Below are 60,948 nucleotides of genomic sequence, written 5' to 3' on the forward strand. Positions count from 1 at the left end.
TATTATTACTCTTTTTAACTATTAATATTTTTAAGATGTCTTAGTGATTTTTCACCAAATCTATTTTAATTTGTTTTTGAAATTATGTTTTTAGATTGATTTTTAAAAACATTATATTCAAGATTAAATCGTGTTTTATTGGTACGATTTTGTTGTGAAGAAGTAATCACCATCTTTAATGATTTTTGACATTTGAAGCTAAAATAGTTAGAACACAGGACTATTTCTGTATAATTGTTGAAATCTTGGGAATGAAAAATAACTTCCATTAATGTAATTAATCATGCATTAATCAAAGTGGTAGAAGGTTTGGATGACTTTTACTCAAACTAAAGTTGTGCTTGGGTTAAGCAACTTCTTCCAAAAGCAAACTTCTAAAGTCATACAAAAATTGAACAACATCTTTAAGAAAATAAATTATACAAAAATCATGCAATTATTTACTTCTTCAAAACTATTAAGATACAAATTTATTTATATGAAATAAAATAACTAAATTTAGAATATAAAAGAATTGAAAAAATTGATCTAGTATATGGACTTTACTATAATCAATAAATAAATAAATAATAAAGAAGTTGTACTTTACACATAGAAGTTCAACTTTTTCAATTTTTTTATATTGCAAATTATTTATTTTATTTTATATAATTTTTTTCCCTTAATAATAGCATGATTTTTTTTTTCAATTCATCTCATGTTATTTTATATTTTTTACATAAATATATTTTTATTTATATTATTTTTAATTTGATTAATTAGTTTTTAAATTCTTTTATGTCTTGTTTTATATAATTATATATTTAAATTTTCAGATATTTGTTTTATTAATTTAAAGTTTTTTAATAATCTTTAATATTTTAATTTTTTTAATAAATTATAAATAATTTAAATATTTTAAAGTTTTATATAATTTTTACTTTTACTTTGAGATATTTTTTAATATTTTGATTAATAAATTCTTTTTACCTTTTTAAGGTTTTGTTCTCTAAACCTTTATTGAAAATATTTCCTATTTCAATTTTTTAAAATAATTTGGATATTATATTTTATATATATTCTTATTTATTATATATATATATATATATATATATATATACGAATATTTTTTTAAAATTTATTATATTTGTATTTAAGAAAAAATATTTAAAAAATTTATTTATATAAAATAAAATAAATAAATCTATAATAAAAAAGTGAAAAAAGTTGAAATTGTATGTCTCAACTATAACTTCTTTATTATTTATTTATTTATTATTTTTTAAAGTCGTATTTGAGACACCACTTTAAAATTTTCAATTCTTTTATATTTTAAATTATGTATTATTTAATATAAGCCAAAAAGTTGTTAAACTTGTGTACAACGTGTAATTCATTTTATTCATTTTATTCATTTTTTTTTATATAAGTATGACTTTAGTTTAAGTAAAAGTCAAACTTTAATTAAGTGTATTATTAATTACATTTAATTTTAATGAGTTATTTTTTAAACCTATGACTTTAGCTTTTGCAAATAATTCATTCTTTGCTCCAATGATATAAACTACACAGGTCAAAAATCATTAAAGGTAACCACAACTTATTATCAATTACACACGACTTAGTCCTAAACGTAATTAACTTAATCCCATATAGATGAAAACAATCGAAGTTAGCAAACTACACATAGGTTTTATCTTCAAAGTACAGCTAATTATTTTAAAACAAACAGTTTTAAAATTTAAAAGGGTTGATATACTATTATTTTATAAAATCATATAACATTGCATACTTATTTATATAATAAAGATATATTTAATTACTTAATTATTCCGTATAATTATTCAAATATAGGTACCGAATGCAAATTTATGCTGTACCTTCTGAATAAAACATAACATATTTTTAAATAAGTTAACTTTTTTGTAGGTGAGATTAATAAATTTATAATTTAAAATATTATAATAATATTGATAAGACGTGTTAGTTATATTTAGTTAAATAATTGAACCCGACAGAACTAACTTTCTTAATAATTTAAAGCCTAACTTAACATTTTTTTTAATTATAACTTGCCTAACTTAACATATATTAAGTTATCAATTCCTATAGATCGACCTAATTATTCTCATTATCCTACTCATAAAAATTTATCATTTTTAAACAAAATTATCAGATTACAATACATCTCTTATGTTGTTTTTTAATGTTTATCAATTTTTTTCTCATACAAAAACACAATGTAATGTTTTCTAAGTCATTAAAAAAAACCATTAAAAACATCCAAAATACTGTAATTCAAAAGAGTTAATTACTTATTTGACATATGGTGGAACTTATGTATCACTTTCGAGTATAATTACATAAGACAATTGCTTTTTCAATAATATATATATATATATATATATATATATATATATATATATATATATATATATATTAAAATGTGTGGCTCAATAAGTATTATTTAATAATTATATATTTTTTTAACCATACATATTCTAGTCATTTATGACTAAATAGCATTACTTGTATAAATAACCATTATTTAATATTATACACTCGTAAAAGTATTGGAATAAGAATAATTTATAATATAAGCATAAAAAATATATTATCATAGTAAATACGAATTAGATTAAAACATGGTGGGTTTCTCACGATTTTTGTGTTTAATGTTTTCAATGTGAAGATATTATATTCTTAACTTGAGAATAATAAATTAAATATTTCCTATCTACCGAAAACAATACCAACCAATTTATAATATATATAAAAGTGCGAACAAACATAAGGTTTCTAAAAACAATTTAATGAGGTTGAATTAAATTTGAAAATCACTACTTTAATATTTAATAAATAATGATCATGTAATTTAATAATAATAGACACAATTTAAAAAAATAAATAAAAGAATTTAATATTACATAAACTTGTTTCAAATTTAAATTTTTAAATAAGTGATAAAAATAAGAATATTATATATATATATATATATATATATATATATATATATATATATATTCTTTATAAATTATCCTGTTTTAAATTTGTGAGACCCTAGATAATTAAACTCTGAAATACATGTCAAATCAGAATTTAATTTCTTTTATCCACTCTGTCGTGCCTTGAGAGACACGCCCATCATTCCTCTGAAACATTAAAAACGCACCAAACCTTGCATGCACGCATGCCACTTGTCACGTTGGAAGTTTCTGAAATCAGAGTGAGGGTGCAGGTGTCCGAGAATGAGACGCTCGTTCGTCTGGAAATGGAAGGAACAAAAGAGATTTTTCGAAAACCCTTCCACTCACCTGCACCATTCATCTTCTACCTCTGAATCCAAACCTCCATTTTCGCCATCTTCTTTCTAAAGCTTCCAACTTCTCTCTACGGTAAATCTCACGTTTCTTCTCCAATCACATTTTCAGAACCATAGAAACGCTTCCAGAGACGTGGGCGTTATTTTGGGCCGAATAGAAGTAGGATCTAAGCTGGTAAGTTCTCTCCTCCCGTCATTCGTCCCTTAGGTTTCATGCGAACCAGTTTCTGGGTTCATGCATGAGTAAGATCTGAGTTATTTTGATTTTGTGTATAGATCAAGTGGAGTTAGTAAGTGAACTTGGAGTAGAAAGCTATTAGAGGAAGCAACCTAACCTTGCATTAGGGCGAACACTGCTAACCAGGTAAGGGAAGCTTAGTAATTTAATTTATACTTGTATGTTGTATGTAAACATGATATGAACTGAATGTATGAGATGTATGTCGGTTGAGTATGCATGGTCGAACGTTGCTGTACTGAATGAATATGATATATGTTGGTTGAAATGTATGATATGAGTGATACGTATGAAATACGAAATATACATGCTTAGGAACGAGAGAATGTAAGTGAAACTTGAATATCAACTTCCCTATGATAACGTATGTCTGACATTAAACGGTTCTCGACCGTTTGGTGTTCTAGTAAATTTCTTTGAATTGGAATACTTTCATTTGGGAAGGATTCTGGTCGAGCCTGAGTTATGTAGGTCTTTTACTTAGAGCTCATAATGAGCAGTGTCGATCTTACACATAGTAATCGTATTGGGTAGTGCTCGGTCTTACACCAAGCGCTCTTACTCTTCTCTTGAAAAAATTTTTGTAATACAGATCATCCATCTGTGTCGATCGACAGTGTCGAGCACCCTCGTAATACATACCATTCAACTGTGTCGACCGACAGTGTCGAGCATCCTTGTAATACAGATCCTTCATCTATGTCGACCGACATTGTTGAGCACCCTGGGTAATACAGATCATCCATCTGTGTCGACCGACAGTGTCGAGCATCCTTGTATAACAGATCATCCATCTGAGTCGACCGACAGTGTCGAACATCCTTGTATAACAGATCATCCATCTGAGTCGACCGACAGTGTCGAACATCCTTGTAATACAGATCATCCATCTGTGTCGACCAACAGTGTCGAGCACCCTTGGTAATACAGATCATCCATCTGTGTCGATCAATAGCGTCGAGCATCCTTGTAATACATATCCTTCATTTGTGTCGACCAACAGTGTCGAGCACCCTTGGTAATACAGATCATCCATCTGTGTCGACCGACAGTGTCGAGCATCCTTGTAATGCAGACCATTCATCTGTGTCGACCGACAGTGTCGAGTACCGTGTTAATACAGGTTTTTCATCTATCTGGTAGTCGGTATTACTTTATTTTGGAATGATGAACATTATATGAGATGAATAAATGTTTGTGAAATTCGAACGAGTGTTCCAAGGAGGAACGTCTCTATGATCTAGATGTGATATGTTGTATAGTATGACCATGGTAAAATCGCTGATAGCGGTTCATCCTGATATTCCATGAGTGCTCGTCCTCATGTAGAGGGGAGTAGGTCATGTGTGGGAATGGCAGGAGGTTCTTCGTTCATCGCTTAGTATGGGCGACGGACTAACCTCGAGTGGCAGCTGTTTAGGTATATCCCGGCTACTACACCACTCGGGTGCACGAACGCCTGCGGTTACATGGATTCATACAGTCCGGACGGTCTGTCTTATATACATATTTCTATGTTAAATTATATGATAAAGTTACATGTTGTATGTGTGAATTGAAGTATTAAATGTATGTGTTAAATTGTATAAATTAAATACTATAAGCTTACCCTTGCATTTCCATTGTGTTGTCTCCTGTCTATGTACGTTCGTCTTGTCTTGCAATGATCATCCGTGTGGATGTGAGCAGATGGTGGTGCATCTCTTGAAGAAATGCTGGAAGAAGAAAATTTGGAAGATGCAAATCTGGTCGAAGTTGAAGTAAAGGCCGAGCCTTAGAGCGCTCGTAGATGTTAGGCTGTAAATGTTAGCTCATTTTGGTCGTTCGGTTAATTCTTTTGTAAAACCGTTCGTTCCGCTTTATTCCCTGTTACTTTGACACGCTCGTTTTTTTGTACTGATGCCGTTAGGCTTTGAACCCTTGAGTGCTGTTAATATGAAAGACTGTTTATTATACTGTTAATTGTAATTAATTCTCAATTATGGTAATTACTGTATTTTGGGATGTTACATTAGTGGTATCAGAGCAGTTTTGTTCTTTTAAAGGACACTGTAGGGTTATGAGTGCACTGTGTTTTTTTGCTGTGTGCATTAGATGTCCTATTGTGGTTGAAGGGCGTAGTTATAAAGTGAATTTAATTTGCTTACCTCTTCAAGGTTTGGAGGTGATTTTAGGGATGGATTGGTTGGCTACCAATCGCATCCTTATAGATTGCGGTAGGAAGGAATTGATTTTTCCGAATGAAGAAGAGGTAGTATTATCAATAACGCTCGGCCAACTTAAAGAAGATATTATGGAAGGCGCCAGCTGTTTCCTCATCATGACGCACGATGACAGTGGAATTGGGAATGCGGATGAGGGACGATCGTCCAAGGTAGTGGACGAATTCCCTGATGTTTTTCCGGAAGAAATACCTGGACTTCCCCCTCACCGTGAAGTTGAGTTCACCATTGATTTGGTGTCAACGGTAGCCCCTATATCGGTTCAGCCTTATCGGATGTCCCCTGCGGAGTTAGCTGAACTGAAGGGGCAGATTGAAGAGTTGATGGAAAAGCAGTTCATTAGGCCGAGCGTATCACCATGGGGAACGCCTGTGCTCTTGGTGAAAAAGAAGGATGGCAGCTCTCGGTTATGTATAGACTACAGGCAACTGAAAAAGCTGACCATCAAGAACAAATACCCGTTGCCAAGGATTGATGACTTGTTGGATCAACTGCATGGGGCAACGGTGTTCTCCAAGATTGATTTGCGTTCGGGATATCACCAAATCAGGGTGAAGGAGGACGACATCCAAAAGACAGCGTTCAGGTCTCGTTATGGACACTACGAGTACGTGGTGATGCCATTTGGAGTGACGAACGCTCCTGCAGTGTTCATGGATTATATGAACCGCATCTTCCGGCCGTACCTGGACAAGTTCGTGGTCGTTTTTATAGATGACATTCTTATCTACTCTAAGACACAAGCCGAACATGAAGAACACTTGAGGACAGTGCTGAGCGTGTTGAGAGAAAAGGAGTTGTATGCAAAACTGTCCAAGTGTGAATTTTGGATGAAGGAGGTGCAGTTTTTGGGGCATGTGGTATCAGCTGGAGGCATCTCGGTAGATCCATCTAAAGTGCGAGCGGTATTGGATTGGAATAGTCCACGTTCGGTCACTGAGGTTCGTAGCTTTGTTGGTCTCGCGGGCTACTATAGGCGTTTCATTGAAGGGTTTTCTAAGATAGTAGCACCGCTGACGCAGCTTACCAGAAAAGATCAACCGTTCGCGTGGACTGATTTGTGTGAGGAGCGCTTCCAAGAGTTGAAGAATAAATTGACGAGCGCTCCAGTATTGATCATCCCGGACACGTCCAAACCCTTTGAAGTATACTGTGACGCGTCTCATCAAGGGTTGGGCTGTGTGCTCATGCAAGAGAAGCGAGCGGTAGCCTATGCGTCTCGACAATTGAAAATCCATGAAAAGAATTATCCAACACACGACCTGGAGTTGGCAGCGGTCGTTTTTGCGCTGAAGATTTGGAGGCATTTCTTGTACGGATCCATGTTCCAAGTCTTCAGTGATCACAAGAGCCTCAAATATTTATTTGATCAGAAGGAGTTGAACATGAGGCAGAGGCGTTGGTTGGAGTTCTTAAAAGATTATGACTTTAAATTACTTTATCATCCGGGAAAGGCTAACGTGGTGGCGGACGCCCTGAGTAGAAAGGCAGTTCACGTGTCGGTGATGATGGTTAAAGAGCTAAGTTTGGATGGAGAGTTTCCGAGACCTAAGATTACAGTTCGACCTAGGAGCGAACGTTATTAGATGCTGTAATCTTAGAATTTCCAGTGACGTCTTTGACCGTATCAAGATAAAGCAACGAGAGGATGAAGAATTAGTGAAGATATTAGACGCGCTCGGTACTGATCAGGCCAAACATTTCAACACTGGAACAGACGGCTTATTGCGTTACATGGGTCGGACGTGCGTCCCTAATGATGGCGAGCTGAAGAGAATTATTCTGGAGGAAGGTCATCATAGTCGTCTTAGCATACATCCCGGTATGACTAAGATGTACCAGGATCTTCGACGCTCGTTCTGGTGGTCTGGAATGAAGAGTGATGTCGCTCGTTTTGTGGCATCCTGCTTGACGTGTCAACGTGCCAAGGCCGAACACCAAAGACCAGGTGGATTACTCCAACAGTTGGAGATTCCCGAATGGAAGTGGGACAGCATCTCCATGGACTTTGTGACTCATCTACCACGAACGGTTAGGAATCATGACTCTATCTGGGTGATCGTGGATAGATTAACAAAGAGCGCCCACTTCCTGGCAGTGAACTTGAAGATGTCGATGACCAATCTGGCCAAATTATATATCAAAGAGATCGTTCGCTTACACGGAGTCCCTTCGAGTATAATTTCTGACCGAGACACGAGATTCACATCTCGGTTTTGGCAATCTTTACAAGGCGAATTGGGAAGCAAGCTGCAAATGAGTTCAGCCTATCATCCTCAGACGGACGGTCAATCTGAGCGGACCATCCAGACGTTGGAAGACTTGCTAAGGACATGCGTCCTAGATCATTTGGGCGCCTGGGATGAAGTACTGCCGCTAGTGGAATTCACGTACAACAACAGCTTTCAAACTAGCATTGGAATGGCGCCGTTTGAAGCTCTCTATGGAAGGAAGTGTCGAACGCCACTTTGCTGGTTCCAGGAAGGAGAGAACATGCTAACTGGACCTGAGCTCATCCAGCAAACGACTGACAAAGTTAAGTTGATCCAGGAGAGATTGAAGACGTCCCTGAGCAGACAGAAATCATATGCGGATAGGAGAAGAAGACCCTTGGAGTTTGCTGCAGGAGACCATGTATTCTTGAGACTGAATCCAATCACTGGAGTAGGCAGAGTCGTTCGTCCAAAGAAGCTATCTCCCAAGTTCATAGGACCGTACCAGATTTTGAAGAAGATTGGACCAGTAGCCTATGAACTTGCGTTGCCTCCTCAGTTATCAAATCTTCATCCGGTATTCCACGTCTCCCAACTCCGGAAGTACATAGCCAATCCTTCTCATGTTTTGGAGTTAAAAGACATCCAATTGAGCCCAGACCGAACGTTGGAATTGCAACCAGTATGTATTGAAGACGTTCGCACCAGGCTATTCAAAGGAAAAGACGTCCGTCTAGTTAAAATGGTGTGGGACGCTAAGACTGGCGACTCAACATGGGAAGTGGAGGATGCTATGAGGAGCTTGTATCCACACTTGTTTACGGGTAAGTTTTAATTTTCGAGGACGAAAATTTTTGTAGTTAGGGAGAATGTGAGACCCTAGATAATTAAACTCTGAAATACATGTCAAATCAGAATTTAATTTCTTTTATCCACTCTGCCGTGCCTTGAGAGACACGCCCATCATTCCTCTGAAACATTAAAAACGCACCAAACCTTGCATGCACGCATGCCACTTGTCACGTTGGAAGTTTCTGAAATCAGAGTGAGGGTGCAGGTGTCCGAGAATGAGACGCTCGTTCGTCTGGAAATGGAAGGAACAAAAGAGATTTTTCGAAAACCCTTCCACTCACCTGCACCATTCATCTTCTACCTCTGAATCCAAACCTCCATTTTCGCCATCTTCTTTCTAAAGCTTCCAACTTCTCTCTACGGTAAATCTCACGTTTCTTCTCCAATCACATTTTCAGAACCATAGAAACGCTTCCAGAGACGTGGGCGTTCTTTTGGGCCGAATAGAAGTAGGATCTAAGCTGGTAAGTTCTCTCCTCCCGTCATTCGTCCCTTAGGTTTCATGCGAACCAGTTTCTGGGTTCATGCATGAGTAAGATCTGAGTTATTTTGATTTTGTGTATAGATCAAGTGGAGTTAGTAAGTGAACTTGGAGTAGAAAGCTATTAGAGGAAGCAACCTAACCTTGCATTAGGGCGAACACTGCTAACCAGGTAAGGGAAGCTTAGTAATTTAATTTATACTTGTATGTTGTATGTAAACATGATATGAACTGAATGTATGAGATGTATGTCGGTTGAGTATGCATGGTCGAACGTTGCTGTACTGAATGAATATGATATATGTTGGTTGAAATGTATGATATGAGTGATACGTATGAAATACGAAATATACATGCTTAGGAACGAGAGAATGTAAGTGAAACTTGAATATCAACTTCCCTATGATAACGTATGTCCGACATTAAACGGTTCTCGACCGTTTGGTGTTCTAGTAAATTTCTTTGAATTGGAATACTTTCATTTGGGAAGGATTCTGGTCGAGCCTGAGTTATGTAGGTCTTTTACTTAGAGCTCATAATGAGCAGTGTCGATCTTACACATAGTAATCGTATTGGGTAGTGCTCGGTCTTACACCAAGCGCTCTTACTCTTCTCTTGAAAAAATTTTTGTAATACAGATCATCCATCTGTGTCGATCGACAGTGTCGAGCACCCTCGTAATACATATCATTCAACTGTGTCGACCGACAGTGTCGAGCATCCTTGTAATACAAATCCTTCATCTGTGTCGACCGACATTGTTGAGCACCCTGGGTAATACAGATCATCCATCTGTGTCGACCGACAGTGTCGAGCATCCTTGTATAACAGATCATCCATCTGAGTCGACCGACAGTGTCGAACATCCTTGTATAACAGATCATCCATCTGAGTCGACCGACAGTGTCGAACATCCTTGTAATACAGATCATCCATCTGTGTCGACCAACAGTGTCGAGCACCCTTGGTAATACAGATCATCCATCTGTGTCGATCAATAGCGTCGAGCATCCTTGTAATACATATCCTTCATTTGTGTCGACCAACAGTGTCGAGCACCCTTGGTAATACAGATCATCCATCTGTGTCGACCGACAGTGTCGAGCATCCTTGTAATGCAGACCATTCATCTGTGTCGACCGACAGTGTCGAGTACCGTGTTAATACAGGTTTTTCATCTATCTGGTAGTCGGTATTACTTTATTTTGGAATGATGAACATTATATGAGATGAATAAATGTTTGTGAAATTCGAACGAGTGTTCCAAGGAGGAACGTCTCTATGATCTAGATGTGATATGTTGTATAGTATGACCATGGTAAAATCGCTGATAGCGGTTCATCCTGATATTCCATGAGTGCTCGTCCTCATGTAGAGGGGAGTAGGTCATGTGTGGGAATGGCAGGAGGTTCTTCGTTCATCGCTTAGTATGGGCGACGGACTAACCTCGAGTGGCAGCTGTTTAGGTATATCCCGGCTACTACACCACTCGGGTGCACGAACGCCTGCGGTTACATGGATTCATACAGTCCGGACGGTCTGTCTTATATACATATTTCTATGTTAAATTATATGATAAAGTTACATGTTGTATGTGTGAATTGAAGTATTAAATGTATGTGTTAAATTGTATAAATTAAATACTATAAGCTTACCCTTGCATTTCCATTGTGTTGTCTCCTGTCTATGTACGTTCGTCTTGTCTTGCAATGATCATCCGTGTGGATGTGAGCAGATGGTGGTGCATCTCTTGAAGAAATGCTGGAAGAAGAAAATTTGGAAGATGCAAATCTGGTCGAAGTTGAAGTAAAGGCCGAGCCTTAGAGCGCTCGTAGATGTTAGGCTGTAAATGTTAGCTCATTTTGGTCGTTCGGTTAATTCTTTTGTAAAACCGTTCGTTCCGCTTTATTCCCTGTTACTTTGACACGCTCGTTATTTTGTACTGATGCCGTTAGGCTTTGAACCCTTGAGTGCTGTTAATATGAAAGACTGTTTATTATACTGTTAATTGTAATTAATTCTCAATTATGGTAATTACTGTATTTTGGGATGTTACAAAATTATTAGAATATTTTTAGTTTACATGCTACTCTATTTTAATATTTATGTAATTAAACATTTTATTATTATTTAACATAGTTTTAAAAAATCTAAGATAACCTAACTTAAGTATTACAAGCTAAACCATAAATCCACATGTAGGACCTAATCTATCTCCATCCATATATAGTTCTCACAATCCCCAACTCTTAAAGTATTACTTTTTTTAAGGAAAAAGTTTCATTTTCTTTCTACAATATTCTCATCGCAAGATTTATTCCATTTTTTTATTATTGATAGTTTGAATTATTCGTTGTTCAACTAGCAAAAGCAATGGCTAAGATTTGAGGAAGAAAGAAAATCCCAGACACGACCATTGAATTCATTTTTGGGAAGAAAAAAAAACGTATGTGAAGTAAATGTTGGAACTAGAAACATGAATGGACCGTGATATAAAATAGTTCACAGATAGTGGAAGGGGATGAAACACGATTCCATTGATATTAAGGTTCGTGTACGAAACAAATGGATGTCTTTTGGTACGATTGTTTTTTCTTTTCTTTATAAAAAAGAGTGGGACCATTTTTAAAATTATTAAAATATGTAAGATTTTTAATATCTATAAAGAATGAATAAGAAAATTGGTGATTACGACGAACGGAATTTTATGTTGTAATTTTCAATTTAAATTAAGAAAACCGTGTGTTAAAACACCACTTTTTTTATTTTAGTTTATTAGGTTCATAAAAATGGTTGTTTACTTTTTATTTTTATTTTTATTTTTTAAAAGAAAACCGTGTTATTATAATTATTTTTAACAAAACAAAATTATGTTACAATCTCAACTTCCATCAAATATTAAAAAATTATTATTATAAATAATTTTTATCAGATGTAATTAAATTATAATATATAAATATGTGTATTTCATTGTTACGCGATCTGTCAAATTAATTGTGTTACATTTATTAAGTTGATCTTGTTTTCACACTCAAGATGTATAATCTTTAATGTGAAAGAATATTTTGAAAATCTTATATATCAAATTATAGCATGCATGTAGTTGTAAATTTCACTTTACAAACTAGTTTTATAAGTTAAGTAATACACAAATTTTACTTTTTTAAGATGGTATTATATCATATATTTTTTTTGTTTTATTGTATCACCCGTTGCGTTTCCTCCAATCCCATACTTAAGATGTCCAATTCTTGGCATGAGAAGATAAGTTAAAGATTTCAAAATAACTAGAAATATAACTAAATTATAATGTATAAATAGATACAAATCTTACCTTACGAAACTAACTTTGTAAAGTTAAGGTATATTTTAAGTTTCATTCTAGAAACATTATATTCATATCATTAACATACATAACATGTTGGAATCATTAACTTTTCATGTCAAGATAGTTAATGTACTTACATTATAATAATTTGATATACAAACTTCTTTCACTTTATCACCACCTCATCAGGAAGACATAAAATATTTTCTTTCCTTAATGAGTTTTATGTTTAATATTATGACCATTAGGTATTAGGTATCTTTTACTCCATACCCATAAAGGTCACAACACACTCATAAAGGACAATAAAATCATAAAAGGGTCATCATATCATATATGTGTTGTTTGAGTAATTTATCTCTCTTGAGTGACCTTATTTTTTTTTATACAAAATAAAACTTATTTGCTTGAGCAATAACAACTTTAAAATATAGAAAATAGATATAACATATTTATCTTAGTTAAGCAAACTCTCGTTCTCAAACATCCATTTTAAGAGAAAATTGTGTTGGGTGAGTCTCTACCTCACGTAGCACTTAAGCACATATTGTTTGAATGTCATTCCACACACACATGCGTGTAATGTGTGTGGATGTGTATATGTGTATGTGAAATTTTTCTTAGATATTGTTTAAAATATAATTTATTTCCTCTTTATAGGAAATTTAAACATACATAAATCATTACATGTCAAAGCAACATAAACTATACAAACTCGGTAAGTTAGTATTCTTTTAAAAGTATAACACATTTATAATTCAAAATGCACATCAAACATTTTCACATCCCATCAATTGTTTAATTAATATCATTCAATAATCAAAATCATATGATCATCAATAATAACTAACACTAATTCTAAAAGACTAGTGTATAGGGGTGGCAAAACAGACCAATTCGTCCTATTTTGGCTCAGATAGTTTTTGGCCCGTTGAAAATTGGCCAAGACGGACCAACCCGTTTATACAATACGATTTAGAAAATGCAACTCGTCCTATGTCATGACAAGCTAACAAACCAACCCAGTGACCTGTCCTTTTTTTTAAAGAAAAAATTGTGTTTTTTTTAAACTTGATTATCTTTGACTACCTACTAAATTTTGATTAGAAGAGAAAAGATAAAGAGTTGTACACTACATTAGTGTATGGAGATAAAAATCACATATTCATTGGTGAAAATCAACTCTTAAGAACTTTGGTTTCAAGAGTTTTTATGCTCTCAATCACTCCAACATAGCCTAATGCTTAAGTTGAAAGGGATGACCTAAATTTTAAAGAAATCAAATTTAAAAACCAACGATAGGGACGCATTATGATTGGATGCATTATACATCTCATTAGGGACAAGACATAAAATTCTATTATTATTTTATCTCTTTGTTATCACTTTCATTATTCATGTTAACTAATAATAAAGTTGAAAAAGGAAAAAACAAAAAACATTGTTACAAGCCATAAGTCAGCTTGTTTTACTTGATATGCAACCCAATAGGTTGACAAGTCAAACAATTCGAGTTAATACGAGTTAGCAAATTAAAAATCTTGGTTTGATCCACCTTTTTCTCCAAGGCTAATAGGCTGGCCATTGGGCCTAACCCATTTTTTCACCCCTACTCATGCATAAAATTAGACTTAGAGATTATGAACCTATTATACTATCTCAACTTATACAAAGCTACATCTCAAGAAACAAAGTCCTCCTCATACAACATGATAAAGTCCTTATGAACTATCAGACACAATTCTTTTTCACACTACAATCTAGGTCACAAGAACATCAATCAACTATCACCACCTAATATTTTTCTCTACATGAGTCTGGTATTAATAGAGTCAGAATAACATCTTTTCGAAATCCTCATTAAATACACAACTTTTAACCTCTCAATATAGTATTTCCTCCTTAGAAATAACTTCATTCACATCATAATAAATTATGGGTACATTGCTTTACTTGGCCACACATACACTCACACAAAAAGCAGTAGATCATGGTTTTATCATTGGCTCTACTCAATCTTACATACACAAATAATATATTATGGGAACATCTCCCTTATTATATTATGCCTCATACATCATCGTCAATCATACATATATTCTTATATTAGTTAATTCATCAAACTCATTTTTAAATTAATTTCATTGATTTTACTCCTCAACGTATCCCTTCTCACTAAGTGGCCTCACCTACTCGTCCAACAAGGTAGACTTTAAGTGTTTTAAAATTATGGCTCGCTCAATGTTCATTTTCACTCACTTAACGAAACACCTTTGAATGTATACTTGTCTAACCACTTGACTCACTTAGCAAGTAATCCCCTTTGGGTTATCTAAATTTTTATTGAAAGAATTTCATTTAGATAAGGGATTAACTCATACAATGACCAAGTATTGGAAGCTCTTACCAAATTAATTCACTTAGCAACCAAGTCACTCCGAGCTTAGGTTTTTAATAAAATGAATTTTGCTTAGCTTACAATTTACTCGTCTAATTTGAAAAGGTTCACCTCACAAGTTCTACCTTGCCTAATGAGTAAAACATTGTAAGCTCTCTAAATTTTAAATCATGAACTTCACTAAACAAGTGAATAGTTTGTCCAATAAGTGTCCATAATTTAGAAAATTTTACAAATGTATCACATCACCAACCTTGTTTTAACCAAAAGCTTATACTTCCTTCACATGCCAAAAGCATTATATTTAATTCAAAAAGAACTTCAAATAAAACCAAATGACTAAATTGATATATCAAAATTATTTAACAACTTATTCAACTCAAATCCTCTTGATCAATCCTTTTTTCACTACAAGAATTTTCATAATTACAAATAAAATTTTACTAACGAAAATAAATTTGTTTATAAAACCAAATTTATCATAAATTTTACCAACCTATTTAGAAATTTCAACTATCAACAAAAATGTCCATCAATAAATAATTTATTGATAACATTGGTAAATTAAAATTTGTATAATATTTCCAATGATAATTTATAATTTTTATTATTAATAAAATTTTCTATTTGTAAATTTTATCAATAAAATAACATCAAATTTCTGAATGTTTTGACTTATTTATATAAAATTCATTAAAAAAAAAGTCAAATTTCTCATTAAATTTAATGATTATTTTTTTTATAAATTAAGTAGAGATAGATGATAAAAAAAGAGAAAAAGGAGGAAAAACGTGAAGAGGAATAGAAAGAGAAAAACTCATAATGACATCGCAACAATAGACCATAATAGAAGAAAAAAAAATACATAAAAAAAATGCTCATAATTAAGTAACACGTGAACAAAGAGAATTTTTTTCTTTTTTACGTGTCAATATATATTTTGGAGGGATAATTCTAAATTCTTTCATTATTTTCTATTTTTAATTGTAAGGATGGAATGTGTTTTATATTATAAAATATTGAATATGTTTGCTTTTTATTCATTTTTATTAAATTTTCGGTTAGAATGCGAAAATAACTATTTTAATGTTGATTGTTCATGATAAAATTTGTCTTTTTCAATTTTAACCGGATATATCTTTTTGTTCCTATATATTAATCATTAAAAAAGATAAATTAAACAATTAGATTCTGTGGTCAGAATAAAGAACTTAAAATAAATTATCCGTGTTTATTTTAATTTTTTAATTAGTGACAAAAGACAAAAACAAGTTTATCTTATATTGTTCCTTGAGGAAAAAGTTATCACAAGATATAATTAATTATTGCACTTCACATCATACTATTGCAATTAATTTCTTGTTTTACTAATAATAATACTGAAGCATGTTAGGCTAACGTGATGATATCTGAATAGCAATAATTTACTGCTATTATTGATGATATATTGCGATGACAGTATCATAATAATAATAGTAATAAAGCACTGAGTTTTTCAATATAAGTGTTTCTATTTGTTTTTTTTTTTCATTTCTAATTGTGTTATTAGTATGTTACTGTTGTGACTACTAGTACGATTATCGTTGTGTAATAACAACAATAATAATGCATTATCGATATTATCTCATGTTAACAGATGTCTAATCCTCATTTTGGTGCATAAGACTTTTAATTGGAATTTAACTCCTTGTAAAACTTGTACTGTGTAAGTTAGGTGAAACTTAATTTTGCAATTTGAGATACAAATTTATTTACATTAAATTGATATTTTGATTCGAATGAATGAAGTTTATTTAATGTGATTTTTTTTTTCATTTTTCTTGTCTTCAATTTAGATTTTATTTTATTCAAAAGAATTCAATGTGATTCTTTTTAAATGGATATTAACATCTTTTAAAAGCTGATTATGTGTTAGTATTTTGATATATTTTTTTTAATTAGTTTTGTTTCTAAATTTCTTTTAGTTTCTTATTTCTTTTCTTTCTCATTTTATTTTTTTCTCCAAATGCGTCGTTACTCCCATTTCTTGATTTGCTTTCTATGCTTCCACTACATCTACTCGTTGTCGCTTCAACATTTGTCAGTTGTCACCCAAACTTTTGTCTTCGTCAAAACAAATGCTTCTAGTGTGGCCATGTGAGAAGGGGAAGGGAATTTGAATTGGATTTTGCGATGTAAAGAGGAAGTCCCATTGCAAGAGAAACTCACACCCTTAATGCAAAACTTAATCATGTCCAATCTAACCATACCTTCAACATCAGAAACTTTCATACCACCATTACCCCTAACATCGTGCAATAACATGAACACCAATAACAACCAATTAATGCAACAACCACATGAACACCAATAGCAGGAGGTCTTTATTAAAGACTGTTGAGTCTTGAGAAGTGAAATATTAACCTCATGTGTAGCAGTAGGTCAATTTATCTTTATTTATAACTCTGTAAAGTATAAATACTACCATGAGTGTACATTTTTATTAACGTCTATATCAAAGCATTGTATTCAAATAATTGAGTCTAGAATTAAATAATTGTATGCTTTTATGAGTTATAAAATGTTTCAATGTTGAATTAATATGTGATATATTAAATTTCATGTTCAATGTTGAATTAATATAATTATTATTAGGTTTATTTTATTTTAGATAACTATAATAATAATATATCTATAAGTGATGATAAACATAAAATTTAACTTGTTTTATTAATTTATAACGTCTTACTTTAAAGAGATTACCGTACTCAAAATTTTAGTGTTCAAAATATTCCTTAGTTATATACTCCAAATATTATTGAATCAGGTTGAATACATAACCTTTTTATCCTTTTAATATGGGAAAATATGGGTTAAATATGTTTTTAGTCCCTCAATTATTAGGCGCTTTTATTTAGTCTCTCTCCCAAACTTTGGTACACTTTAATCTTTGTCCTTAAGGAAACTGTAAATTTTCGTCCTCTATGACTAACAGTGTTAATTTTTTCCTGACATGGCTAACAGTGTGCCACGTGGAAGGCCAATTTAAATCTTGTTTCTGATTCTAATTAAAATTAAAAGGAAAAACATTAAATAGTAGGGTCAAAACTGGAATTTTTTTTTCTTCGTTCAAGGGTTTTCCAGGCATTCTTCTCTTCTTCATCTCCAATCAGCCATGGTGAACACTTGGTAATACTTTTTCTCCTCTCCTTCCCAGTTTCTCTCTATCTATCTTCTCACACATCACTGAGTAAAACACTGTCAACTAAACACTCCTGTATAGCCTTTTCCAGTAACCCATTTGTTTATTCTCAATTTTTCGGTTGAATTTCAACTGCAATAGGTAAATTGTGATTTCCCCACCAGAAACCCTACCATTTCTAGATGACCCACTTCTAAATTTGTAAATTTGTAATTTTGTTGCTGAATTTTAGTTGTGTTTGATAGTTTCTTTACATCTTCTTTGCCAATTTTAGGGAAAAAAAATGTCAGAACTTGATCTGTTCAAGAAAGTAGTCGATGGGTATCTCAAGCGTGAGATTTTGGGTGAAGGTACATATGGGGTTGTGTACAAAGCCATCGATACACATGTAACTTTTTTCAAATGTTTCCCTTTGTTCTTTTCAAAAAACAAAGTAAAAGAACAATTATGAACAAAATTACGATGATATTTTTAGGGAAATATGTTTTTCTATGGATTGTAAGAATTGGGTTTGAATAAAATTTGGAACTTGGAAAGGAGTTGAAATCTCTTGTATTGAAGGTTGGTTGAGAAAATCTTAAGGTAGAGAGGATGATGACGAGAGGATTCTTGCATAAACTGGGAAGAAGAGGGGACCATGGCTGATTAGAGATGGAGAAGAAAAGAGTGTCTAGAGAACGAAGAAAAAAAAGAAGAGATTCCAGTTTTAACCCTACAATTTAATGTTTTTCCTTTCAATTTTAATTAGAGTCAGAAACAAAATTTAAATTGGCCTTCCACATGGCACACCGTTAGCCACGTTAGGAAAAAAAATTAATGTCGTTAGTTATGGAGGACAAAAATTTACAGTTTCTTTAAGGACAAGGATCAAAGTATACTAAAGTTTGGGGGAGAGACTAAAAATAAAAACACTTGATAGTTAAGGAACTAAAAACATATTTAACCCGAAAAAATATTTATGTATAATTATTTATTATTTATTAAGTCCCTAATAACATGGACTGATTTTTATTTGTTTTAAAACCAACATATCCCTACACTAAATTTGAATAAAAACATTATAAACTTATCTTATTTAGGACCAATGATATATTTATATAAGTTTAATCATTTCGGACATCCATATTTTCCGGGATCATCTCTTATATATGTTTAATTATTTAATTTACTTTTATAATTGCAATAATAATAATTTTATTATTTTTTGTTATAAAAAAAACAATGGACACTTGATTGTGCTTTTATTTGTTCTATTTTTATTAGAATTATGAGCCCATCCATTTCAAGAAAATCGATATGACATTATCTATGATAAGCATAAATCAATAATTTCACACACGTAATTTCTTATGGTAATTTTGTTAAAACAATTGAATTCGTAATCCTTAATTTTGAAAAAATGGAATCGAAGAAGTTTGTAGGAAAATTGATTGGTGTAGTGTAGTGTAGGACTATTGTCCCTTGAATGGAATGAAGAACCTAAACTTTTGGTTAGAAAGTAGAACAAACAAACAAACAATAATTGAAGGTCAAAATAAATGGTATCACGTAAGCATTGGTAAAGAAAACACCAATTCGTATAATCATAAAATTCTTCCACATCTGCTTTTACTTATATTCGATAAAGACCTAAACCTCCACCAATACTTCTAACTCCTCTTCCACCTCACAATATACTATTAACATTCTTTTTTTCTTTTATTCCATGTGTTTATCAATTTATTTTCCCCTTTTTATTCTCTTTTTAAAATAAATATTACTTAATTTAATCATATTTATTTTATTTAATGTAATACTTCAAATTTTACATTTCAATTTTTCACTTAAATATTAGCACTTTTGTTTTGAAGGTGAGTTAAAATGAACCGTTCAGGTTGATCGAACTCGTTGACTGATATTTGGTTAACTGATTCGTTAATTATTCGAACTATAATTGATTATTCAAATAATTGTTAATTAGACGATCATATTATACAACTCTTATTTTTTAATTTTTTTGGGTCTAAATTTAGCTTTTTTTTATCTTTATTTATTAGTTATTCTTAGTTTTTGTGTGAAGATTAATAACTACCTCACTTATTTTTTGAACATAACTCTCCCTTCATTTCTTTTTCTTTTTTATTGAACTCCCTTTATTCTTTCAACACGTGTTTTTTTAACTTGAAATCCTTTAAAGTTTTTAACGTTTGACTCATGGTGAAAAAAAATATCAAAACCCCTTTTAAAAAAAATATTCATAATGAAAGTATTTTCTAAAACTTTGCGTTATTATAAAACTTGTCAAGATAGGTGTATGTTTTCTAAGGTAAGTTTTGATAATTTTAGAAGAAGCCGAAAATATTTTTATTGACAAACAAACGCGTTATATTGATATAAGTAACTTATGCAAACACATTATACAATATATTTAGCACACGATATAATTTATATGATTATGTTGCACAATATGTCAATATTACATTGGTGAAAAACTAGCGATATTCATGTTGAATTTACGGAAAAGTTGAATTCAATATAAAAAATGAAATTATGTGATATTTAATTATTTTTAATAGAAAAGCAAAATAAACGTGAAAATTCATAGGGTTTAGGATAAGGAAGACAAGGTGCAAATTTTGGATTTAAAGAATAATGGAGATGAAGGTGTAGAAATAGAGTTCAAATAGGTGAAAAATAATATTTATATAATATTGAAGGTGGATATATTAAAATGGTTTTTAATTTTTATTCAAGTTAGTAAATTAGGAGATGTAAATAACAAAAACGGACATAATGAAAGGAACAAAAGGCCCATACAAAAATGGGTCAATAATCAACCCATGAGTCTGACTTCTTCCACTCCACTAATTCTTCACTCATCATCTCAAATTTCCAAAATAACCATTTTATCCTTTGAAAAAATGATTTCTAAATTACATATTCCCCAAACTTTCAAGAACAAACTTTTCATAACATTTTTTGAACCAAAGTTTTCGAATAAAATTTACAAAAATTAGGAAACATATTATGGAATTAATTGCCTCAAATAGCACTTTTGAAAAAAACAACCTTTTCAAAACTCATAATATAATGCTTTTCAGAACCATTTTTTTAAATACTCCTACATAAAATATATCTTGGGCAAACAAATTCCAAAATATATAAAATATGTTTTGGAAAAAAAATCACACTGTTTTATTTTCTCTATTTTTTTCTCTTTTTTTATCTAAAGTATTATTTTTACTTAGGTTTAAACCTTCGAATAATCCTCATATTTGTTGGGGAATCTCAAGTGAGTTCTCGTTTTTTCAACTATCTCAATTGGATCCATATATATATGCAAAATGTTTCAATTGAGTCCAAATATTTGAAAAATTAAGCCAATTAAATCCTGTCCATTAAGTTTTCACAGACGGCGTTAAAATGTGATGACAGTGAATATGTTGAGGTGGATATTTTATTATGTGGAAATAATTAAATTATGACATGAAATTTAGTAAATTAAAAAAATAGAAAAATTATGGAAGCAACATTAAAAAAAAAACCCTAGAAGCTTCTTTCTCCTTACCCACAGAGCATCTCATCCTCCGTTAACTTCATCAGCCATGATTTGCCATGATCAACCTCTCTTTGCCAACTAGCACCTTAAAAACCCCAAAATGGCGAATCCTAAATCGTTCCTGTTCTATTCACCACTGCTCCTCTCTTTATCACCGTAAAAGCCCTAAAATGCATAAACTTTGCATCTTCACTCTCAATATGTAATATAAAAATGGGTGGAAGAAAATTGATTGGGATCAGTGAGAAATTGGAATCAAAGATCGATGGAAGAAAGAGAGAAAGCGCCACAAATCCTGCAAGTGCTGGAAGCTCTCAAACAAGTCAGTGCCACATCCAACGACACCACACCTCCATTCTATGGCGATGAAGGTGTCAATGCCGCAAGCCGCCGTCAATGCCTTCACTATATTGCACTGTCGAGACAACCACCATGAGCAACCTTGCTGTCGCTGTCGTAGAGCGAAACATGACACCACCCAGAGCCTCTTCTTCGCGCCGCAAGTTGAGTCATTCAAACCTCCACCGCGAGTTCTCCCCTCATCCAGAAATGCAATCAGCAGCGAATAACTGCACATCCGTCGTGACGCAGAAGCGATGCAGTGTCCCCATCATCTCGCGCAAATCATGTTTTCTCCTTGGCAATTCTTGTAACATCCCCAAAATATAGTTATAAACCATATTATAGTAGTCACAAAATAATATGACTATAAATTTTAGACTTTACAAAAATTCTACCCTAATACAAAACTATAAACATAACCGATCAACCCCTACAAAATTATCCACATAACCGATTGGTCCTAGTCTAAGCAACTGGGTCCTCTCCATCGAGCGCCTGCTCCACCGAACACTCGACATCCTCTGGTCACACCCACAGGATGATCATTGCAAGGAAAAAATATCGAACGGGCACCATATACAAGACAGAAAAGAAGGGTAAGCTAATGTAATTTAATTGTCATGTGAGCGTATGATTCAAACAAACAGATAAGATAATCATACTCATGTATAAAACATATAAACACATATTGACCGACCACTTTAACTTGACCATCAGGACTAGTATGAATATGTAGCTTTGGTCGTTCGTGCACTCGTGGGTGTAGTAACTGGAAACCCATCAGTTACCACACGAGGTTAACCCGTTATCACTCATCGTAGGACCCTCCTCGGCTAGGGCCCTCCTCGGCTAGGGCCTCCTGCTATTCTCACGACAAGTCTAGAGGAAAGGATTGTATGTCTTAGGATTTACTGATTTATCTATGTTATATGCCTACTTCTATAAACTTTTTTTGGTACATTAACCTACTATTTCTTTTCTGTTTGTCTGTTGATGTGTTTCTTTTTGTTTGTAATGATCACCTAAATGGTACGAGCAGATGAATGCATTCCAGTTTATCCACTGTAGGAAGAGAGTGATGCTGAAGTTTAGAGTTAACTTGTTAGTTATCCTGTCTTATTAGATTTTGCAAAACATTAGTAGGGTTTTTAACTTGGTGTAATAATAAGTATAAAATCTTTGTATGAATATGTTCAATTAGCGTTATAGTTATGTAAGAGATAACTATAACGTTTAATAGCCTATTTTGTCCTCAGTTTTGCTGAATAATGTCAATTTAGTCCCTTGTTTTAAAAGTATTCGAAAGTGGTCCTCACTTATTAAATTTTGCGTCAAAATTGTCCCTTCCTTTAAATAGAACCAAACAGAGTTAAGGCATTGATGATCTGGCATAGTAAAGTGGTAACGTGTCAATTTAAAGTTGTATATGTGGTGACATGTTACATAGTTGGAAGTTGATGTGTAAGGTTTTTTTAATTGGGGAAAAATAGATTTAGGGCACGGCAACATCATCCTCCTTCTCCTCCAGAACTGGCCCCAGTCAGTCTTCGCATTCCTGGGCTCCTTCTTCTGCGGCGCCACCATCACTACCGTTAACCCCTTCTACACTCCGGCGGAGGTGGCCAAGCAAGCCGCGACCTCCAACGCAAAACTCATCATAACATAGGCGTCCTACGTTTGTGCCCCCCATCATTTTGGCGATTGCAAAGAGTCCACCGATAGTCCATCTGTATCCCTTACATGTTCCCTCTTAGATTGCCTCCTACCATGGCCACTTGTATCCAGCCTACCATTAGTCCATTTTGGATCTACACAAGTGATAAGTGTGAAAAAGAGTTGTTTTTATATTTATAAATGAGCTTAATTCATGTTGTTCCTCATTGAAAAGTTGTAATAGGTAGTAGATTGTTATGTAAAATATTGTACAGGAAATGATGTATTATTTAGACTCTGTCAACCAATTTTTGCAAAGCGAAAGCCAAAATTCGCACTGCCAGAAGAAGAAAATTCGCATAGCGCACCAGTACCTGTGCGCTGAGCGAATAACATCAGTTAAAGTGCAGCAATTAAGAAAATTCGCATAGCGCACCAGTACATGTGCGCTGAGCGAATTAATGAATTTAAGTGGCTTTAAAAGACGTGACAGAGCGACAGAAACATCCTCTTCGGACAGAAATTCCAGACTAAAGAAAGAAACGAAAACATCTCAGGAACTTCCGGAGACTACTTCAAGGCATCAAGACACCATTGTTGCAAGGGATTGCTTCAAATGTGTACGTTTTAGATGACTAGGAGTAGTTAAATTTCTCTTTCGTTGGGATTGGATGTAATGAACTCACTGTGATGCAATTTTCCTGTTCAATATATCGTTGTTCGTTCATATGCTCTTTCTTGAATTTATTATCATTGTATGAAAATATAATGTTATTTGAATGTCTTTGATTACTGGAAAGTAACTTTGAACATGAACGTAGATAGAGCACTTAAGTGATTTGGGATCTAGGGATAGACTCAATAACTTGATCATTTTTAACATCGGACTTAATGCAAATTGTATATTAAATTGACTAAGGTATTATCATTTTAATATATAAATTTAGAACTAGTTGCTAAGGGATTAGGACTAGTATGCCTTAATGTGAATGTTTGAATGAAGTAATAAAATATTGAACAGAGTTTTATATTCATATGATTCATGAAACCCAATTCCAACGAAGCTTCTTTTAAATATAAATTCCTTGCGCATCAACTGTTTGATAAAATACCAAAAATAGTTTCTTGTGTTGTTTTGTGCATTTTGATGTCTAATTGAGTTATAAAAGGAAGAATTGTCATGTGTTGCACAAGTCCCTTGGGAGACGATACTTTTACTTATTCACTGTATTACTTGGAACGATTTGGTATACTTGTCAAAAAGTTAACAACAAGAAACAATAATCACAAATATAATGTAAAAGGTGCACTGTTTACTAAATCAAGGTTGAAAAATGAGTTGAAAGGAGAAAACACAACACGAACCCACTTAGGAAAAAAAATATACTACCTTGTTGAAATTTAACTAAAACAAAACAAGGAAAACTGTCAGGAATTAACATTGTAATCAAATAAAACCCTAGCTTAAACAATCTAAGAACAAAACCACGATTGGGAAATATTATTGTATAAGAACGTACAAAACCTTGATGATAGGAAGAAAAGAGTATACCTTGGGGAAAAACATTGCTTGGTGAGCGTGGCGCCGTTTGTGCCACCCATCATTTTGGCGATTGCAAAGAGTCTAGATTTGTAGCGATACAACATGTCATCGATTCGAGTGATTATGTCTTCCACTGCTCTTGTGGGAAAGGAACTTGAGGATTCTGTGAGGGCCAAACTTCCCAACGCCTTTGATTCAAAGAGAGAATCAAAGACGAACAACATTGATTCAAAGACATTGCCACTTCAAAGAACCCTAAATCAATTTTTCCCCAATTAAAAAAACCTTACACGTCAACGTCTAACTACGTAACACGTCACCACGTATACAACTTTAAATTAACACATTAAGATCATCAATGCCTTAACTCTATTTGTTTCTATTTAACGGAATGGACGATTTTGACGCAAAATTTAATAACTGAGGACCACTTTCAAATACTTTTAAAACGAGAGACTGAATTGATATTATTCAACTAAACTTAAGACAAAATACGCCATTAAACCTAACTATAATAAGTTTTTGTATATATTCACTTAGAGAGAATTTGTCCTCTCATTTTTTTTTACAGGTGATAGTAGTTGTATACTAGTAAAATAGATGCTATATTCTTACTTGTGAATAATCAATATAATCAATGATAATATAATTCTTTTTTAGATAATGAAAGAAAATATATTTTAAACTAATATATTCGTAAGTTAAACTACAAATTTGAAATAAAAGACTTGTTATAAACTTTTTATCAAGGAAAAAATACTATAATTTTTCAATACTGTAAAAATAGTTTGATATATTTTTCACCTATCAATTTTTTAAAGTGGTTCTAATATATTTTTCTTTTAGTTCTTACTGGTTGCTTTGGTCTTTAAAAGACATTGTTTTTTTTTAATCTTTGTATTGTATGAAAAATTTCTTTAAAATAAACAATATATATTGTAGGAGTTAAAATAAAAAATATTTTATTAACAATGGTAAAAAATTAAAAAGTTTTTTTTAACAAGATTTATTAAAAAGTTATAATTCTAAAAACGAAAAAATATATTACAAGATAATTTTTTAATTCTTTGAGAAATGTTAATTGGTGAGAACACTTTTTCTAACATTCTTATATATTCTATCTTTAACACTTTTATTATTTATTAACATTGATTAAAAATAAAGTTTTATAGATTATTGAAATTCACATACAAAACTAATCTACTGAAAAATAAGATATTTCAAACTTCGTGATGTTTCAGAAACTCCCACCGGCAAAAAGTTTTACGAAAGAACGTTAAAAGAGGTTTTTTTTTTTTCGGTTTTTAGAAAGAACTCTGTGTTATCTCTTCACAAAATTTATGTTTTTTTATTAATGTGTAAGAAGTAGTCACCTTCTTCTTGCTTCTTCTGCTCCACTGAGCACAGAGTGAGCACAGAGTGAGCACAGAGTGAGTACAGAGTGAGTACAGAGTGAGTGTACAAAACTACCAACTTGGTGAGTTCTCTCTGGATAAGACTTTCGTCTGTTTTCCCCATCGTTTATCTTTCACCCTTTTGCTCAATCTTGATGTTTCCTCAAAAAACTTGTATTTTTCACCACCCTTTATCATTTTATGTATCTTCTAGGTTGTGGGGCTTATAATCTGCAAAGACGAGGTTCTATTAGCTAATGTTAGCAAAATTTATTCGAGAGATTCTGGAAAACTGTCTCTATTGTTCCTTCTTATTTTAAATTTCAAAACTTTATTGCTGGTTATTTCTGATTTTTATTTTGGGTACATGTAGTTATTTTAACATTTTAGTTGCCTGGTGCAAAATTGAAAATTATGCTGCTGGATTAATTCGAATGGATCAAACAAAAATAATTTCCTTTGAATTCAAGCATTTTCTTGTTTGAAAACTTATTGGTGTTTATACCGACCTAGCCAAATTTGAAGTACTTGAAATTTGTGTTGCCGTTGTTAACCAGGATTTCATGTTAAATAATCTCTCTGAAGATTGGTGTTTTTACGTGTGAGCCGAACAATGTTGTGTGACCCATGTAGTTGATCTTACTTACTGTATAAGAATTTTGATACTGTTATGCATCTCTCGTAACATTATGGTTTCGGTTAATAGAGGTCCAAATTGAAAATTTATTGGTGATTATATAGGGCTGGGAAAATTGGGGCTACTTGGAATTTGTGTTGCATATTCACTTGTGGTAACATTATGGTGCAGCAGGTTAATAGAGCTGAAAGACAACAATACACTCGTCCCTTACAAATTTCTCATACAATCCATGATTGTCTTACACCCTTTTGCTTTCGTCCCTTCTTGTACCACCATTACATGCTCAAAACCTTTTTCTCATGACAATCACTTTGTGCCATCTTCAATGGCTCTCCGGATATTCCCGAATAATGCCAGGACAAGAACATTCTTATGTAGTGCTAGTAGTCAGCCGATGGATTTGAATGGTATGGATTTCAATATAGACGTCATTAAGGAAGATTTGGAGCTTCGGGGTGATGGCGAAGGTGGGTTTTTGGGTCAAGGTTTGTATGGAAGAAGTGATGAAAATGACATTGTTGAAAAAGCAGCACAGGAAGGTGAAGATGATGATTCTGGATATTCAGATCGAGGATCATATACAGGTAGGCCAGAGAAGGATTATGATAAAGATCCAGAACTCGGTAACATTCTGGGGAATTTTCTGGAGAATCCCCAAGAGGCACAATCCCAGGTAAGCATCACTGTATTAATGGTTTGACAACTTCAGCCTTGCATTATAGACTCTATCTTTTGGTGGTGGTGGGGAGGAGGGGTACTTTTGTTTCTAAGTGTGATGTTTGTTACATTTCTTGTTGTTGAAAAATTAAAGAATAGCATATGTGAGCTACTTTGAATTCTAATACCGAGGAATACTATTTGTGCTTAAATTAATCGAAAGAGCTTGATATATTTGCAGTTGGAAGATAGATTAAGAAAGAAGAGGCACAAAGTACTGCACACAAAGACTGGATCTGGTAAACCAATGAAAGTGTCATTTAACAAGTAAGCTCAACCATGCATATATGTGTGATTGTACCATGCAGTTTTTCTGTTATTTGTGCAATTTTGCTTGCGTAGTTGCGTTTTTCTTATTTTGATATTCAAATTTCTTCTCAGTTTGGTGTGCCAGATTTTACTGGTGTAATAACCTTTCATGTTTAGTTACTGGCTAATAAACTCTCTTCAATTTACTGGTGTAGTACCTTTGTGAATTTGTAGAAATGTACGCTTGAGGAATGATAGTTGTTGTTGTTAGTTCATTGGTACAGTGATTGAGATTTGTGAATATATACTTTCTCTTTCATATTCTCTTTCCAACTAGCATGTAGGACATTGAAGCAGTCTCTTTGTTGATCAAAGTGATATGATATGCTTTACATGGATTCCGTGTGCCAATAAAAAAAATGGATACCGTGTTATTTCATGTCAAACTTAACGTATTTAAGGTGGAAATGATCTTTTAGCACTCAAGCTTACCTTTTCAAGACTTATAGGGGGGAATAAGAATAAGTATTGAAATTAGTTTCAGATTATGCGCTTGCCTAGGGCATGGTTTGAAAGAAATTCAAATTCTAAGATGGTTAATACTCAAAATTTGGTTATGATTGCATTATGTTTGAATTTCTTGAATAAGTTGATATCACTTTGGAATCTGGTTAGTTTGTGTTACTTTTAACTTTAGTGGATACAATGGTTCTGCTTCCTGATTAAATATGCAAATACCTTAAGTCAAACAACTTTAGAAAGAACTATCCAATTTGTTTTATCTTTAAGAGTAGTGGTTTGGGTAGAGGGCAAACCTTGATGCAAAGTTAAAGTTGCTTCTTGGGTGACTAATTGAACATGGGTTTGAATTTGTAACCAACCTCTTTGCATATGCTAATAAGCCTTATCACCTGGGTATGCTTGTTTTATTTATTTATATTCAGTTAGTGGTTTGAGAGATTTGCATTAAATTGTTATAACGTGAACTGATTAGTTAAATATTTGAGTTAGTTGTCATTGAACCAGCTCAGATTCAAGTTAAATCTTTGACAGGAACCCTAAAACTACTGGGTTGTTCTAAGTGTAAGTCGATTTAAGGTCAGATAAAAAGGATGAGTAGAATGACTTGAGCAACTTTGATGTTTGTGAGGAAAAAGTGGATAATTTAAGATGATGATGTTACTGGGATTTTCTAATTACTATTTTGTGAAGATCTGACTAAAATTTTAATTGGTGTAACAATTTAGTCAGAGAACACATGATACAAAAATGATATATTCTGTGTTTTTCTTCTTTATCGAAAAAGTATTATATTTATCTTACAGTTAATGATGGTATTTCCAGATTTGATTTTTCAAACTCATTCATATGGTTTGAATTCTACAATGTTCCATTGGCCAAAGACATTTCCTTAATTTGTGATGTAAGGAACTTTTCTCCATGATTAGTTTGTTGTGCATTCTCCATTATAAGCATATGGTTATTGAAAATTGTGTTGAAATTGGATCTTTGCAGACAATTCGATCATGGCACATTATTGGGCGTCTTGGTGGATGCAATGCCATGAATATGCAAGTAAGTTTTTCTCTTCTGCAGCTGATACAAAATTTTCATTCTCCTTTTTCCTTTATAGTTAACTTTTTGTGAGCTTTTCAAACATTGTTGCTTATAGAACTAGCATTTGCACGTTTAGCTTTCACAGTCTCCATTGGATGCACGACCAAGTTATGATTATATTCAAGGAGCAAATGTTGAACCAACTACATTTTACAACATAGGGAATCTTGAGGTGCAAGACAACTTGGCTCGAATATGGTGAAGTGTCAATTGCATTTTCCATATACGTATTACTGTAATGGTGAACTGCAAATACTAATAATTTCTTCTTGTGTTATAATAATAGGGTGGATATTGGAACTGTTGAACCTTTGCTTCTGGATGTTTTGATAAATGCTTTGACACAGATAAGCTCCGAGTATGATCTCCACTTTCTTTATTCTATTAATTAATCACTTTGGTTCACTTGTTTACTCAAAATTACCTTATCACAGGAAGCCACTAACCAAAACTATTTATTTAGGAATCAACAGATTTGATTCGTTCTTGTTAATCTCTCTTTGGGATCAGTTTACTGATTATTTAATACACAAGTTAATTCACATTTGTTTACAATCAGAAAATTCGCCTTTTTGATGCAAATTATTGATTTATCAGTTCTAAGTAGTTCTGATTGTGATAAGTGTTGAGAAATATATTTTAAGCTTAACTAAATCTTACAACAATGGTTTGTAAGATGAGATTTGCATCTATTTATATATTTTAAATTAATCTTATTTCTAACTGATGAGAGGCTTTCAACAATAAGATTTCCAAATCTTTATAATATCTTATTATTTTGAAGGGCTATAATAAGCAAGGAAAAAAAAAGTGAATCTTAGTGAAAAAATTTAAGCCATCTTTTTACTTTACATCTTGGATATTTTGTTTCAATCCCATTATGATTTTTATTTTGTTCTCTTGTTTTTGTTTGTGATAGTTTTGTTGGGATCAAGCAAGTAATGTTTGGTGGAGCAGAATTTGAGAGTTGGAATGAGGATTTGAAATCAGAGGAGGCAGGTTATGGTGTTCACAAAATCTAGCCATTTTTTAAGGCATATGAGCATTTTGAAATTGTCTGACAAATTTCTGCAACTGCAATTTTAAATACAATTATAAACACAAGTCATTTTAATGTGATTGAATCTCAATGCTTTAACTTGTTAATGTCTGCCTCTGAGAGATTTTTGTTCAAGTTGATATGGGGAATCAATGCCTGATAAGTTGAATAACAATCTACTCTGAAGGATTCTTTTCAATTATTTGCTAACCATATGACCTTTTTTTTTTCAGTTGTAAAAAGATTACAGAAATATCATTCTATGTCACATTTAGAAAGTGAAATATTTAAAATATATTATCTAATTCAAAATAGTTAATTGAGTGATGTTTGCAATTAAACAATGTAGATATTTCGTTAATATTATTATTTGATAGTGCATACAATCCTAAAGTATTTATTAAATATAAGATGTAATTAAAAGCTTTATTATTTAAAATATAATATTTCATTAAAGTAATATAATTTTAAAGATATGAAAAATAAACAGATTTATAAGAAAAAAGGGTGAGAGTTGGAAGATTAATTTTTAGTTATGCAATTATTTACCATTATCTATTTTATCACATAATAAAAAAGATATTAATAATAAAGAAAATGTTTTCGTATTGAAAGAAATAATACCAGTAATAGTTAATTCTTTTAACAAAGGTATAGTATTAAAAAATATTAACTTTCAATATGAAATATAATAAATTCTAAAAAAATTTAAAATAATAAATTTAAATAAATTATAAACAAATATTTCATTTATATAACTTTTGTTATATCATAAAAATTATTTAAGATTTTAAAATTATAATTAATATCATAAAAATATCTAAATAATTATTTATTTAATATAATACTCTAATATGCATTTTTAACTATTTTTGCTCTTTTAAATCAAATCTAACTTTTTATTTTTATTTTTCTATAACTAATAGTAATAAAACTATTTTTATAACTACTAGGTAATCTTTTCTGTGTTCTTGTTAGTATAAACTACCTTATTGATTTTTTTTTAGATTTCATAACTACTTTTTATAATTCTGTTTTGAAAATATATTTTTTATAAATTAAATAATTTTTTTTATATTAATAATAATTAAAATAAATAATTTTTATTCATATATAAAATAAAAGGGAAAACACATGCCACTCATGTGTTTGCACTTATCATCATAAAAGAATTATGATGTAGTTATTCATAAAGAGGATTGATTTCGTAACTCCATCTTTTATCATTTTACCATTTTTGATTTGCAGCTAATTTTTATATATACTTATTTTTTTCTCCCTTTTCTAACTGTCATAACTCTTAAATTTTATATAAGTGGAAGCTAGGTGTAGGTGCAAAGGATTTGAAATTCAGAAAATGAAAAATAGATGTGGGCAGCCGAGTGGACGATCGATTTTTGACGGTAGTATATAAATTAAGTTTTCAGATTTTCGTGTCACTTTCCTGCATGCACCTTCTTCTCCAAAAGTTCTGAGTTTCAGTTTTCTCTTCCTTCTCTCTAAACTTCTTCTCCTTCTCTCTACAAATTCTTACCTTTTCTTTCTTCCGATCATCAATCAAGCAACACCTGAGTTCTCCTGGTGTTAAGGACTTCACTTTGCACTGATCAAATTGGTGTTTTGGGATTGAAGTTTGTAGGAGGTTATGGAAGTTACTGGCGATGTAAGCAATACTGTGAAAGCATAGGAGTTTTTCTAGGTTTCGAGGTAAGGGAAGCTTGCAATTTAATTATGATTCTCTGTTTTGAATGGTTGCATGTTTGAATGATGTTTGGTTTAGTTATTTGGTTGATATGAATTATCAATGTTATTGTATGTTCGTCTGTATATGTTGATGATTGATAAATGGTGTGAACTGGGTAGGAATAAAACTTGATCATGATTCTGCAGTATTTGTGCATAATTCGTTAATTGTCGCCGAGAGTCATTCATGACCGTTTGGTTTCTCTTGGTGTGTTCGGTCTTAATTGAATTCTCATTCTATGGAGAATTTCAGTTAATGACCGATCAGTCTTCAATTAGTATATTTGAAAGTAAGCGTTCGGTCTTAGTATAATTTTCTATTTTTGCTTAGTAATCAGTCTAGTTAAGGTATTTAGTATAATTTAAATCTTAGATACTATAATTATCCTCACTTATAAATAAGTGTTTCGTAGTTGTGCGGTCGAATCTATTTATTCATTTTATATAAGCTCAGTAGTGCTCGGTCTTGTACTGTCACTCGGTCTCAATAGTGCTCGATCTTATACTAGCACTCGGTCTCAATAGTGCTCGGTCTTATACTAGCACTTGGTTTGTATTGGTGTTTAGTTTAAATTCTAAGTATTTGTCCTAAGTCTATAGTGTTCGGCCTAAGCTTATAGTGTTCGGCCTAAGTCAATAATGATTGGTCTAAGGCAATAGTATTCGTTCTAACTCATAAGGGTTTGGTCTAAGATTTGAGTGCTCAGGTTTAACCTTAGTATTTGTTTGTTCTAGTGTTCGACCCTAAAATTGTGTTCGGCTCATGGTTGAGTCTTGCTCTTTAAATGACCGCTCGATCATGATCATATATGGGTAGTGTTTTTCTGTCCGGCTTGTTCATAAGATTTGTGGATCTTTCTGTTCGATAGTTCCCAAGGGTGATGTTGTTTTACTGTTCGATTTGATATTTGTATAAATGAAAAAGTATGATGGAATTAAAGTATGATGTGATTTGTATTATATGGATATGAACGAGTGTTCCAAGGAGGAATATCTCATGGATGGTTATTGAATGGTAAAGTATGAATGTGGTTATAGCTTAGCTGGCTTTTATCTTGATATTCTGTGATTACTCGAAGAGTAACTCATGTGTGAGAATGGCAGGAGGTCCAAGTCCATAAGGTGAACTTGGGCGAGGTATAGTGGACTAACCTCGAGTGACAGCTGTTGAGGGCATCTCAGCTACTACACCATCCGGGTGCATAAACGTCATATAGCTACATAATTCATACAGTCCGAACAGTCAGAGTAAAAGTGGTTGGTCATTGCATGTAAATTCCAGTCGGTTATTGTATGAAATTGCATGTGTGATGATTGTATGCTATATGTGAATTTGTTCGGTTTTTATGATTAATTAAATTACATAAACTTACCCTACTCTCTTGTCTTGTTTATGTTGTCCATTCGGTCATCCTTCTTGTTGCAATGATCATCCTATGGATGTGAGCAGAAGGAGATGAGGGTTCGCTGGAAGAAGCTTTGGAAGGAGAGAATATTGAAGTTGTACCTTAGGATCGTTCGGTGAGTAGGATTAGTATTATTTTGTACTACCGTTCGGTTTAAACGTAGTTTTGGAACCGTTCGACTTTTTCTTCTAATTTGTACGAGAATGTATTAGTTATTACAAAGTTTTAGATTATATTTTGTGGGATGTTACACTTTCATATAGTTTTAGGTTATATTTTGTGTGATGTTACACTAACCATTTTCATTCTATAACTATTATTCTCTTTTATATGATTTCTTTTTTTTAAAACCTATATGCATGCGATTTTATTTAACATTTTATTTTTATAATGTAAAATTACTAAAAGAAATATAAAAATAACTTATATATAATCATAAAAAATAACCATAATACCACAAATATGAATTCTGGAAATTATTAAAATAAAAAATATTTAAATAAATTATAAACATATATTTTATTTATGTAACTGTTTTAATATCATAAAAACTATTTAAAATTTTAAAATCATAATTAATATCTTAAAAATATCGAAATAATTATTTATTTTATTTAATACATTAATAAATATTACAATTAAAATTAATGGTTAAATATGTTTTTAGTCCCTAAACTATCAAGCGAATTTGTTTTTAGTCCCTCTTACTTTACATTTTAGTCCTCCTCCTTAAAGAAACCTTAATTTTTGGTCCTTCGAAACTAACACCGCTAAAAACCAGCTGAGCTGGTTGACAGTGTAGTGCCACATAATTTTTTTTCTGACATCACTCCTACCAGATTTTCTCCCCTTCCACCAACCCAACCCCATTCCCCCACCATGGACCTCAACCCCCAAACGGCGCAACGCCCCCCACCCCCCGTCGCCCTTGCGATGTTCCCACTGCCCCTCAGCCATCGACGATCCACTTAGCCACCCACTGCCCCTTCCCGCGCCGCTTCCTCAAATTCCCCGCCATGTCCCTTACCGCAACACCTTCCAAAAATACCACCACAACCACTGCCCTCACCGCTAACGTTTGGCCATGTAATGTTTGCCACGTTTGAGAACATGTATGATGACCGTGATGCTCCTTCGCTTGTTCATCCGCACCTACATTTCCTTAGAGTTCCAAAACTACCTCCACTTAAAAATATCAAATGGATGTAAAAACTGTATTTCTAAATGGCTACATCAAGGAGGAAATATTTGTAGAACAACCACCTGGATTCCAAGACTTTGAGTTCCCTAATCATATTTTCAAGCTGAAGAAAGCCTTATATGGACTCAAACAAATTCCAAGATCATGGTATGAACGGTTAAGTGAGTTCCTTCTCAAAAAGAAGTTTCAAAGGGGTAAAGTTGATTCAACATTATTCATTAAGAAATCTAGAAAATATTTCTTGTTTTTACAAATATATGTTGATGATATAGTATTTGGATCTACTAACCCTCTTTTGTGCAAGGATTCTCTAAGAATATGCAGGAGGAATTTGAGATGTCCATGATCGGGGAGCTAAACTACTCCTTGGACTGCAGTGAAGCAAGAACGTGCTGGCATTTTCATTCATCACTCAAAGTATTATGCTGATCTATTAAAGAAATTCAAGATGAATGAGTGTAAAGAAGTTGCCACTCCTATGGCTACAAACTGCTACCTGGACAAAGATGGAAAAGGTAAAGATGTAGACCAGAAAATGTATAGAGGTTTGTTGAATCACTTTTTAGTCGCAATAAAAGTTAACAAAACCTAAGTTCCCCACTAATGTAGTAAGAGGGAAAACTTCGGGATCAATCCAAGGACTTGAATAACCTAAGTTTACAATTGTAGAGTTAAAACCTAATTATTATTTACTAAAACTAAAACTAGATGGGAAAAGAAAAATTAATGAAATCTAAACAAAAGAAAATAATTGATAATGCAATGCATGATTCTATCTATATGAAAGAAAAATTAAGAAAACAAATGCCTAATCCTAGAAAACATATGTAGTGAAAAAAGGATGTAAGTGATTATTAGAATAGATGTAGAGGAAAAGAATTAATGGTGACGATAAAAACAGATTCAGAAGTGGGTAATGTTTTAGAGATGAAAGGGTGTATGAAACCTAATAAGCTAACAACCACTGATCTATTTATGCTATGACTAAGTATACAAAGGAAAGAAAATTAGAACCTACTAATACAATTAATATAATCTAATATGCTAAAAATCAAAATAGAAAGTACAATGGTTATATAGAAAATGAAATATGCAAATGATGAATTCTAGTTCTACTAATGAAAAGTTAAAAAACATAAAAGTATATCTCAAATAGAAACAACAATATTGAAGAAAACTGAAACAAAATTGGAACAACTTTCCTAAATCTATCATCTATCAAACAAACTAAGCAAAAAATCATACAAAAAACTTTTAATAAGGACAATTTTTAGATTTAACAAACATTGATTTGGTGAAAAGAGTCTCAGTCACTCTCGGGAAGACATCGTGTAACATAAAGCCCTCTTTGGGGTCTTTGAGTTCATATTTCAAAACTTGAAATGATGACTCTCACTCAATTCATCAACCTAATATTTGTACAATCCAGAAATATGTCAAAGCACTCATCAGAAGCATGATAAAATTGCTCTAAAATCAATAAGAATCAAAATCAAACATCAAATCTATAATATGAAAACATCATCAAACTCAGAAATGAATATCAAAAGGATAGGATCAATACAAGAAAGAAACATACTACAATCCAAAATATAAGCAGAATAAACAATAGTGCTAGCAATGTAAATGCAAGTACAAAAACATAAATTGAATCAAAAAGGGAAAATTAACAATCAAATGTAAACTGAATCAAAACTGAAACATAACAACTGTTATTAAAAACTCAAATCAACATTACAATATACTAGAGTGCTTGGAATCTTAATGTCTGTCACCCAAAGTATCCTCCAAGACTCCAATGTAGAGAACAAATTCTACTTCTATGAAAGCTTGGAAAATCTAAACTAAAGGCAAGAATGAAAATCGGAAACTAAATCCTAAAGTGGTGTTTGTCACCCACCACAAGCTATTGTCTTTTACAATGTTACAAAACCCCCTTTATATAGGGAAAATCCAAAAACAGAAAAAAAGGGGAAAAAGGGAAGAATCGAATAACGGACTCAGAAGCTTCGTGATGCGTTTTTCCAAATAACTTTCTGAGCCAACAACTTCGTTTCTGAACCTCCTTGCGTATTCTTTGTAACCCTTTCGATCATCTTCTTCTCATGTTCCACTTTTGGGTCTAGCTTCAAACCTTAGGTTTGGAATCAACTTCAGGCAACAAGGGACTCCACTTCTCTCTCATTCTCTCCAGAAACCCTAAGTCGAGGGTTTCTTTTCCTGCTCAATTGATGTGTGCGAGGACCTCTAAGGAAGGCAACTTCAACCTCTCAAAATTGCACCATTCCATTTAGCTTTAGCCCATGACCAAAAACATAGCCCAATTCAAGCTTCATCAGCCCAAACCAACAAAGGTGCATTGGTTGAAAATAATCTTCTCAGTATAAGTCAACTTTGTGATAAAGGGTTAAAAGTTACCTTCGAACCTAACCATTGTTTTATCTGTAATAATTCCTCAAATGAACTACTATTAATTGGAAAAAGATGTAACAACATCAATATGATTGATTTTAGGAAAACATCTTTAAAATCTGTTATTTGGCTGTTGTCTAAAGATGATGATGCTTGGTTATGGTGTAAGGGACTTGCTCATATTCATATGGCTTAATTAAATAAACTCGTCTATAGGAATCTTGTAATTAGTCTATCAAATATAAAGTATGTTTCTGACAGGCTTTGCGATGTTTGTTAAAACGGAAAGCAAACAAGATCATCTTTTAAAACTAAGAGAAATATCTACTTCTTGATATGAAATAGCATGCTTAGAAAGAAATAAGCCGAAGACTAAGCAAGACAAATGAGCAATGGAATTAAAAAGATTAAAATGGAAGAGAGAAAGGATAGGGAAAACTTAAGAATTTAAAGACACGCCACTTGAAATGATCCAATGTAAATGCCAAGGATGGATCGCCACTTGCTCTTCACAAGATAAGACCCAAAAGATGACTAAGAGACAAAATTCTATCTCAAAGAAGAAATGCAAATCACTCTTATGTTCATTCAATGAAAGGTGTATTACAAAGGAGACCATTAGGTTGCTTATATAGCCTTAAGGATGAAGTATGTGGATAAAACTAAAGGATGTGGGATTTGAAATGCCTTCAAGTATGAATAACAACGCCTAAGGATGTTCTAAGTCCCACATATCTCAAATCTTCCACTTCTTAAGGGTTTATAAGCTACCTAACTAGTCTAGAAATTAAAACTACAACTATACACGAGCTAACTTGCATTACAAGAAACTTTAATGAGAAGAAGGCTTATTTATTCTTCTTTCTTTTATGTCTAAACTATGTGAAGTCGCACTTTTCTTGCACTTTAAAGAAAAGAAGAGTATATAAGCTTCTCTACAACCAAAATAAACGAAAAGAAATATAAGAGGCAAAATACAAGCCAAGAAACCTACTTTACTCTTTTTGTGCAAAAGTATAGAGGAGCCAAGAAATAATAAGATTCCCTTTAGTCATGCTTCTTGTCATCCTTTTATTCTCTTCATCCTTTACCCTATCTATGATCACATCATCCCCCCAGGTTGAAGAGGATTCGACCACGAATCTGGAAAATCTGCAAAAGAAGAAAGATCAGACACATTGAAAGTAGAATGAACATTATAAGTGCTAGGCAAATCAATCTCATATGCATTATTATTTATTTTGCGTAGGACTTGAAAGGGACCATCTCCTCTAGGATTGAGTTTGGATTTCTTTTGTGAAGGAAATCTATCCTTGCGCAAATGAATCCAAACCCAATCACTAGGAGAGAAAGTGACTTTTTTCCTATGTTTATTGACACTAGATGCATGCTTTTGATTGGTGTGCTCAATGTGAGTCTTGACTCTATTATGCAAATCTTTAACAAAGTGACACTAGTGGAAAAATAACTTTTTATAACGTACAAAAATGATCTTTTATAACGTAGTTACTGGGGACATAGTTTTGGGCGATATAATAACTCTGCGCATTTTATAACGTATTACGTTATAATATGTTCCACATATTATAACGTAGTTTCTGAAGTGCGTTATAATATGCGCAGTTTTCAGAATCAACATATTATAACGTACATTGTTTAGTACGTCATAATATATGTTTTTTTTTAAAAAAAAATTATTATAATTGACATCCTGATAATGTGGATGCAGATTTAAATGGAGTTCCTTTTTTATTTTCTTAATTATTTTTAAGCACTTTTTTGAAAATATTACGTATAAAAGTAACGTATTAAACTGTGGCATCCATGATAAGGCAAAAAGAAAAGTTACCATGTGAAATATGTTTTCGAGAGTTGAAAACAGATTCAAAATGCATCCAGTTGTTATTATTAACATGCTGCTACACCATTGGGCTTAATGTTGATAGAACTGAAATCACAAACATATTTACAAACACTCAGGCTTATTACTTAATCCAAATTAGCTTCAGTGCTCTTCAGAGATTTTCACCATCACCAACATCTAATAACCCCCTTGTATGAAAGCATTCAAATGCTCAAACTCTTGACGGTGCTCGCGCACCACAACATGAACCACATCTCCAATGGACACCATTCCAATCATCCCCTTCTCATCAATCACAGGAATGTGCCCGATTCTGTTATCTGTAAGAAAATGCAGAATAAGATCTCAAACATGATTTACAAGCTTGTGTAATCATAAACTTATATGATATCTTTCCCAATGAACAATAATATATACATGTAGTGACAATGTGAATTTTGGTCTTGTTATAATAATATTCAATTACAAACTGTGATTATAATAATGACCATCTCAGAAGTCAAACCAAGGATGATTTTTTTTATTAATTGACAGCTTAAAACAATGTTTCAAAACTAAACTAAGTTGAAATACACAATTCATTTAAAATCAAAGCTGAAATGTCTACTTTCTATTTCAAAACTAAACTTTATTCTTTAAAAGGACTAGCATTCTACAAAAATTATCTGCATGACCATTAATGGATATGAATCTTTTAATGAAACTTGTACTAATCTGCATCACTGGGATAATTATTGCAGAATCGTATTCTATGCAATGCATGACCATTAAGCTAAATTATTCATTTTAAAGCAAATTATTCATCGCAACTTCCTCTGTTCCTCATTATTTTCAATTTTAACATGTTCTTAATTTATGACTTGATCATTGCCTTTGGTAGATATAGCAAAAGAATATACTGAATAAAATACTTACAAAATCTCCAATTCAGACAGTGATCCAATATCTCCAGAAAGCTGACCACCCAAACCAGTACTTGCCAGTGTTCTGAAATAAATAAAATTATTCAGTTCCTTTTAAACACCCATTCATCACTCACGCACGTACCAGCTTTAAACCACTACTCTTAATATACTTTACATCACCACCTATCCAACCAAACACAAGGTTCTATGGTGAATTGAAAGTCACATCAATAATACAAGTCCATGGCAGTTCATATCAGAATTATACATAATTTTAAATTCTGAAATGGATATAAGCACTAACTTACCTTCACACAAGTGTTTTCAGCTCATTAGGGTATAAAGAGGCCTTTCTAGACTAGCTAAGACACCTTAATATCATCCCTATGTCAACTATCCCTCCGAAAATTATATAATGTAGCAACTGAACTATAAAAATCATACCCTTTAACAACAAGACTAGAAAATATAAGCATTATAATACTGAGAACTCTACTCTTCAAGAACCAATTATACCTCAAAACCAAGAAACTATTAAACACACAAATTTTTATGTTACAAAAAAACAGATACAACATACCAAATTTATAACAGAGAAAAACAAAATTTTTATATTACTCTCACACTAAATGGTTTCAGGATTCATGGTAATTGGCCACACAGCTGAGATATCCACGAACCTCCCTTCGGAATCCACCAACGCTTGAACCATCAAGCACCCATTTTCACCCAAAAACGAGTCGTCAATTCTGAACCTAGCCAGCCCTAAAACCCTTAAACTAAAGAACAAAAGCAAATAACACAATCGACGCGCCGAGAACATCAAAGAGAATGAAATGCATTGCATGAAACAAAAATGCAGACCAACAGAAACACGAAATCAAAGTACCTCGTCGCTGTGAAAAACCAATCTCTCAAGAAGAGAGGGTTTCAAAGGAGAAAGAAATAAAGAGAGGAAGAGATGCGCCAGTTTTGGTTTTAGAAAGGGCTGTCGGAGGCGAGGTTGGGAGGGAGAGGAGCGGGATCCGCTAGCTGAGGCTCCTGCGAGAGGACGGGAAAGTGGATATGGTTTTGACGAGGGAAGAGAGTTTTGAGAAGAGAACAGAACGCGTGAGGAAGAAGATCGCCATTTGCGAAGCCATCAGCGGACTGGACTCTGAGAGAGAATTAGGGTTCGACGACACTGAGAAAGATTGCGACACTATGGGACTAAAATTGTAGAGAGAAAGGGGAAAATCAATTTAGAGAAATATTAAGACTAATATTTAAAACCAGTTATAATATCTTACTAAAATTTTTCACCCTTCTCATATATTATAACAGTTATCCAAGATTACGTTGTAATATGGTTTAAAACTTATTTACAAGTTTGCCACCGCGTTTCATATTATGATTGATTTTTATAACTCCGTTATAATACGTTTTGAAATTATTTACAAGTTTGTCACCGTGTTATGTATTATGACTGATTTTTAAAACTTTGTTATAATATGTCTTACGTTTATTACAGTTCTACCACCGGTCAACCTATTATGATGGATTATTTTTATCCGTTATAATAGGTCTGATATAGAATGGCTTTTTTCCACTAGTGTGAGCTTTGGACACACCATCTATGTACATTGACTTCAAATCAGGAAGGGGAAGAAGGTCCAATGGAGTGAGGGGGTTAAGACCATAGACAATGTGAAAAGGAGAGTGAGAGGAGGTAGAGTTGACAACCCTATTATAAGCAAACTCAATATGGGGTAGCAACTCTTCCCACTGGCGTGGATTGCCCTCAAGACAACATCTCAATAATTGAGCCAAAGTTCTATTAGTTACCTTAGTCTGACAATCATTTTGTGGATGACAAGTGGTAGAGAAAATGAGTTAGGTACCCAAATTGTTCCACAAAAATCGCCAGAAATGACTAAGGAACTTTGAATCTCTATTAGAAACTGTTGTCTTAGGTAAACCATGCAGACACACAACCTCTCTAAAGAATAAATTAGCAATATGGACAACATCATCTACTTTGTGGCAGGGAATAAAATGAGCCATCTTTGAAAATCGGTACAATACCGCAAAGATAGAGTCCATCCCTCATTGTGTCCTAGGTAAGCCCAAAACAAAATCCATAAAAATATCAACCCAAGGACTACTAGGTACAAGAAGGGGAGTGTATAAGCCATGAGGATGGGTGGTGGACTTAGCATGCTTACATGGAATGCATTGGCTACAAAACTTAGCTACATGTTTATGTATGTGAGGCCAATAGAAATGCTCATGAAGAATAGCTAAAGTTTTTGCAATCCTAAAGTGTCCCATCAATCCCCCTAGTGTGCTTCTTTAATTAAGAGAAAGCACAATGAACTCTTAGGTATACAAAGGCATTTGTTTTTGAAAAAAAAGCCATTTGCTAGGAAAAAATTCTTGTGTGGCCCATGAGCACATTGTTCAAATAAAGAGGAGAAATCACTATCTTCTGGATACAATTCCTTGATGTTATCAAGCCCAAGAAACTTGGTTTCAAGAGTAGTCAAAAGAGTATGTCTTCTTGATAGAGCATCGACTACTATGCTAGAAGAACCCTCTTCTGTTTGATTACATAAGAAAATGGTTCCAATAATTCTACCCACTTAACATGTCTCTTATTGAGTTTTCCATGACTTTTCAAATGTTTCAAAGTCTCATGATCACTATGGATCACAAACTCTTTTGAAAGTGGGTAATGTTGCCAAGTTTGCAATGCTGGAATAAGAGCATATAATTCCTTATCATAGGAAGAATAATTAAGGTGACTTCCCTTGAGCTTCTCACCAAAGTAAGCAATAGGATGTCCTTCTTGAAGAAGCAAAACCCCAATGCTTACATTAGAAGCATCACACTCAACTTCAAATGACTTAGAAAAGTCAGGCAAGTCTAAAATGGGAGCATGAGTTAACTTGTCTTTAAGGACTTGAAAACTCTTTTGTTGCTCATACCCACTTGAAACCTACATCCTTCTTTACTATGTCACTTAAAAGGACAGTGAGAGAAGAGAAATTAGGCACAAAGCGACAGTAAAAACTAGCGAGGCCATGAAAGCTCCTCACATCCTTGATGTTTTGAGGAATAGGCTACTCCCTAATGGCATCTATTTTAAAGGAGTCAACTTGAACTCCTTGGGAGCTAATGGCAAAGCCTAGAAAAACTACTTGCTCCGTGCCAAAAATGCACTTCTCTTTATTTGCAAATAATGATGCATCCCTTAAAGCTTGAAAAACACTCCTAACATGCATGCTGTTGAAAGGCTTTTGGTCACACAAAAGTCAACAAACCTAAATTCCCCACTAATGTAGTATAGGGGCAACCTAAGGTATCAATCCAAGGACTTGGTACTTATTAAGCTAGAATTGTATAATTAAATTCTAATATTATTAAAACAAAGTGGGGAAAAAATATAAAACTGTAATCTAAAATATGAAACTAACTAATAACACATGTATCTGCTTAAATGAATGCATGACACCTATATAGATTGATGCAAAGAATGGAGAAATATGACTCCGATTTATGCTAAGGAAAACAAGAAAGAATAAAGTGCAATATTTCTAATTCAAATTGACGCATGCAATGAAGAATGTAGATAATAACTACTAAATGCATGAAAGTATGGAATGGAATGAATGATAAGTATCTATCTGTGACCATTATACAATACTGAAAGCAAATTACAATGCATGATATTGACTAAAGAATGACATAAAGTAGAACCACAACGAAAAAATACACCAATCCTAGAATCAAATTGCAAGCAAGAAAATTGAAACATAACAAGATTCAGATCCTAATTTCTAAAACAAAAAGGAAATGATTACCTAAACTACAATTACAATTGAAAAGAGAAATTGAAAGAAACAGAGTACGAAACAACTATAAAATTGAGCAGAAATCTTAAATTGCATGAATAGTAAAAGAACTTTGTAGGAATTGAAATTTCAAGAGCAAGAACATAAAATTGTGTAAAGAAATAAGAGAACTGAAATGTATTGAAATTTAAAACTGAATTACAAGAATCTCACGGCCTGTCACCCACGTGAGAATTATCTACGAAATCCAATATCCTAGAGTAGTGATTCTATCTCTACAAAGCTTGAAGAAATCTAAACTAAAGCATGAAGAATGAAAACCCTAAGCTAGGTACATTGTCTGTACCCAATGTACGTATGTTCTATATTACAAGACTCCCTTTTTATAGGGGAAATATCCAAAAAACAGAAAAAGAAAGAAAAGGGAAAAGGAGGAATGAATCACTAACTAACTCTGAAGCTTCTCGGTTGATCTTCTTTCCAACTAACTTCCTCATACAACAGCTTCGTTCCCGAACCTCCTTGCATCAACATCTCTTTATGATGATTTGAGCTCCATCCACGTGTCAAATAATCGCTTCAACCGTCACGAGCCATGGAGTTCACGTCTCTGGTTCGTTGCTCCACTTCGCTGGAACCCTAACTTGAGAGTGAAATTGGGGGAAAAACTTTCAATTTCTCTAGCCTCTCTACACAAATGAAGCGCGACTCTGAACCCCTTAACTTTTGCTTGATGCAGCAACATGAGATGTTGCATTTCATTTAATTAGCAAAAGGGCTTCAGCCCAACTCCAGCACCAAGCTTTTTTCCAATTCTACTAGTCCATTTCAGCGCATCAAAATTTCTTGGGTGTTACTCCCTCCACCACCACAACTTGCTTCCTCCACCACCCCATTCCCCTTTTACCCTTTTCTTTATTTTTTTCATTCCTATTTTACCTTTATTAAAATTTTATGGTTAATATTATTTAAAATCTCACGTGGACATTCATTCTCTTTATCATTCTTCCCTCTTTCTCTTTATTATTTTTCCCAACACACAGCTTCAGCTTCATTTTAGCCCAGATTGCTTTCATGTGCAGCCCAAAAGTGCTCTTTGCTGGCTCAATTCATATCTGCAGCAGTAGCTGCCCAAGTGTAGCAGCCCAATCCTGAAATTTTAATTCAATTATGAACAAATGAACCAATTAGCACTTAAAGCAAGGGTATTTCAACAATTCAAAATTAAAAGAAAAAAAATAAAGAAAAAGATTTTTATTAAAATATTTTCTAAAAAAAACTAATATCCCAATTATTAACAAAAACTAAAAATTACAACTAAAAACCTATTTTTAACTAAAATTCTAAAAACCTAAAACTAACCTACTTCTAGACTATTAGAAACAAAAAGAAACTAAAATTGACTTCTAAACACAAGAAAAGAGGGAAAATATAAGAGTTATCACATGCAATGGTCATTTAAAGACACACTATAAATGAGAATGTCATCAAAGTAGACCACTTCAAACTTACCTATGAAAGGTCGTAAAACATGATGCATGAGACGCATGAAAGTACTACGAGCATTAGTCGAACCAAAAGGCATGACAAATCACTCATATAGTGCAAATTTGGTCTTAAAGGCGGTCTTCCATTCATCTCCTTCTTTGATTCTAATTTTATTATAACCGCTCTTAAGATCAATCTTGGAGAATATGGTGGAGCCATGAAGCTCATCTAATACATCATCTAATCTAGGAATGATATGTCTATACTTAATGGTTATATTATTAATGGCCCTACAGTCAGTACACATACACCATGAACCATCCTTTTCAGGGACAAGTATCACAGGCATAACACAAGGACTCATGCTATCTCTAACCCATCCTTTAGACAACAAACCCTCTACTTGTCTTTGAATCTCTTGAGTTTCCATAGGATTTGTTCTATAAGCCAGAAGGTTTGGAAGAGAAGATCCTAGTATGAAATCAATTTGGTGCTCAATCCCTCTAATAGGTGGTAAACCTTTTAAAGGATCTTAAAACACATCTTGGAACTCTGCTAACAAACTATCTAACTTAGAAGACTTAAGGACAGAAGTGGTGGTGAGACATTGTGAAGGAAAAACACCAAAAATAAGCTCTCTTTTTTTCAATAACTTTAAGTACCTCTTTATGAGAGATGAGACAATTATTCTTGACCTTCTCTTTTTCTTCACCTCTCTTGGACTTCATTATAAGGTGGTCCTCATGTATTTCCTTTAAAGTGAGAGGTTTCAATATAACCTTGCGCCCTTGAAAAGTAAAGGAAATCCTATTGGTAAGACCATCATGTTGAACATTTCTATCAAATTGCCAAGGTCTACCTAATAGGATGTGAGTTTCTTCCATGGGAACAACATCACAAAGAACCTCATCTTGGTTTTCCAATAGAAAAGGAAATATGGACTTGTTTATTGACCAAGATTTCATCCTCCTCACTTAACCATTGAAGCTTGTAAGGCTTGACATACATGATAGTAGGCAACTTGAGTTTGTCCACTACACGTGTGCTAGCCACATTGGTGCAACTTCCATCTATGATCATTGAGCAAACCTTGCTAGCTATAAGACATCTAGTGTGAAAAATATTTTCTCTTTGAGTTTGATCAAAGTTCTTGTGGACTTGTCCCAATAGACGTCTTATAACTAGGAGGTCTCCATCAAATGGAATCTTGTATTCATCTTCACTAGAGTAAGAAGAACAGTGAGAAGTGTGTGAAGGTGAAGAAGGAGGAGAGTCATTGGTGACAACCTCTTCTCCTCTAATGCACATTGCCCTTTTGTTTGGGCACGCAGATGCAATATGACCATGACATAAGCACTTGAAACATTTAATTTGCTAGAGCACGAAGGTGGCGTAGGCTTAAAAGAAGGCACATTGTTAGTAGAAGAACGATAAGATTTATTAGTGTTCTCCCTAGAAACATCTTTATCCTTCTCCCTTGATGATGAGCTTTTGTAAAAAATTTATTTGGAAGAGGTTGAAAACTTGTTGCGGTAGGACTCTTTTCTTAAAACTTGTTTTTCCACTATCATAACCCTATGCACCACAACACCTAAAATCTCATTATCATGGAGTTCCAAAACATCTTGTATGTTTCTATTAATCAATCTAGTTATCTTAGCTTGATCGCTCTCAATTGTGTTAGTACGATGTAGGAGTACTTTGAGCTCATGAGCATACTCCTCCACACTTCGTCTACCTTGAGTAAGCCGTTGGAGCTCAACCAAAAGGTCCCTAAGGTAGTGTGGAGGTACGAAGCATTGGAACAAAATGTCCTTAAAATGTTCCCACGAGCTCGCGTGTGAGCCCATGGTGGTAATGTTCATCCTAGTTAGCCATTGCATGGCGTATCCCTATAAAGTTAATGTAGTTAATTTTACATGCAAAGAATCATCTACACTATACAAATCAAAAACTTGTTGTACTTTAGCTAGCTAATCTAGAAAAATAGAAGGATCTTCTTCTCCTTTGAAAGACGACAAATTCAACTTTGGCAATTGGTCAAAGGCTCTATCATCTTGATGCTTTTTGAAAGGGCCATGACCATGAGGAGTAGACTTGCGCTCTTGGTGTCCATATGCTTGTTTTCCTTTCATCTTAATCTCATTTTCCATCCTCCTACTAAGAGAGTCAAGTTGATGTTGAATTTGTTGAAGTGCCTTTGCCATGTCCAATTTGCTAGAAGCACTTCCTTGATAGCTATCTCCATGGGAGGATGATTGCCGTGAACCTGCAAACATTTTGCTAACACAAAATAGCAACAAAAACTCACAAAAAAGAGGTTAGAAACATCAGCAAAAATCATGTGAAAAAAGCAGCAAAGTCACTCAAAAACAGTAGCACTTTGCTTGGCTCAAAGCTCACGATTTTAGCTAAAAATAAGGAAGGATCACTTCAACTCACTTGCAATCTTCACTCAAGGTAGAATGGTGTCTCACTTTAATGGAGAAAACAAGTGAAAGGATGTACAATCAACCTCAACAAATACAAGGACACAAGCCAAGAGACATACACTTCAAGAGGCCAAAAATCAAGTGAAACTACTAAACAAATGATGTAAAAGGAACCTAGTAAAGCAAGAATATTTGGTACAGAAAAATGGTAGCACACTAGAGGACTAACAAAGACAAAAAAACAATGAAAAGGAAGGAGTCAAAACAAAGGCACATGTTAAAAATACTGCAGCAAAAAAATATACACAAACAAGAGGCAATCACACCAAAAGCTCTATGCATACATGAATAGAAAGATCTAAAAATGGATGGAAATAATTTTGCATGCTTCAAACCTATAGGTTCTGTAAATTGAGAATAAGAGTCTCAAAATTAAGCTGCCAAACACACAAAATAGTTGAGCAAAGTCTCGGCCAGACATGCAACTCAAGCAAACAAATTTGGATTTTTTTAGTTCATGTTGTTTTGTATTTTGGCTAGTCTCGGCCAAGCAGGGATAAAGTAATTATGTGTGTTTGGTCAAAGATAAAATTTGGTTTTTTTAAGACCTCTACTATTGCAGAACGTACAAACAAATCATACACACTTAAATCCCAAGGTGATCCATCTCAATTCAGCATACAAGAGCAATGATGCAAAGGACTCTTAGCAAGTGCAATTTCAAGAAAATATTTCTAGAAAACTCTTAAAGAGGAAGCACATATGACTCAAAGAAAAGGTTAAACAAGTAATTAGGACTCTAAATAGACCAGCCAAGACAAGAATTAATAGCTGGAAAGGCACCCAAAAAGAAGTTAGAAGTCTACTTGTTGAAGACTTCCAAGATATGCTTGTTGCTTGTGTTGTGAGGTGCTATTTGTAGCATCTATACAGCAGCGTTTGAACGAATTCTAGGCACTTGATTGGAGTCTTTGATCAACCTTAAGAGTGGCTTGATGGCCTATAACGTCTAGGAGATAAAATCCAGCCACCAAAATACACATAATAGCAAGCACATATATAAACAGATTAGGAATCACTTAAAAATCAAGAAACCAATGGAGTAGTGAATGAATTAGCACCAAATGCACATTGTAAATGATGGATTTCAAATGAAATAAGGACTGAATATTATTCCTAACATGTAAACGAAACTAGTGAAAAATATTTCACTGAATTTAGAGTTGAAATTTGAATCTGTTTGGTACCTCAAGAATCAAAAGCCTGGGTGGAAATCTTTATGGTTTGGTAATTGTTGATGACTTTTCTAGATATACCTGGACCTTTTTCCTTGTTGTCAAAAGTGACACTTTCAAGTTATTCAAGAACTTTGCATCTATGATACAAAATGAAAAAGACCTCAAGATCAAGTCAATAAGAAGTGATCACGACAGGGAATTCCAAAATGAGAATTTTGAAAACTACTATGCTGAAATGGGAATATCTCATAACTTCTTTGCTCCTAGAACTCCATAGCAAAATGGCGTGGTTGAGAGAAAGAACAAAGCCTAAAGAAGCTTACACAGACCATGCTACTTGAGAGGGATATGCCTAAATATTTCTGGGCAGATGCAGTCAATACAACTTGTTACGTGTTCAACAGAACAATCATTACCCATATTGAAGCTTACACCTTATGATTTGTTTAAAGGAAGAAAAACCAACATCACACATATGAGAATCTTTGGAAACAAGTGCTTTGTGCTCAATAACAGTAATGACAATCTTGGTAAATTTGATTCAAAAGCTGATGAGGCTATTTTAATTGGTTATTCCCTTTCTAGCAAAGCCTACAAAGTATATAATAAGAGAACCTTAGGTGTTAAAGAGTCTGTACATGTTGCTTTTGATGAACATGTTGACTATGCCACTAACAAAATGCATTAGATGCATGTGATTTTGCAGGAGAAGAACAGGAAAGTGAAGACATTCAAGAGAATCAAAGTCCAAAGGTCACTGAAAATTCTCCCAGAACTGAGCCTGTAAAAGAATGGAAGAATCCTAGAAGCATGTCCACAAGCAATATCATTGGTGGCATCTCTAGGGGTGTATCTATTAGAAGACAACTCAACCAATTCTGCATGAATGTAGCTTTTGTGTCACAAACTGAGCCCAAGAACATAAATGATGCATTGTCAGATAAGAGCTGGTTCATGGCCATGCAAGATGAGTTGAATCAATTCAAGAGAAACAATGTATGGGAACTTGTTCCAACGAAAATGACTCAACAAGTCATTGGAACTAAATGGGTATTTCGCAACAAGATGGATGACTTTGGAGAAATTATTAAGAACAAAGCTAGATTAGTTGCTAAAGGGTACTACCAGGAGGAAGGAATCGATTATGATGAGACGTACACTCTTGTGGTTAGATTGGACGCAATCAGAATTCTCCTAGCTATTGCATCGATGATGAAGTTCAAGTTATACCAGATGGATGTGAAAAATGCCTTCTTGAATGGCTATATCAAGGAAGAAGTGTTTTTTGAACAACCTCCTGGCTTCCAGGACGTTGAGTTTCCTGATCATGTGTTCAAGCTGAGAAAAGCACTGTATGGACTGAAGCAGGCACCAAGATCCTGATATGAAATGTTGAGTGAGTTTCTAATCAAGAAAGGTTTCCTAAGGGGTAAAGTTGATTCAACTCTTTTCATAAAAAAGTTTGGGAAAGATCAATTATATGTACATATATATGTTGATGACATTATATTTGGTTCTACCAATCCACTTCTATGTAAGAACTTTTCAAAAACTATGCAGGAGGAATTCAAAATGTCCATGATGGGAGAACTCAACTACTTCCTTGGACTACAAGTCAAAAAAGAAGAAAATGGTATCTTCATACATCAATCAAAATACTACAATGATCTTCTAAAGAAGTTTAAGATGAGCGAGTGCAAAGAAGCAGCCACACCTATGGAAACAAACTCTTATCTTGACAAGGATTCAAAAGGTAAAATTGTTATTAAAAAAATGTACAGAGGTATGATTGGTTCTTTACTCTATCTTACTGTCAATCGTCTTGAGATCATGCACAATGTTTGCCTATGTGCTAAGTTTCAATCTAATCCAAGAGAATCACACCTTACTGCTGTAAAAAGAATTTTAAAATATCTAAAAGGAACTAGGAGTCTTGGATTATGGTACCCTAGAGGTGCGAATCTGTTCCTTGAAGGATACAATGATTCAGATTTTGGAGGTTGCAAATTAGATAAGCAAAGTACTATTGGCATATGTCATCTTCTAGGTTGTTCACTAATCTCTTGGCATTTAAAGAAACAGGCTTGTGTGGAACTGTCCACTATTGAAGCCGAGTACATTACAGCAACAAGCTGTTGTGCTCAGTTTCTTTGGATAAAGAGTCAGCTTGAAGACTATGGCATTTATTTAGACCATGTACATTTGAAATGTAATAACACGAGTGCCATAAATTTGACAAAGAATCTCATTCTTCATTCCAAAACTAAGCACATTGAAATAAGGCATCACTTTATCAGAGATGATATTTTGAAAGGACAAATCAAAATTGAATTCATTGATACCTTACATCAATGGGTTGATATTTCCACAAAGCCTCTAACTAAAGAGAGATTTTAGACTATAAGAAATGAACTTGGAATACTTGATCAAAATTGTATTAAATAACATTGAATAATCATATTGTATGAATGTAATATGTTATTTCACTATCATACACACTATTGCATACTCATACTTATTTGATAACTCATGTTGCTTCACAACTATTCTATATTATTGAACTATGCAGGCAAAGTCATTCATTCTAGGAAGTTGTCTCCAAGGTTCATTGGTTCATATCAGATTCTGAGACGAGTAGGGCCAGTGGCCTATGAGATAGTTATGCCTCCTCAGCTGTCAAATCTACACCTAGTGTTTCATGTCTCACAGCTTAGGAAGTATGTGCCTGATCCCTCACATGTGTTAGAAGTAGAAGATGTGCATGTCAGAGATGATCTCTTAGTGGATGTTCAGCCTGTAGAGATTGTGGAGAGCCAGATGAAGCAATTTAGAGGAAAGACCATCAGTCTAGTCAAAGTTGTGTAGGATAGAAGGACATGTGACTCTACTTGGGAATTAGACGGAGTCATGAGATAGTCTTGTCCTACTTGTTCTTTAGTAAGTCTAATTTTCGAGGTAAAAAATTTTGTTGTTGGGGAGAAGTAAGAACCTAGAAATGGGGTATTAGAGTAGATAGGTGTTCTAGAATATTGAGTCCGACTATTTTATTTTAAAAAAAGTCGATATTATAGATAAAAACTTCATACAATCATCTCATTACTTAAAAACACTTCATCTCTCTAAAACTCGCTCTCTACACTCTCTTTACCTTCTCTCTATAATTTCCTCCCCTCTAATCATTTGTTTGACTATCAGAAAGTTCCTATGTGATCACCGTTGAGTTGTCTTCATTATCCACCGATCAATTTTTGTGGTAGAGTGGGTAAGTTTCCACCTCTTTTCTCGATTTATCTTAGGTTTATGATCATGCACACCCAATCTACCCGCATGTTTCAATTGAGCTTATCTTTTGGTTCTTAGTTAATTATGGGTCCTAAGATTTCATCTCAATTTTCATTCCGTCAATTGTAGGCGTTTTCCTAAATTTCTTCGTGGTGGGAACGTCGAGCAAGAAATTGTTGAACTATCTTAGCTTTCCCCAAGGTAAGGGAAGCTAATTTGCTTTTTATAGCCATTGTAAGATATTTGAAATCTGTGAATTTTGTGTATGTGATTATATGGTGATTTATGATGTTAAATTTGGAAAAATGTTGAATGCTTGTACACCATGAGGTGTTTGAAGAGTTATAAAGGTGTGGTTGTTGTTATGAGTTATTGTATGATGAACTTAATGTGTGGTTGAGATAAAAGGTTATTAATAATAATGGCAGGAAAGGTATGAAAACTAAAGTCTAGTTTTGTAACTTAAATTGATGAAGTGGGTATGTCAATTTTTGAAATAATGAGCATATTGTGGAATTTGCAGTTTGTTAATTATTTTGGAGTGGTTTATGATTGATCATCATCATTAGATGGTTACAGTTTAGAAGGTTAAGGGAATAAGATAAGATAAGTTCAAATCTTACTTGTTTTGGAGTGAAAATTTGAAGTTTTGGTAGGTGGATTTGTGAATAAGCAGTGGGTTGGGAAAAAGGATGTTTAGGGGTTGTTTTAAAGTCCATTTGGACTTGTGAGAGGGTTCAAACCAGTAAAATTTGGTTTATTATGCAGAAAAGTGTTGGTGAAGCTTGGTTGAAGTGAATTTAAGTCCATTAAGAGGGTGTGGGTAATGAATTTAAAAAGGGGCAGTTCTGTGGAGTGGGAGTTGGATTAGAGTCCATTATTGAGTCAATATAAAATTGGTTGTGCACCAAATCAGTAACATGAGTGGTATAAGAGGTAGATTTGATTTTTGGTAGCTTATAGGAGTGAATTTGGGTTTTCATAGGTCAATTTGGGTTTGGAGTGGTCAATTCAAGTAAGAAGTATGTTTTTAGATGTTTCTCAACGCCTAAGAGTGTTAAGGAATCATTTAAACTTGTATAGAGGGTTACCAAAGTAAAAATAGGTGAATTTTAGGACCTAGTGCAGCGTTGGACACCCTCCATGGGGCCCTTAGGCGTCATTTTTGCAAGAAGAACTCGCCTGAGCACCCCTGTTCCAGGGGTCTGGCACCAGGGCACTCCTTTTGGGGCACTGAGCGCCATTGGGCAGCTTTTGTTTTTTTTTCTTTAGTTTTCAAGATCTCAAATTCAGAGTTCCAGTTATAAGCTTTTGACGTTCTTTAGGTCATTTTGGGGGTTTTTTACCCTTCCCACATTATTGGTGAGAGTTTCAAAGTTGTTTTCCTTACCTTAATGTGAGTATCAAGATGCCATGAATAAATTGTGTTATTATATGATTTCTAATGACTTATATAAGTGTTTCTATTCCTTTAATGTATGATAAGTAGTCTCATGTATTGGTGTACTATGTGAATGTGAAGTAATATCAATGGTTTCAAAGGTATGGAATGAGGTTATCAAGGTATGACTATTTGTTTTTAAATGAGAATTCCAAGGAGAAATATGTTGTCGGGAATTCAAGTGTATAAATAGTATAAATTGCAAGAAGCCGATATGGGGTTATTCTGACACTCTAATGATCATTCATGCTCAATTAGAGAGTGATGAGTCATGTCATGAGAGGAGTAGGAGGTTCTATCCTGGGTGCCTAATGGAAGCAGCTCCACTAGTCACAGCAGAGCTCTCCTCGACTCAGAAAGATGCAGCGGATTGTGAGAAGTTGATGACTAATATGGTGCACGCAAGGTGTATGGTGAAATGTTTTCTGAAGTATGGAGGTATGCGTGAAGTGTCTCCAGCTCAGGAGGCCTTCCGAGAAGGAAGGAAGCTAGAGGAGGATGGTGCTAAAGTGGCACAAGCAAGTGAACTCGAAGTCAGAGTGGCTGGAAGAAAATCAACAACATTTCTCTATTACATTCAAGTTGAATTTACAAAGAGGAGAGTCTCTCTTTTATAGAGTAAGAGATGACTCTGAAGTGCCTAGCAAGCTATGAAAATGGCAAGATACATGTGCTGGAAATGCTACCAAGCATGAGTTACACGTTCCATACAAGGAAAACATTAAAAACGTGCATTAAAACTTGGACGTTGGTGAGTGGCAGCGGCTGTTTGGTTGGCTTCCTTTCTTTGCGTCCTTTGCTTCCCTTAGTTCACCAAGCTTCTTTGGCTGATTGGTTATGGTTTCCAAACCTTATTTTTGTCCTACAAAACAATGTAAATGTATTTAGTAAAGTAAACATTCTAAGACTTAGAAAGAAAGATCCTTTTGTTTAAAAGTCCTTATTCAACTTCTCTTTCTTAGCTTAGTGTTAAATTGATACTTCTTTGGATGGAAAGTCCCTAAAGGGGTTGCCATTAGTGCCTTTCTTCATGGTGGCAAAAGGCGTTTTAAGGACTAATAATGTGTGGCAGCTTTGAGTGGGTCAGGTGTTTCACCACACAGGTGCATAACTTTTCATGGCTCGATAGTTATACTATATAATAAAGGATTGGCCAAGTCCGAGTCACATGTGAATGGGGAAAACTGTTCTACTAATTATGTGATTGAATTTATCTGTTGCATTTACCATAATATGAATAATAGTGTTACAATTAGCTTACCCTCTTGCATGTTTTCTTGGTTGTTTATTCTATGCATTTACTCTTGGCGACGATTATCTGGTGGGTGTGAGAAGAGCCTGATGATGTGACGATTAAGCAAGCATTAGGTGCCTATGCGAAGGAGGGAGATGGCGTCCGTGAATGAAACCTTGCCAATTTAGGGGAATGTTGGTGAGGGTTCGATGGCTCAAAGAAAGAAAGGGGAAGTTTGGCTCGAAAAATGAAAGTTGGGCGAGGGAAACCCAAGTTTTGGGGTTTATTACTCGAGCATCTTACTGACGGTCATATATCCTTCGGTAAGTTAATTCACCAAGCCATTACCGACGGCCTAAAGGCCTTCGATAATATTCCGTCGAAAATATGACATTTTTATGTAATTGAGGGTCTTGAAGTGTAGTAGTTTTAGTATTTCTTTACCTTAGGGGTTATCTTATTGGTGGTTTTTGATACACCATTCTGGTACATAGTTTTGATACTTGTACTTTGTGTATAAAGTTAGCTTTATAGTTATTTTTGGATGACTGTAGCAATGACTTTATATTTTTTTTTAGTTTGTTAACTAATCTATATTATTGATTTAGTGATGTTTCATTTATGGTTTAAATATTGTATTTGAGATGTTACATCGTGAGACCATGGTATAGTTAAGTGAATTACAGGTATATTTCTATTATAATTTTATGTTTCAGCCATTTTTGTTATGTGAATGCTGTTAGAATAAACAAAAACAAAAAACAGATTCAGTGTATTCAGTTACTATAAAAGCAGAAAAAAACAGAATATACATTGCTTACTCAATACCTTGTGTGTGCATTCTTTATGTTTTCTCTCTACTCTGATCATCATCTTCTTCATTTTCTGGTTCTGTGCGTGAGGGTTAAAACCCTAGCAGAGCTTCTCCATTCTCTCGGCTCCCTCTCTCTCTAGAAAACTCTGAACTTTGCTTTCTCTCTCTTGCTACGTAGGATTAGTCATTTAATCCTGATCTGTAAAGTGTGATTTCTCACTTTTGCCCTTTCACTTTGTGCTTTCTCACTTTTTCCCTTTTTCACTAATATGGTATCAAGAGCATAGGTTTTGTGCGTATACAGTGGGTGTGTGATTGGTGATTGGAATTGTGTGTATCCAGAAGTGGAGAAAGAAGGTTTCTTTGGGTGTGGGTAAATCAAAGAAATTGCAAGAAGCTAGCAAGAAAGTGATGGCAGGTATTGGAGGAATACAGGGGGCGTTGCCAGTGTTTGATGGGAAGTTATTTGATGACTGGCGCACCAAGATGCAAGCCATTTTTGGTTTTCAAGATGTGTCAGAAGTTATAGAAGATGGGCTACCTGAAATGGGTGCAAGAGGCACTGAAGAGGAGAAAAGAAGTTACAAATTGCAGGTGAAACTGGACAGCAAGGCTAGATTTTTGCTATATCAATGTGTCAGCCCAAAGATCTTTAACAAGATCTCTAAGGCTGCTACTGCTAAGGAAGTATGGGACATTTTGGTGAAGATGTATGGTGATGGAGACAAAAACAAGAAAGTGAAATTACAAGCACTAAGGAGGTAGTTTGAGATTCTGATCATGGATAAGGGTGAAACCGTGGCAGAATACTTTGATAAAGTGCAAGAATTGGTGAATAAAATGAGAGCATGCAAGGATGCAATTTCAGATGAGTACATTGTTGACAAAATCCTAAGAACTCTAACCCCCATATTTGATCATGTGGTAGTGACTATTGAAGAAGCCCGTAATCTAGAGTCTATGGAGATTGAGGAGCTGTTGCACTCATTTGAAGCTCATGAATATCGCATCAATGAGCGCAAGCAGTGCCAAGAATAGGCCCTACAGGCCAGATCTCAGTTTAAAGGGAAAAAGGGGTTCAAGAAATGGAATAAGGGCAACAAGAAAGGTAAAGATTGACAGGAACAACAAGGGGAAGATTTCAGTGAATCTGTGACAGTGAAAAACCAGAAAGCTGGAGCATATTGGAAGTTTGACAAAAAGAAAGTGAAATGCTATAATTGTCAAAAACTAGGGCATTATGCAAAAGAATGTTGGAAAGGGGAAGGTGCTAAAAACAAACACAAAAAGAGGGTTAATCTAGCCCAGGAGGATGAGTCAGATTCGGAGGCTGTGATGCTGATGGCCAACATTGGAAAAGAACAACCAGAAAACACAACATGGTATCTGGATTCTGGTTGTTCCACCCATATGACAGGGAGGAAGGACTGGTTTGTGAGGATGCAAGGAGCTGTACAGGGGAAGATCCGGTTTTGCAGATGACAGAAGTCGGACTGTAGAAGGATCTGGGAGAGTTGTTCTGAGAGATGCAGAGGGCAAAGAAGTGATAATTGAAGAGCTACTGTATGTACCAGGACTGAAAACGAATCTGCTAAGCTTGGGACAGTTGCTACAGAAGGGATATGTGATGAAAATGGAGAACAACTGTCTCAGAATTTTCAATCAACACAAGAAGATGATTGTGCAGGCTCAGCTATCACAAAACAGGACTTTTAGGGTGGTAATGAGTGCAGTAAAACATCAATGTTTCACTACAACAGAAAATAAAGAGGAATAGCTGTGGCATCTCAGATTTGGACACCTAAATTTCAGGGATTTATCCCTGTTAAGCCAGAAAAATATGATGAGTGGCTTACCTAAGGTGGAAATTCCAGAAACAGTGTGAAAGGAGTGTGTCAAATGCAAGCAGAGCAGGGGAAACTTTCAGAAGAATTTACCCCAAAAGTCAACAGAAAAATTAGGGGTGGTGTATTCAGATGTGTGTGGCCTGATAACAGTTGAAAAACTGTTATTTTCATACTTCAAATTGATACCAAAAGCAACCTTTAACACTCAGAAACTAGCTTGGAATCATGCTTTTATTCATATTTTTGGAAATAAGAGAGCTGGATAGGTTTATGCTTGATTTCAGTGTTTTATGCAGGTTTTAAGGTGAATTTGGTGAAAGAAGTGAAGAAGGATAGAGATGAAATCAGAAAAGAACTCAAAAAGTGCAAAAGGAGAAGCCGCAAGTACCGCTCAGCGGCAGTTTACCGCTGAGTGGCACTCAGGAACACCCGTTGGCTCCGCTGAGGGGTGAAAATGTAGTTGAGGGGAAAATTGACTACGCGCTGGTACGCAAGTGCCGCTCAGCGGCAGTTTACCTCTGAGCGGCACTCAGGAACACCCGTTGGCTCCGCTGAGGGGTGAAAATGCAGCTGAGGGGAAAATTGACTACGCGCTGGTACCGCTGAGCGGTAGTTTACCGCTGAGCGGTAGTTTACCGCTGAGCGGTAGTTTACCGCTGAGCGGTAGTTTACCGCTGAGCGGTGGTCTTTTGGGCTTAGGCCCACTTTTCTGTAATATTGCGAATAGTATATAAGCTTTAGGACTTCCTAGGGTTTGTATCTTTGGCTGAGACAAAGCAAACACTCACTTTTCCACCCCTTGAAGGAAGATCTTGGATGCTCAGGCTACCTACTCATCTTTCTAGGGTTCTATCTTTCATTCTTTCATTATTGTTCATCTAGTTTCACCATGAATATGGTGAACTAAACTTTGTATTGTTGTTGGGGATTCAATGTAATCTTGTGAAACTCTCATATATGGAATTTGTGTTTAAACATCTTATTTGAGATACATGCTTTCTTTCATCATTAGTTAGGATTTTTCCTCTTTGCTCAAAGCATGCATTGTTCAACTCATTCGATGCCATGATTATTGATTTTGTCGATATGGGAACGTACGGGGAAATCTAGATCCGGGAAAATTCTCCCAATAGCATATTGCCTAGACATAGGAATATGAGGTTTGGTTGCCGTTAAGCTTCTGTGCTTCAGAATTAATTATTAGGGATGTTAGGAATTGTATGAACTCGTAATTAAGGATAGGCCTTCTTGCAAGGTGATTTAGAGAGTGGCATTAACATTGATGAAAAGAATCATGAATTCCTAAAATATATGAGAGTGGATAAAATGAAATTGATTACCCCAACAACATACTCATCCATCTAATTCGTTCAAGTGTTTGTGTTCCTCTTTTCATTGATCAAACTCATGCATACATGTTTACTTATTGTCTTTTGCATTTGAAACCTATAATCAATTGTTCACAAGTCTTAAATAATCAACAAATCATATAACTAACTAGGCCGTGAGTCCTTTGGGAGAACAATACTTGGTCTTACCCAGTTTATTACTTGATACGATTCGGTCACACTTGCCGAGGGTTAAACAAGTTTTTAGCGCTGTTTTTCGGTGTTCATAAATTTGTCATCATGGCCCTATACAAGTAGAAACACCTGGAGGCAGCAGGTATTTTCTACTGTTTATTGATGATTGAACCAGAAGATGTTGGGTCTACCTGATCAGGAGAAATCTCTCCCTAGGTCGATCTCCTCCTCTCTGGCGGAAACCCTAGGTTTTCGCCCTCCTCCTGGTGTGATCTTCACTGATCTCAGCTCGCACCATTCCAATCTGCTTTCTGAGTGACTGAAAGCGTTCACCTTTAAGGGCTTTGGTGAGTATATCTGCTAGTTGGTCTTCGGATCTGCAATGTACAAATTGTATGATCCTATAGCAGGAACAGTTTGCATCAGCAGAGATGTTGTAGTGGATGAGGCTGGAGTATGGCAGTGGGAAACAGGTGAGCAGGAACCATCAACCATTAATCTGGAAGATGCTACTGTTGGAGAGGTGATAGAGAAGGACAAAAGGGATGACAATAGTAGAAGGTTATCAAGGGTTACACAACTACCAGCACATCTAGGAGACTATGATTTATCCTATGAGGCAACACTCACATCAGAAGGCAAATTTGTTCATTTTTCCTTAATAGCAGAGGCTGAACCAGTTGAATTTGATGAAGCTGTGAAAGATGAAAGGTGGTATAAGGCAATGCAGGAAGAGATTAACTCTATAGAGAGGAATCAAACCTGGGAGTTGGTTGATCTGCCCTCTAACAAAAGGCCTATAGCATTAAAGTTGGTTTATAAGTCAAAGATAAACCTACAAGGTGTTGTTGTAAGACACAAGGCAAGGCTGGTTGCTAAGGGCTTTCTACAAAAGGCTGGAGTAGATTATGGAGAGGTGTTTGCTCATGTAGCCAGGGTAGAGACAATCAGGTTGGTGGTGTCACTGGCCACTAAATGTCACTGGTCATTACATCAGTTGGATGTGAAGTCACCCTTCCTAAATGAAAGACTGGAAGAAGAGGTATATGTTGTACAACCACTGGGATTTGAGGTTAAAGGGCAGCATGACAAGGTGTACAGGCTGATAAAGGCTCTTTATGGGCTTAAACAGACTCCAAGAGCTTGGAACCAGAGAATTGATGGGTTCATGAGCAGTATTGGCTTTGAAAAGTGTGTTTCAGAACACGGGTTGTATGTGAAGTGCTGCCAACACAATGGCAGACCAGAGAAGTTAATAGTATGCCTATATGTTGATGACCTATTAGTCATTGGGAGTTGTGAGGAACTGATTTCAGAATTCAAATTTCAGATGTTGAGT

At 34.1% G+C, this 60,948-nt stretch overlaps 2 protein-coding genes and 1 pseudogene across 5 annotated transcripts; 1 reads left to right on the top strand and 2 right to left on the bottom strand.

Annotated features, from left to right (window-relative positions):
- The first annotated feature begins 26,544 nt into the window (after positions 1 to 26,544).
- LOC124823608 (oxidoreductase/transition metal ion-binding protein (DUF3531)) lies at positions 26,545 to 31,053 on the top strand. 2 transcript variants are annotated; one of them, XM_047295857.2, is made up of 8 exons: positions 26,545 to 26,767; positions 27,493 to 27,997; positions 28,223 to 28,308; positions 29,635 to 29,713; positions 29,806 to 29,865; positions 29,984 to 30,105; positions 30,194 to 30,265; positions 30,827 to 31,053. In XM_047295857.2, exons 2-8 carry the CDS (start codon positions 27,554 to 27,556, stop codon positions 30,927 to 30,929), a joined length of 966 nt encoding a protein of 321 aa, XP_047151813.1. In that variant the 5' UTR covers positions 26,545 to 26,767; positions 27,493 to 27,553; the 3' UTR covers positions 30,930 to 31,053. The 2 variants fall into 2 exon arrangements, with proteins under 2 accessions (XP_047151813.1, XP_047151814.1); XM_047295858.2 differs by having other exon boundaries at positions 27,496 to 27,997.
- A 7,762-nt stretch (positions 31,054 to 38,815) lies between these two features.
- LOC148198658 (uncharacterized) lies at positions 38,816 to 47,648 on the bottom strand (annotated as a pseudogene).
- Positions 39,657 to 41,506, bottom strand: LOC148198659 (uncharacterized). Of its 3 annotated transcripts, none has more exons than XM_088092083.1 (3): positions 41,158 to 41,324; positions 40,488 to 40,559; positions 39,657 to 39,885 (listed from the first exon to the last, which is right to left on the bottom strand). In XM_088092083.1, exons 1-3 carry the CDS (start codon positions 41,322 to 41,324, stop codon positions 39,750 to 39,752), a joined length of 375 nt encoding a protein of 124 aa, XP_087948209.1. In that variant the 3' UTR covers positions 39,657 to 39,749. The 3 variants fall into 3 exon arrangements, 1 of the variants encoding a protein (XP_087948209.1); XR_015779954.1 differs by lacking the exon at positions 41,158 to 41,324 and adding an exon at positions 41,367 to 41,506 and having other exon boundaries at positions 39,728 to 39,892; XR_015779953.1 differs by lacking the exon at positions 41,158 to 41,324 and having other exon boundaries at positions 39,728 to 39,892; positions 40,488 to 40,987.
- Positions 47,649 to 60,948: the final 13,300 nt, after the last annotated feature.

This window comes from Vigna umbellata, chromosome 5 (assembly GCF_029865625.1).
Source record: "Vigna umbellata cultivar VRB3 chromosome 5, Vumbellata_1.0, whole genome shotgun sequence".
NCBI lineage: Eukaryota > Viridiplantae > Streptophyta > Magnoliopsida > Fabales > Fabaceae > Vigna > Vigna umbellata.

Excerpts from the sequence above, each read along its gene's own strand:
- LOC124823608 (XM_047295857.2), top strand. The coding sequence starts at position 27,554 with ATGATTGTCTTACACCCTTTTGCTTTCGTCCCTTCTTGTACCACCATT. Across the intron at positions 28,309-29,634 it reads ATGAAAGTGTCATTTAACAA|ATTTGATTTTTCAAACTCAT; the intron begins GTAAGCTCAACC and ends TGGTATTTCCAG. Across the intron at positions 29,866-29,983 it reads GCAATGCCATGAATATGCAA|CTTTCACAGTCTCCATTGGA; the intron begins GTAAGTTTTTCT and ends TTGCACGTTTAG.
- LOC148198659 (XM_088092083.1), bottom strand. The coding sequence starts at position 41,324 with ATGCAATGCATTTCATTCTCTTTGATGTTCTCGGCGCGTCGATTGTGT. Across the intron at positions 40,560-41,157 it reads TTGGTGGATTCCGAAGGGAG|AACACTGGCAAGTACTGGTT; the intron begins GTTCGTGGATAT and ends TATTTATTTCAG. Across the intron at positions 39,886-40,487 it reads CTGTCTGAATTGGAGATTTT|AATCGGGCACATTCCTGTGA; the intron begins GTAAGTATTTTA and ends TACAGATAACAG.